Here is a 72089-nt window from a genome sequence, read left to right as displayed (position 1 = left end):
GTTGTAGGTGGAAACAAAGACTCCAAAATTGCAAAAAGCATCATCAAGCACAGAAAGCATGCATACTAAGAGTAACCTCAATAACTAACCCTCTTTAAAGAAGCAGTTTTGAAAACTAATTTGTAATCGATTGAAGATTTTGTGGGAAGTGGAATAATCTTAAGACATATGTTCAAGCTTTGATGAGATAGTTCCAGCTTTGTGACCTCAAACAAAAAAGGAAGATTCAGTCCAGGAATATAACAGAAGACACAAAGTTTCTCCATCTAAGGTTCTCCCGTTACTTAATTCATCCCTGTAACATATGTCGTCTGGGATGTCAATGGCGTATGATCTTGATTACCGAGGATCAGTCTCCTTCTCCATACTTAAGATTATTTAATTTCGTTCGATTTCATTCTAAGAATAACCTTAATAACAACATACCTAAAGTTTATGGTCACTGTGTTTCAAGGGGTTTCTAAATCTATCTTTCCATTACAGTAAGAACTTTGAATTGTCAATGACAAGGGTTACTCTTCTGAAAGATCCATTGAAGCTTGAATTCTTCCACAACCTTTAGGAACAAACATGCACAATATTTGGGAACCAATGATCGGTAACATGGTTAATATATTTGCATGGTCGGTAGCCCATGGTACACAACATAAAGATCATACCAATAAAAAAGCAGGTCCACCATTTGAATAGCGAACAAAGTTAATAGAGTTCATACTGAACAAAGCTTCATTGTTTTTGTATGGGGTATGCATCTAATCCAGTTTTTAAAGACCTCAGCCGTTCTCAAAAGACAAGTAAGTGACCCTGCTACATTTGTTGCCAAGAAAACTCAAAATTGTAGGACATCCAATCCCAAGTAGATTGGCCACCATGACTTGAATTCGTTTCCTCCAAATCTCACCCTTATCCTCCACTAGGTCCAATGGTGATTAGTGATTTTATTGGACAGACTTAATGAAAGAGTGTATATATATATCAAGCCTAGGAGCTATACTAATCAAGGTAATTAGAATTCTCCAATAGAAACAAATCAAGGAATAAAATCCTTTAAAAGAAACGAGTGCCTCAATGGGATGTCAGGATGACAAATACAATAAGCTTCTAAATAGCGTCAAAAGATCTTTCAATACTTGGAACGATTTCCTAGTTTCCTTCATTATTAGGGGATCGCCAAAAGGAAAATCAAACAATTTTTGTAAGTTTCTCAGGTCACAATGGTTATGCTAAACCTACTAGAATAGTCCTCCATCAAAGTAAGGAGGAACGGTACCAAGGAAACAAGTCAGTCAGTCAGTTCCTCCCTAATCAAGGAATAGGCATGCATTATTCATCCTGTCTGGCACTATCTTAAACATTGACACCTCCTAAGAGAGAGTTTTTTTCTCCCTAAATCAAGGAACAGGCACGTTTGACACCTCAATGTGAATTAAAAAGGTAAGCTCTATCACATTCTCTTCGTAATTTCAAAAGTGGAGAGTTGCAAGTTTTATCTGGATAAGAACCGATTACATTGATTGAATGAAATATCCAAAGAGATATACAAGGGGCCAAAAAGTTTCTCCAATTTGCAACAAGAAAATTTGAACTATAAACCAGTGCCAACATGAATCAAATGGATATAGACAGAAAACGAAGTTGCATAAAAAAATGCTAAACAGGATTCTTTCATTGATTATGATTATGATATCAAGTCAACTCAAACCACAAATTTCCCACTTAAAGGCTGGGAGACATTGACCAGCAAAGAGATAACAAAACAAAAATACTTTACCTCTAATAACTATAAAGAAACATTGAAGGTACAAGATCTAGACAACATGGTTTTTTGAGTACCAATGATATATATTCAGTCGGTTCACTCCATACAGAAAACAAAGATTTCCAGATAAACCTTTTGATGGTACCCCATGCCCTAGAACAAACAGATTGGATACAACAAAGCAATTTGATTTGCACAGGCCAGCGAACTGTACCACATGATTTAGAGAGATCACGTCGATACCAAACCAAAACACAATACTAGAGGTGAATCATTCTTGCAATGAAAAGAAGAAACTTAAGCTATAAGGCCATGGTGTTTGCCCATTAATGCAAACATACTCTTTAAACAAACAAAAACAAAAACAAAACAAAAACAAAAATAGAAACCATAAGATAACTAAATAGAAGAAAGATACAAATATTGCGAATAAAAAATAGCACAAATCAGGGGAAACCCCGCAAAACAACCATCACACAACTAAGAATTAATGCATCACATGAGAACTCATATCAACGAATTACAAAAATGAGGAAAAAGAAAAAGGATAAACAAAAACTGTAACATGTCAACCAGACTCAATTTTCAGTGAAAACCACTCTAGGAATAGCCAGAAACCACAAGAGTGTGTTTGTGGAAATTGCAAATACTGTGCAGAAGCAATCCAGCATTCACATCAGTTAGAAAGCAAAAATATGCTCAAGTCCCTGCAGTCAATAAACTATTCAATCCCTAGTTCCGTTGTCTAATGCATAAAGCACAAAAGTAAATGGGTGGTTGATTTCCATTTAATTTTCAAGAAATTGGTTTCGTTGATTTTCTAATACAACAGGCCGGTTTTCAAACAAACCACCTTTTTTTATACTGTGACTCTAAGAGAGAGAGAAAAGAGCTGTCAATCAAAGAATACAAACGAGCATAAAAAAGACAACCTGCAACTAGGAGCCAAAACAAAGTCGAGATAACTATACAGAGAAGGGTACACATCCAAAATAACTAACCCTTGAGAAAAATCACAAAAAATCCTTAGAGATCAATGCCCAAACAGAGGCATTGAACTTGATGACAGTCCACACCTCTTATATCATAAACTGTATCAAATATGAAGAAAAGCATGGGACAAATGGCAAAACAAAACCATTGCCTGAGACACTCATCAGTATCCAGATCTACTTTCACATTGCTTTTACGCAACCCTCATAAGAAAAATTAGTAGCACAGAAACAGCTTTTAAGGAAAGGGCATTGCATCAAGAAGAAATAATTTATGTATTCATTCCCTTCTGTCACAACAGTGAGTGGAAACAAACATTTTTTTAAAGTAGAACACACAACTTCATTGACAAAAAAATGAAAGAATACAAGGGCATATAAAAACCCCCTCAAACAGCAGGTAAATAAACTAAGATGTTGCCTAAAAAATAGTTGCAAAAAGTCTTCAAAATTGAAGCCCAAAAACTTCACCAAGGACCAAACAACCCAGTAGGGTCCCTCTCCAATCCTATCAACACTGTTATTCCTCTCTCCATAACACCCACATAATCGTGCACACCCCTAAAAAGCGAATGGAGAAGGAACTCCTCAATCAAAATGCTGATACTATTGAGTCAACATGAAACCAAACTCCTAAAAAAAGTAGTTCCATATCAATCTCACAACTCCAAAGCAATTGATCCAGTTCTTTCGACGTCTTCTGAAAAACAATGCATCAGAAGGGGTCAACTAATAAAGGTAATTTCCTCGAAAGCAGGTCCAACAAGTTCAGATGACCCATCAGAACTTGCCAAGAAAATAACTTAACTTTCTTTGGAATCTTAATCCTCCACAACTTATCAAAGACAAGCTTACTAAGGAGAGATTGATCCAACAAATACAAAAAGAAAGACTTACAATAAAAGCCCTCTGCCCTTAAGCGGTTCGAGACTCCAAATGCGAACTTCCCTCCTCTCAAACCTAAAGTCACTCTCCAATCAAAGTCGGGGGAGAGACAAACCTCAGTTGTTTCCTTAACAATCAAGGACCAACAAAAGCCAAACAGAAGAAAAAAGGAGCCACCCAACCAAACAAGAAAATTAGAAATAAAACAATGCTTAAGAGAAGATAAGTGATAAAGACAAGGAAACATAGAGAAGAGAGGTTTACCCCCCACCCATTAATCCAAAACGACCGACAAAAGCCAAACGGAAGAAAAAAGGAGCTACGCAACCAAACAAGAAAATTAGAAATAAAACAATGCAAGAGAGGTTCCCACCCGCCCACACACAAACAAAATAGGAGAACGAGGGGCTCAAATGAAATGCTTTCAGTGATTCTTTAAGGTGCCTTTAACCCCAGTTGAAAGCCGTTGAAAAGGATTAATGTCATGCTTGTTCATAATAACTGTGTGCCTCAAAGAATCAGTCTCACAAGGTAACAAATGCCACAACCATTTAGCCAAAAAGACTTCATTCTGAAGCCTTAAATTACCAAGTTCCCTACAACCTCCCAATTCACCAAATGTGATCCTTTTCCTTCATTAACCCCCTTCCCACAGGAAATCATACATAAGTTTCTCAATGCTTTTGCAAGCTGAACAAGGGGCTCGAGAAAGGGAGAGATGATAAATGGCTCCTCAACACTGATTTGATCAGCGTTTGTCTACCAGCTTTGGGAAGAAACTTTTCCTCCAAGAAGCTAGTCTCTTCCTAACATTATCCAACGTAGTGTCCCAGAAAGTGATTGGCCTAGGATTAACTCCTAGGGAAGACCAAGATAGGAAACGGGTAAGGATTTGATATCACAACCAACCAAATCTTCCTAGTGACTAGGCTTAACCTAATCATAGTTGATCCCTAAAATCTGACATTTAGATCTATTAATTTTAAGCCCATACACATCTCAAAGAAACTCAGCACGTGGTTAAGAGTCCTAAACAAGTCCTTCCCCAAACAAAAAAAAAATGGTGTCATTTGCGAACTGAAGGTGGGAAAGACTCACCACTACCAACCAGAAAGGGGTCAATTATTTCACCTTCAACCCCCCTGCTGACAAGTTTACTCATCACATCCACCATAACAAGGAACAAGAGGAGGGACAAGAGGTCCCTCTGCCTAAGCCCCCTCGAAGCTTGAATCCTACCCTTCGAGCTCCCATTGATGAAAATGGAATAACTAACATTTTCAGAATGAAGTAACTAACATTCTCAACACCACTCCACATCTACATCCTTCATTTGTGTCCAAAACCTTTCTTCTCCAAAACTTTGTCCAAGAAGTTCCAATCAACATGATTATAAGATTTTAAAGATCACTCCTTTCTTCTTGCAAGCGTATAATCCTCACAGGCCTGGGTGCAAACAAATAGTTAAATATAATTGCTACCAGAAACCACCAGAAATAGATTCAAGTAAAAGATTCTTGAAGGGAGTCTAGTTCTCCTTTCCTTCCCATTTTACCTCTTCTCTTCTTCTTGGCAATTCAATTAAACACAACTTACATGTCAAATCCAAAATTATAAAAGTACAATGAAAGCGTAATATCTGACCCCTATTTGCACACTTAGAGGGAGAAAGCAAAGGAGGAAGAGTCCAATAAACCATAGGCCCCGATGCTTAACAGTAAGTCACTAACCATACTCTTCTCAAATGCTTTTACCCAGCAGTGCTAAAAGAAACAGCAGCAGCAGTAGCAGAAAAAAAAATCTTTATAGGAAAGCTCATCGAATCAAGAAACATATACTTTACACATTTACTTCCTTCTGAATCACAACAGACAAGTGCAAACAAACAGTGCAAAGTATTAACCAACAGCATCCTCCTCAAATTATCCCAGATGCAGAAAAATGAAGTATTATCCCTAAGCAAGAAATAGAAATAGGGCAAGACAAAGAGAAACGGCACAAAGAATCCGATTGCATCAAACCTTGCACAAGCAAGACATTGAAGACGCCCATGTTTCCCATCCTCCAAATAATTCTTTTTCTGATTGGCGTTTTCGTTGATAGTCTTCACAAAATGAAGAAATGCTTTTCTCAATGCACTCTGATCAACCTCTAAATATTTAGGAGCTACATTTTTACCACTACCTAGCCGTAAACCTTCATTTTCATAACTCCCACCAACTCGCATGTACTTCGAGAACCTAGTATCCTCTGTACGACCATATGGATCACTCGTTCCTGCCAAAAAATCACCCCTTCGTTCGCCTGAACCAGTAAGAAACCCATTTGCATTCCCGTTGTGCAAAAGTTGCTGCTGACGCCGGGAAAAATCGTCTTTCTCGTCCTTCCTGTCCTTCTCATTGTCATCATTGAATTTCCTTTTCATAGATGAATCTGCAGGACCACCACGTTCATCAGTCCCCCGAGAATTCCAATGATCTTGAGGCCTAGCACGCCCAAATTGTTCTTCCCGAGCACCCCTAAGTTCATCTGGACTCATGGGTCCACCCGGGGGAAACCGATGATCAAATCCACCATATTCGTGGCCAGAACCAGCGGAGCCCATTGGTAAAAACCTAGCAGCAAGATCCATGGACCTAGCAGGCGGAGTAAATTCGTGATAGTCGAGAGGGAGAGCGAAGTACGACCTTACACTCCCATCGGCAAGAACAATCGTGCGGCGCTCAAGCATATGGAATCCATAAGACGGGGGAGGCGGTGGGCCAAGAGCTGAGGGATCAGGAAAGGGAAGTGGGACCCCAGGAGAAGGAAGTGGAGCAGAGGCCGGAGTGGGATTAAGAGGCTTGGGGTGAGTGGAATTGGGACTAATTCCAGATTTGGAGGAAGGATGATGGGGTTTGGAAGATTTAGAATCGGATTTAGGGTCGGAGGGAGGATTGTTGGAGGAGGACTCCCAGCGGGATTTACGATGAGAAGGGGCGGCGGAAGAAGAAGGCTTCTGAGAGGACTTGTTGGTATTGCTACCGCCGGCCATGGCAGCTGTAGACGGGGGCGGAGCCACCTAGGGTTAAGGGAATGGGAAATCAGAAAATCGCCGTTTCGCGGTTCGAATCAGTGAGTGAATGTAGATTTCATTCTGCCCATAATCTTAACTACAGCCTACAGCTTCTCGATTCCCTCCACGGCCCCACAAAATATATAATAAAAACCCCATTTTAAATTAAATCAACCTTAATTAAACTTAAATAGTAAACAATTTTTTATTTATTTTAGGAGGGAAGATATTTATAAAAATATGATAACGAAGTCGTACAAGTTGGAATTGTCACCCGCTACTCACGTCACATATTCTTCTCTTTTTTTTTTCTACTAATTTTAATTTCATTATTTTAAGAATTTAAATATTCCATAGAGTTGAAAAAAAACTAAAATAAAACAAATTTAGAAAACATGAATAAGAAATTTAAAAAAAAGTATTGTAAAAACAATATATATATATATACACACACGTGACAACTTGCAATTTAATTACTCTATATACTTATTAATAGAGTAATATAGTCATAAAATCAAAAGTTGTCGTGATCACAAGAAAAAAACAATAAAATAAGTTAAAGTATGAATTTTGTATGTATTTTTTTATTTTAAATTTTTCAGATGTAAAATTAAAAAGTTTAAATATCAATAAAACAAATAGATATAGATCTTTTTAAAGAAAATTAAATTTATATCCTTTACTTCCATCCATGAGGTATGTTTTATTACCAATTATCTTCTAATAGCTTAAAATATCAGTATAGTTGAAAAAAATTAAATAGGAAAGATAAATTTAATAAGGAAAATCGAAAATTAGAGAAAAGGGGAAATATCGTAAAAGTCAACGGTGTCTATTAACATAATAATATATTTGATACATCCAACATGACTAATTTGGATGCGGCAGGTATCTTTGAAACTCCTAAAGAGAAGATCGATACAGTTGGTGGAACAAGTGTTTCTTTTGACTTTAAAAATATTCGAAGAGTGTTGTTATTTTGTTATCTATCTTCATGTTTTGCTTTTATTAATATGAAACCTTATACATTCTAAACGTGTTTTACTTAGGAGTTTTTTCAAAAATATAAAAAAGCGGCAAAATATTTACACTCTATAGAACAATTCTAAAAACTGAAAAACCCAGTAGCCCAATGTGTAAAATACCAAAAATATCTCGTCAATACCAAAAATGTCTCGTCAACCACGCCGTCAACAACGCGCGCATACTATATTTACAATCGTTTAGATTTGGTTATTGTTTGATACGCGATCGTTTAGATATGACTACAATTTATCTTTTCAATTCAATCGTTTAATTTTGTTACACGATTATTTAATTTAGTTACGTTTAAATTTGATTGCACGATAGTTTAGATTTCTTTATACGATCGTTCACTATTTTTACACGATCGTCTACATTTGGCTACTCCAATCCAAATTATTTTTTTTCTATATTCTTTATACACGATCTTTTATTTTTTTACACGATCGTTTACTTTTTGTAAACGATCGCTTACATTTGGCTACTTCAATATAAATGATTGTTTACATTTGGCTACTCCAATCTAAATGATTTTTTTTTAAGATTCTTTATACACAATTTTCTATTTTCTTACACGATCGTTTACTTTTTTTACATGACCATTTACATTTGGCTACTCCAATCTAAATTATTTTTTTTTCAATATTCTTTATACACGATCTTTTATTTGTTTTTACACGATTATTTACTTTTTTACACTAATTTACATTTGGCTACTCCAATCTAAATAATTTTTTTTCAAGATTCTTTATACACGATCTTTTAGATTTGTTATTTTTTGTACACAACGTAAAAAAAGAAAAAAGAAGAAAGAAGAAAGACGATGGAAAAGCGAAAAAAACTGATGGAAAGATTAAACAACGTAAATAAAGAATTTAAAAATAAGAAAGATGATGAAAATAAATTGCGGAAATAAAAAAGAAAAGAAAAATCGCAGGAGGAAGACGATGAAAGAAATAGCAGGAGGAAGAAAAGAAAGATAGAAGAGCAAACCTAGAATATTTAAAAATGACTAACTTTATAGGCTTTGTTATACGGGTCGTAAATAGTTTGGTGTTTTGTTACATTTACAAAAGTTTTCCTTTTAGTTATAGTAATTATTTTTTTAAAATGAAGAAATACTAATCATTTTCATACGTTGAGTGATTCAGAAATGAACAAACAATATCTATTTTGGCATATAGTGTAACCACATACACACAATACTTACAAATAAAAAATATTTTTCCAAACTGACAATACTGGAAGCAAAAGGCAGTACGATATCAAGTTCTGCAAACCTAATTAAAGGGTTTTTGGAAAAGCAAATGTTATTTTGCCTCGATGAACGAAATTCACAATTAATAATGCATTGATCTTCAGTCAATCAAAAAGAAATCTATTGGGTTTTAAAGATATATGTTGCAATAGTTATCATATTGAGATTGACAGAAAGAATGGAATATAATATCTTTATATTATATCTACTATCTTAAATGAATAAACGTATATTAGAAAAGTTGTCTTCTTTATCTTATGGATTATACTATACTCATATACGAGTAACTATACAACAATGAACCTGAAGTTCATGAATCTAGACATATTTGCAATTTGGCGTAATCGATTCAATCATCCAGGATCTATAATGATAAGAATAGTTGTTCAAAATTCATATAGACGTTCATTGAAGGACCAAAAGATTATTCAATCTAATGAATTATCATGTGATACTTGCTCTTAATGTAAATTAATAATTAGACCATCACTAGCTAAAGTGGGAACCAAATCACCTACATTTTTAGAACGAATTCATGGTGATATTTGTGGACCCATTAACCCACCAAGTGAACTGCTTAAGTATTTTATGATATTAATATATGCATCCACTAAATGGTCACATATGTGCTTATTATCAATTCAAAATCTTGCATTTGCAAAATTACTTAATCAAATAATTAAGTTAAGAGCATAGTTTCCTAATTATACAATTAAAAATTTTCAACTTGTAATGCTGGAGAATTTACATTCCAAACATTTGATAATTATTGATGTCTATTGGGGTAAGTGTTGAACATCATATAGCTTATGTTCATACATAAAATGGTTTAGCATAATCATTGATAAAATGTTTGCAATTAATTGCTAGACCATTGTTTATGAGAGCTAAACTTCCTACATTTGTATGGAGACATGTTATTTTTCATGTAGCGTCACTTGTGTGTATTAGGACAACAACTTATCACAAGTACTCGTCATTACAATTAGCATATGACCACATGAGCCAAATACTTCTTATTTGAGAATTTTTGGATATGCAGTATATGTTCAAATTTCTCCACCACAACGTACTAAGATGGATCTTCGAAGGAGACTAGGAATATATGTTGGATTTGATTCCTCATGAATTATTAAATATCTTGAACCCCTAACGGGTGATGTATTTACTACATGATTCGTTAATTGTCATTTTAATGAGACAATTTTTTCAAATATTTAGGGGGAGGAATTAAGAAGTTGGAAAAAGAAATTACATGAAATGTACCATTATTGTCTCATTTAGATCTTCATGCAGATTAATGTGAACTTGAAGTTCAGAAAACAATTCATTTGCAAACTATAGCAAATCAGTTACCAGGATGCATTTGTAGATGCAAATAAAATAACTAAATCACATATAGCAGTTGCAAAAGTTCCATAAAAAGTTAATATTCCAACACAACAAGTTGTCATTAATATATCTAAAACACAGCAGAAGCATGGTAGACTAGTAAGTTATAAAAATAAAAATCGTCGAAAAGTAAATAGAGTCAATAACTCGATTAAGGGTATGGATGTTCCAAAAGAAATCCAAAATTTGACTTCTAACAAAAATATTGAAGAAGATAAAACAACGAAAGTTAATAATGAGATTTCGATAAACTATGTCATGACAAGAAAAGGATGGAATCGAACTAATGTAGTTGTTAACAACATTTTTACATATAATATTGCTCTTTATATTGTATCTGAAAATGAAGATCCTGAACTAAAATTTATTGAAAAATGTTGACAAAGAAAATATTGGTCTTTGTGGAAAGAAGCAATTGAGGTATAATTAAATTTACTTTCAAAACATTAAGGGTGCGTTTGGGGAAAGGGTTGATTTAAAGATGGGTTAGTGTTATGATAAAACTAGTTTTATCATAACCCTTGTTTGGGGGGAAGGGTTAGGTGGGTAGGTTTACGTGGAATTTATGATAAATTTACTTTCAAAACATTAAGGGTGCGTTTGGGGAAAGGGTTGATTTAAAGATGGGTTAGTGTTATGATAAAACTAGTTTTATCATAACCCTTGTTTGGGAGAAGGGTTAGGTGGGTAGGTTTATGTGGAATTTATAATAAAATTTATTTGGCGAAAGTGTTATATGGGTTGGGTTAATAATTTTTTTGTATGTAGTATAATATTTTTTAAATTATATTGTAAATATGATAAAAAAAATTTATTGCATATGTTTTTACAAAAGCGTTGAACTCGTCTTATTGCAAACAATTTATTGTATGTGTAATGTTATTAAATTAGTACAGACAGTTGTCCAATTTGGAATTAATTTCTGAACATATTGTAAAATTTTTATTAAAATTCATTTTTTAGAAAAACAAATTAATTATTTCCTATTTGTAATTGGCGATAGCAATGTCTCCCTATTTTGAACATATATAATTACTTGCTATAACGCTTGGGTGAAATTGTGACTATTTTCTTTAATTTTAAATAAAAATTATGAAGAAAAAAATAGTTGTCTACAATAGCGAAAGCACAAACAGTCAACATCATACAGAAAAAAAAGCAAATAAGAAGCAACCCAGGTCGGTACAAACATAAACTATCTCGTGATGTCTTGTAGGAGGACTCTACAAAATCCCTCCCTCTCATCCTCAGGCATGAGTACGAAACCTTGAAGGTCGTCCATACGAGACAGAAGATGCCTTTGCAATAGTTCCCTATCCAAACTCGTTAGTTTTGGCATCTCATGGTTGTCATTGGCAAGGGCACGTACAGGCCACTCCGCAATCATCTTGAGTTGCTCGTTTGTTTGGTTGAGCGCCAGATGTATGCCTTCAACATCCACCTCTCGTTGACTTCCCCTCTTCCTCTTGGATCCACTCGATCCGATCCTACCCTTTGAAGCGCGAGAAGGTCATGATGCGCGTACATCGTCCTGCAAGAGGTCAATCCCCTAGTTGTACACGAGCGAAAACTCCTCGTTTCCATCCCCCATATCAAATCTGTCATACCCGCCAAGCTCGTTAGACCTCATGTCGGCGAATGTCTCAACGAACCGACCTGTCGCCCTATCACGACTGAACACATATGTAAGTTCGTCGTAATACGGAAACAGTTTGTTGAGGAGTCCCTTCGCTGCAGGATGCGACTGCGGGGAAAAAAATCACTTATGAGTATTGATAGAAATGTTGTTAAGTAAATGTATATTGCGAACATTGTGTGACGTTTATATTATTTTCTTTACCCTAACCCAATTATCAAATAATTCTTTCTCCGCAATGATACATTTCTCTTCATCGTTCCACCCAAAGCCACTGCACGCTGGCCCCTGCATTTCGACAATGGCCTAGAATGTCCGCTTCAGTGTCTTAATTCTACAATCAATTACAGTCGTTGCACAGACCTGACATCCAGGTAGTTTCTCCGACATCATGCGTACCTACTGGACGAGGTAACCTGGTCGGAACGTGCCATTATCCAATTTCCATCCCCCCATTGACACCAACTCCATTAAACACTCTGGAAGAGTGCCCTCTTCCTCCTTCATCCAGACATGTCTCGGGGTACGGTTTAAGGTTGACATACTGAGAATGACAAATTACAAAAAATACATGGAGTACGTAAGTAATTTCACAATTTCACATTTAACAGTAAAAGACAAAAGACACGTGTACATTTCATATGCAACACCCGAAATTACATTTTACAGGTGATAGAAATTTAACAATACAATTGATGACTTCTAATGTAAAATTGTCTTATCTAAACGTTACGCAACTACCAATAAGTGAACATCGATTCGACTAGTTCGTCGCACCACTGAGACCACTCGTTTGTCGTCTCAATGTAGTGAATGTCTTTTGAAGCAGTGGTCGTCACGTACGTGGAGTCCCCCTCGTCCACGTTGTCAACATCGTCGCAATATGTCATTTCCCTGTTGATCAAATTATGGAGCAAGCAACATGCTAGTATGGTGTGATATTGGACTTGTAGAGGATAGTACGACTTTCCACAAAGAATGGCCTAACGACCCTTAAGAACACCGAACGTGCGCTCAATGACATTCCTTGTCGAGGAGTGCTTCATGTTGAAGTACTCCTTTGGATTTATTGGTGCATTTCCAGTACCACGCCACTCTTGCAAATGGTACCGCTAACCTCTGTGCGGGGCGAGAAACCCCTCCACATTTGGATAACCCGCATCGCACAGATAATAATATCCTGTTATTAAATTATTTGTTTAAGCGCTTTGAATACGTAAGTAAAAAGCGACATTGTTTTATTATAAATAAGATATACCCTTTTGCACTTGTAGTCCATTTTCTCATGAAAGGGCATCACGTAGAATCCGCGAGTCTGCTGCGGATCCTTCCCAACCGGCGAGGACATAAACGAAATCGCCTTTCGTGTCGCACACCCCCAGAAAGTTTGTGGTAATTTTCCCCTTACGCGTTCTAAATGTAGGTCGATCTCCTGGGAGGACGTTGACCTTTATGTACATCCCGTCTAACGCGCCAAGATAATTCTGTAGGTTGAAATAAACTCGCTAAAATAGGTGCGACGTACGTAAAGGTCAAATACAGTGAACTTCTATCATGTCCACCTCAAAACACTTCCAACTTTGATCGTTGCAGTTGTTTGTTACCGGAACAGGTCTCTTTATCAACTCCTCGTACAGTCGAACCACAATCAACAATACGATGTTAAAATATCGAGATACTGTCTCACCGAACCGTACAAATTTCCGTTGGATGACGCGGTTCTTCACGTCATGAGCAAGGACGTGCAAGAACATTGCTACCATTTCCTCAATATCGACAATCTCAGTCGACGAAAGGCCAGCCACATTTCTAAGTAAATGGCATAGAATTGCGAATGTTCGCCTGTCCATTCGCGTGCTCTGCTGACACACAAGATCTGACTCGTGTATCATGCGAAAATACGCAAGCTCCCTAATTCTATGGCATGTATCGGACAGTGTATGTGGGAGACGCTAATTGTTGTTCATTAATAGCTCCAACGTTAGTAACATCTGACGTTGGGCCAATGTGAACACAGTTAATACTCCAAGAAGTGTTTGTTGATCCATTACAAAGTATGTAAAGTTTCTTAAAAACATGTACTAAGTGAATTAGTATAATATCGATATGCAGTGTGTAAAGATCCCTAATGGAAGTTTATTATGCACTTACTAAAACCCTAAACTTAGTAATATCCCTATTTACTAAAACCATAAACATAGAACAAAGAACTTGTTTTAAACATTATTTTAAAAAATGGGTTGCAGTAAAAATAGTATGTGAGATACGTGGTACCGCTATTATAGAAATAGTATGTGAGATACGTACGTACTCGTGAAGATAGTATTTTAAAAAACCAAATTTGACATACGTATGTGTCATAGTGCATACAAATTTCAAGTAATAACACATCTTTTCAAAGTTGATGAAAAGTGTATTCAATTAATTTAATTTAATTACTAATTTATGATGATATTTAAAAAATAGTATTGGTAAAAAGTTGTTGATATCCAAATTTATGATCATATTTCAATTAATTAAACACTTGTTTTGAAAGTTGATAAAGTTAATGTCTTTATTTCTATTACTTAGAATGATTGGTAAAAAGGTTAGAACTTTGTATTTGTAAAAAACACTGTTCAGTAGTTGTACTTATAACAATGAATGAAAATCTCGTATTAGCCAATTCTTGTTATGATATGGTAGTAGGAAAGTTTTTATATTTTTTAAATTAGGAATTGTTGTTAATTAATTGGATAGTTAATATGAATTGTTGTTAATATATAATTGGATAATTAATTGAATTTTTTTAAATAGGAATTTTTATTAATTAATTGGATATTTTGTAAATACAAATTGTTGTTACTATATAAAAAAAAGAAGAAGATAGTTAAAAAAGAGAAAGTGAAGAATGCATACACATTATAAACCGAACAATATTTAACAAAATGTTCATAATAAATTTATACAAAACCCAAAAAAAGTAAATAAAAAAAATACTGAAGAGTATACAGAGCCTACAAACGACCATTACAATAGTACCTCTTCGAAGAGTATACTCGTGAATGGCGACGTCCTGCATAAGATAAAGAACATGGTTAATAGTTGTACATAAGACACGATATAAAAGGTAAAAAAATAAAAGAATATTACATATACATACCTTATATGACGACAAATCTTACCCGAAATCAATATTGAATGGGGAAAGCGATTAATAATGAACATCCAAAGGATAACAAAAAGAAGTTTTTTTTTTTAAAATTGGTGGCCTCAGAGTTTTGAAACCATTCAAAATAATGAATGGAATTTCATCGTAGTGGGCACATCAAAAATAAAAAAGTAAACATGAAACGATAACAGACAAAGGAGGACAGAAACATACAGCAAAAGGAGGACAGAAACATATAGCAAAAGGAGGACAGAAACATATAACAAAAGGAGGATAAAAACATATAGCAAAATGAGGACAGAAACATATAGCAAAACGAGGACATAAACATATAGCAAAAGAAGGACAGAAACATATAAGAAAAGGAGGACAAAAACATATAGCAAAACGAGGATAGAAACATATAGGGTAACTTAAATGAAGAATCAACAAAAAAAAATGAAGAATTAGCAAAAAATAAGGCAGATTAAATGAAGAGAATCAACAAAAAAAAAAAGGTAACTTACGAAGGAGAAGAAACAAACAGAGAGAAGATACAAACAAAGAGAACAATGCAGTGAATGAAAAGAGGAAACGTGGTGTATATATAGGGGAAAGATGGGGCAAGTTAGGAGTGCTTTAATGGAGGCAAACTAAAAAATAAACAGAAAAGTAATGCACTGGAAGCTATCCATCAATAAAAGACAGGAAATCTCTGCTAGAACTGACATAAAGCATAGAAAAGTCCAAGGAGTCAAACGCTATGTACTGAAAGCTATACCAAAACCATACAATATAAACAGATGGAAGAGACAACATTGGAAGCTATACATAAAGCATACAATGTAAACATATGGAAGTGACAATACTATGTAGCCAGATAATTTTGAACCAAAAAGATGGAAGAGACAATACTATGGAAGAAACAATACTATGGAAGAAAAGTGTGTAAAGAACTTCAAACAAATTTTGTGAATACGAAATCAGGCAAGACCAGTGCTATCAAAACAATACAGCAATGTAAAGCAATGTAAAATGTAAGCAAATGTTATCAAAAGAATGTAAAATGTAAAGCAAGAAGACAAAATGGAAGACAAAAATAAGGTACAACAATGTAAAGCAATGTAAAGCAATAAGACAGAATGGAAGGTTGTAAAAGCATGGACAAATGCGTTTACATACATATATGGAAAACAAAAATCAGACAATACCAGTGCTAAATTACCATAACAGAGAACATAATGCAAACAAATAAATAGATTTCAAAAGAAAATCAGTTTGAATTGAAAATGGGAACTCATCATCGACTTAAAAAAATTGGATTCAAAAGACTCTAATACCTCCCTACCAAGCTCGATCGGCATCCAATGGCAGACAACGATGTGAAGTTTCTGTCTTATCAGTGAAGGGAATAACCAAATGACAAGCGAAACACCCATCCACAACAATGGAACCGCGAGCGGCAAGGAGTAAATTACAGGGTCACCTTCAACAAAATGACTTTGGAGGCAAAACCCTAGATTCCAAAACGAAATCATGTTTGGAGCCAACGACGTTGAAGGATCGGCTTCAACAAACACGCAAAACCTTTCGTGACTGAGAGAGACAGATGAGAGAGATGCAGATAGAGATTCGGTGTCACGAAATGGGGTTTCATCACCAAAATGCAATGGACCAATGAAGGAACAAAATATCAACAAAATGCAGGTTAGGAGAAATCGATTTTACCTGCAGATGGATTGAGGGAGAACATAAAACGAAAGAAGGAGAAGTCGATTTGATTACAGAGAACACATAACGAAAGAATAAAAATGCAAATGGATTTGATGAGGGAGGACACAGAACGAAAGAAGGAGAACTTGATTTGATGAGGGAGAACACAGAACGAAAAGAAGAAGAAATCAATTTTGGATGAAGACGAATTGAGGGAAAGAGTTAACACGGGTTCAACATGGAAATGAAAGAGGTGTATCGCCTGATTGAGGGAGAGGTGAAATCGGGTTAAGGAAACCCTAAACTAGGGTTTCCTTAACATTGGGCCCAAACGGGGGTTAGGGTTGGGCTAACCTAAGCCCACAGTCCCAACCCTAACCCCAAACAGGCCCTAAGTTTTTATCCAAACACCAGAAGGTGTCAGGATATAAATGAGTACTTATGAGAAAAAGAAATGAAGATAATGAGATCGTTGTAGGAATTAGAGCTCTTGCAGCAGAATAATTAATCAGAATCATAAACTCAATTTTAATTGAGATTTAAAAATACCAATACATTGACAAAATCATACATAAACTAATTTAATTATGGCTGAGCATGCTAAAAAAAATACAGAGAATTATAGAGAATGAAGAACACTTACGTCATTGATGACTTTGAATCTACTAAAACTCCAAATTGGGGCACCACCACTCGGAAACCTTCCTATTATCTGAAAATAGATTTTGGTTTGTGGGAACTAAAACAATAGAATGGGAATTTTTTTTAGAGAAGAATTTTTTAGAGAGAATTCCTGTATGCAGATTACAAAACGCTTCTGTTCAATCGTACCTTACCTCCCTCTTCTTTAGGATGAAGAATAGGGAGTTAGAGAGATTATGAGATACTTGAGAAAACCACTCATGTTCCCTAAATAAAGCTCTTACTTAAGAGAGTTATTAATTAAATTAAATTAAATTAATAATTAATTAAATCATATTTAATTATTATTTCTTTTAAAACATATTTAAATGAATATCTCTCACATAACATATAGTTTTAATTTAGGAAAATTTTCATGGATATAACAAAATCGTAAACTATTTACGACCCGTATAACAAGCTCATTAAGGCAACTTTTATTTTTTTTCAGAATTCCATATTTGCCCTTACTGTTTTATAACGATTTTTCAAATTTGATTGTTCTTATTCTTCCTGATTTTTTCAATATCGTTTCCAAGTTATTCATTTCATCTTTTATATATATTTCATCTTGATCATTCTTTCTCTTGTTCATAATTTTCGACAACATTCTTTCTCATATTCATCATCTTCCATAACATCGTTTCTCTTCTTGTCATCTTGGACAATCAAGAGCGTCTATATTGCTCTGTCAATATCATCTTAGTGATTTTGGTTTCGGTGAGTATTCTAAATATTGTTTTTGTCTGAACTCTTTAGTTGATTATAAAATTTCATTCAGAATTATATATTTTCACATCAAAATAGAATGCTTAGAATATTTAGGTATTAATATAAGACATCTTGTATTTCGTTATGAAGATCATTAGCTTGAAGATTTTGATGGTCGTTTTCGTTGAACTAAGAAGTTATATTTCAGTACGAATATCATTTTTTGTAAGAATTGAAAGTTTTTTTTCATTTAGAACTTTTAAGAATTAGTGTAAGAATTGTGTATTTCATTATGAAGATCCATAGTTTGAAAGTTTTTATGATAATTTTCATTGAATTGCTTGATCGTTTAGTTTTATCAATATCATCGTTTATCTATATAGAATTGTTTTGCTATATGAATACGATCGTTCATCTTTATGATTCTTGAAGGTTTACTTTATTTTATATGATCGTCTATTATTGTCAAATGATCATTTAGTATTTATTATCTTTTTTGCATAATCGTCTATTTATTTTTTGCATTGTGTTTATTTTTGTTGTTTAGTACATTTTATTCTCTTATTCTGTAATAGATATCTATCTAATTCTTTTTTCACCATTAAAATGCTTAATTATATTTTATTTTTCTAGATTACAATGTCTATTCCTATTGTTGTTTTTTTTAGGTCAATGAAATGACTACAATGTGATGCCTACAATGTAGATATCTAAGTCAGTTTTAATTCTTTGGTTGCTTTGACATGTGAATAAATTAAATTGGATGAATTAGTATAATTATCTATTTTACTTGATTTTGGTAAAACCAATGTTCAAACTGTGGTGTCAGTAAAGAAAGACAATGATGTTGCTTGGTATTTAGCTTTTGCTAAAGATGCAACTAGTAGATATCCATTTGTTGCCCATGTAAGTGTTAATTGTTTAGGAATGTCTTCTTCATCTAGTAGTGTACGGGAGAATGTTGATATATCACTGAATATAGGTTCTTCTTCTTTTGTTCAAATGATGAAGTTATAAGAGACATATCTTATTATTCTGATTCGAAGGAAAAAGTTTATTTGAAAGTAAAGAAGTGCTTTCAAAGTGTTTTAGTATAATAATACTGAAAACCAACTTTCAATTTAGGACTACAATATCAAATTTGAGGTCTCTTGAATTTAGATGTCTGCAAGAAGGTTGCAAATGGTATGTTAGAGCATCTCGTTATAAGAAGAGTGATTTGTGGATGCTACGAAAATACACTTCTGACCATGATTGTTCATTGAGTACTGCCCAAAGTTCTCACATGCAAGCTTCTTCAACAGTAATTGGCAGTTGTTTGATAGATGATTTTAGATTCATGTTTACTGATCGTTCCATTCCTAAAGAGATTGTGCATAAGGCTCGTCCCTCCACTGACTCCACTCATTAAAGGTCTCTATGTAATGTATGTCATCACCGGTAGTAGTCGCGTGGGTGGAATTAACCTCATCTATGTCATCTGCTATATCAAAGTTTGCCATCTCCCTATTGATAAGGTTATGGAGCAGACAACATTCGAGTATTGTGCGACATTGGACTTCTACAAAGTAGTATGACTTTTCCCGCAATATCGCCCACTGACTCTTCAAGATATCGAATGCTCTTTCAATTACATTACGCGTAGATGAATGCTTCATATTGAAGAACTCTTTGGACGTTGACGATGCATTTTTAGCACCACACCATTACTGCAAGTGGTATCGTTGGCCTCTGTAGGGTGTTGGAAAACCCTCTGTATTTGGGTACCCAACATCAGCTAGGTAGTAATAGCTTGTGATCACATTGCACGATTAAAATGTTATAGCTATTAATTGACAAACTGCATTTATACGTACAGCGTCGTAGGTAGTTACCTTTGGGCACCTTTAGGCCATTAGGTCTTGAAATGACATCACGAATGATGCGTGAGTCCACAGCTGATCCTTCCCAACTAGCAAGTACGTAAACGAAATCTCCTTTTGTGTTACACATGCCAAGATATTTGTGGCGACCTCCCCCTTGCATGTTCTACACCTAGCCCAATCACTTGCTGAAACGTTGACTTTTATGTACGTCCCATCTAATGCACCTAGGCAATTATGCAACGCATAACTAATGATTACTGACAAGATCTAACACTTCTATCTTTAATTTGTGCAATCGTTAGACACTAGTTGTGGTTTTTTCAAAAGCTCATCATGAAGTCAAATAATGGCCAACAAAACCATGTTGAAATGATGGAAAACTGTCTCACCCGACCGTATGAACTCCCATTGAATGACACAGTTTTTCACGTCATGCGCAAGAATGTGGAGGAACATTGCTACCATCTCCTCAACATCGATGACTTCCGTCGATGTTAGTCAAGCAATGGTCCTTAGTAGGTGACACAGAATGGTGAAACATCTTCAGTCCACTCTCGTACTTTGGCGACACATTAGGTATGAGGCATGAATCATGCGAAAATAGGCTAATTGTTTAATCCTATGCCTAGTGTCATGGAGGATGTGCGTTATCCTCTTTGTGTCGTTATTTAACAGCTCTAACATTAGTACTAACTGACGTTGGGATGTTATGAAGGCATTTAAAAGAGACACAAACTCGTGTTTCTCCATTATAAATACTAGATTGATACCCCGTTGAAAAAGAATCCTAAGAACGCGTTATATTCGAATGCTGTTAGCCTAATGACATACTTGAAATTAAGTTTACAAATGTTGAAAATATGTTCAAATTTAACATTTGTTTGTAAATTACGTAGGGGAGTTTGTAAAATATGTTTATAAATAGAATTTGTTTCTAAATTAATTGGGGGAGTTTGTTAAATATGTTTATAAATAGAATTTGTTTCTAAATCAATTGGAGGAGTTTGTAAAATATGTATGTAAATAGAATTTTTTCTAAATCAATTGGGGGAGTTTGTAAAATATGTTTACAAATATAATTTGTTTCTAAATTAATTTGGGGAGTTTGTAAAATATGTTTATAAATATAATTTGAACTTAAGAATTTTTTACCCCACTACACATTAGATAAAATAAACTTCGTAGAAAAAATATATTTCAAATTTATTATCATTTAACATGAATTAAATATAGATAAATTATTTGTCAACAAAAAAACTTTTAACGTGAAATTACCACCCATTGAAAATGCCAAACTTCTTACATAGTTCAATGTCTCAATCAATTTTCTTAAAGAATGATGTCAATTAATTTTGATCTAGTCCAAAAATTTGTTAAGGTATTACGCTTTTAGTCTTAACACGTACATGTGACACCATTTAGTTTCAAAACAATAGCTAAGTAATGAATATGACATCGATAAATACGGACAATGGCAAATGTAGTATGGAAAGGAATGAATAAACAAAAGTATCATTCAACATAGTAAGAAAAATACGGTTTACAAGCTAGAATTCGAAGCGTTTAATATAACAAACATAAATGACTAATAACGAAAGAAAAGAATTAATTACAAAAACCAATCAAGTAGACCACATATAGATCAACTTCATAAATGAATGAAGCTTATAGCCGTAGTACCTTGTTTACATGTAACGACCCAACTCTTTATACTAAGCTGAGATCATTACTAATTTAAAAGATAATAAAATTTCTTAATTTAAAAATAGAAAATAAAACAAAACCTTAAATACTTATTAAAAATCATAAACAAATGTTTGTAAAGATAAAATTAAATAAAATCCTAACTCGGACCCTATCTAGTTTTAAAGAAAATAAAGAAAATAAAATAAAATAATGCATCAGATCAAATGACATAAAGCGGAAGCAAAAAGAGATCCTTATGGCTCGCCACGGTCACTTCTTGTCATTCGCCAGCTTCCCTTGGCTCTTACCTCTACCTTTACCTGAAAAATTTAAACAAGAAAGAGTGAGTACAAAAATATACTTAATAAGGGACCCACTACTAGTTCCGCTAGGTGCATGTTAACTTCCTATTAGAGTCCTGTAAAGTGGTACCCCTAACTGGCACGTTCCCAAACACGTGCAATCTGTGATCCCGTAGGAACATATCTGGTCTTCGATGAACCTAAAGTAACACCTAGGACAACTGGTCTTTAGTGTATCCAAAAGAAACACTAAGACAATCGGGCTGTGAGTGTCCCCGTCGAGTCACTCATAATCATGTCTATGTCTATGTCATACTGGACTGGTGATCCTGACGGACCATATAGTTATAAAAAGGTAGTGATCCCAAAGGACGCCCATGCGGGTACGACTCTAATAGCTAAAGTTAACAGCACAACCTAACCATAGCATGTAACATAGCATACATTATCATAAGCATGACATAAGTATCGATCATGTCATTTTAAATTAAACATTGTCATCAAAGACATACACAGTCGTCACCATCCGTATACTACCAGCAATAAACATGTTAACAACTGTCATCATCAAACACCCATCTCATGGCGGTCAGTATCAATAGCATCCAGATACACATTTTAACTATCACTAACACATAACCATGAGTACATGCGGTCTCTTAAATTTAGTATGAGGGTCTAGTAGTAGAATCTCTTACCTGGAGATTAGTTAAACCAAAATTTTCCTAACAGTCGTGGTCACGTTTCCCAAGGAAAATCCTAAATGACAGGGGTAAATAACTAAGTTTAAATAATTTAACTCGCAATTGGTTAAGGATCCAAAAATCCAGTTGATTTCACTTACCCAAAAAATCGAGGTCAAAATCGATTTAGACTTAATTGGACAATTTTCAAGTTCGGTTTTCCAGTTAAATCTAGCCAATTTAACCGAACAATTAACTTAGTTAGGGTAAAAAATAAACCTTAGTTGAGTATGCTAAAAAACCAAATCAAACTTACCAAGGCTTACCAAAAATGGGTCAAATAGGGTTAAAAAGAAGCTTGGCAGCTCAAATGGCTCGGCTGGAGGGGAGAAACCGGCTGGCGGTTTGGCTAAGGTGGGCGCGCGGCTCGGGAGAAGGCGTAGCTGGTTGGCGCAGCTCGGATGAAGGTGCGGGTCAAACGGATGGAGACACAACTTGCACACGCACACGCGACTCGGGCGGCTGGGGACGGCTGCTGTCGGGTCAACTCGAATTTGCACTTGCTGACGGTCTGTTGATGGAGAAGACGAAACGAAGAAGACGACGACGATGCTTTACGAACGGCGGAGCGCCTTTGCTAACGACGGCGGGCGACGAACCTTGACAGTAGCAGACGAGCGGCGACTCGCAACAGAGACGCTGATGGTTACAGACGGGCGATGGAGGAGGACGACTGGCGAATCGTGAGTGACGAGGATGATTGGCTGGACGCGGCGACTGCGACGGAAAACACGGCGACGGCGGAGAAGGTGGGGGTGGCGGCTAGGGTTGATGGAAAATTATTTAGGGTTTGGTTGAAGAAGATGATTGATGTTTCCGAGGCTTTAATAATAATAATAAACTATTATTATATTTTTTTTTCTTTTTCTTATTTTTCAATTAAACCAAAAAAATCTTCTCTCACTTGATTTAAAACCCATCAAATCTCCTCTTTAAACTCAAATTTCCCTCTCTCTCCAAACCAATCATCTTTATCTTTCAAAAATAAATATTTTTACCTAATTATCTTATCCACATAATATAATTATTTTACCTTCAAAATTTAATTAATTATACAATCAAATATATAATTAATCAAATTTTCTCAAATACAACCAATTAAATCATAAACTCCAAACACTACAACAATTAGATATTTTCCTAATATTTAATAAAATCCAATCTTCATAAATCAAACAAATCAACCAAATAACACCTAAAATTACAAAATTTTTAAAATTAAACTTAGAATATTTGAACTTGAAATTACTTATTTTGGGGCGTTACATTATGAATGGTTTAAGTACGACAACCTGAAGATACAGATAAAAAATGGCCTTGTCATTACATATGCATGTAGGTAAACATCACGTATTGTAAAAAAGTAATGAAAAAAATGCAAAGTAAACATGCCTTAACAACAAATGAAACCTTACAAATCGATGTAACCATACAAAAAATAAAAGCATGAGTACATAATGTAAGGAAAAGAAGTAGCCTCAGAGTTAAGAAACTCCCGCAAATATGTTCAAGTAGAACGCATTTGCGGTAGAATTTCGTGCAGTGGACTCGATAGCATCATATGTAAAAGAGAATCAAGCAAAAAGAGACATAAAATGGAGATCATTCTAATGTGTTGCATGGAGACATGTTCGCAAAACAGTGGTCAATGTGACAAAATAGTGAGCTAACCAATAACAATGGAGCATTGAAAACTGCAAGCAAACATTGTGATAGAAACAGTGAGTTGTAAGTAATTACACACAGCCGCAAATAAGGAAACAATCAGAGGCTAAATGAACATGATAGTTGAGAACAGGAAACATACACAATAATGGTGACATATGGAATGCATTCAAAACAGCAAGTAAAAGGGTTGTAAAATATTTAAAAATGTGGCTAAAATGCCAAAACAAATGGGATGCATTTTTAACATTGTAAGTGAACATGTTCAACATACAAAAGAATGGTGTAATAGGAAAAAAAAAGCTAAGGTGAAGTGCGTGAGGAAAGTCATAGGGAGAAAACAGAGTAGAACAAGTAGAATTCTTTTGTAAAAAACAAATAAGTAGGGAACATTTGAAGAACATATGAAAGAGCGATCAAACCGGGAGCAATGGAGCATTCAAAAGAGCAAGCAAACAAATTTACAGAATCAGTGTACTGTAAATAATTACACATAGTGGCAAAGAAGACAAAACATAAGGGTTGAATTAACTATATCTTTGAGCATAGGAGACATATATCAAGTATGGTTTGAAATGTTACATTCAAAGTGATTAGATTGTAAACTATTGAAAACAATGGCTAAAGTGGCAAAAGAAATGGAATGCAAGTACACCAAAGAGATTTGATGACCATACCAAAGAGGAATGCAAGTACACCAAAAAGGGAAGACAGTCAGGCATAGAATACAAGGAGGAAGGTCCAAATATATAGTAAAGGCACTATCATAATAAATAAGGCAGCTAACATTAATTAAGTCCAATAAGAATCCCATAAAATAGGGGATTTCAGAAATGAGAGTAACAATTCAGCAAAGTCAATTAAAGTTGAAGAAAGTAGCAATGATCATATTTTTCAACACAGGTACACAATAGGCATCACATTATTGTACATAGGCTAGAGGAATAGATAGTTTTATCAGAAACAAGGAGTCTGTAACAGCAATTCAATGCAACAATTGAAATGGAAGAGCTTGTAAAACAAATCCATACATGTTCAGAAGACAGAGTGCAACAGAATTGATCACATACGGAGGCAAAACAAACAAATACATGTGAGGAACACATAGTAAGGATGATTAAACAAGTTCACAGACGAAGCACTAGAATTTTTTTTTAACAGAAATCGAATCATGCATCATATAGTGACCAGCACTAAACTCATCACTGGCAATGGAAAAAGAAATGTATATTGGACCCAAAAAATGAACAAACATGAAAAAGAAATCAGAGAAACCACCACAATACTCATCATAGGTTGAACATACCTTCAGTGCAAACTGACAACCCCTGCCATGCTCCGCCAAGCCTTTACTCGGCTTCCTTTCACCGATTTAGTGTAGCATCTATGAAAATATGGCCGTTGGATCCAAAGAAAGTGCAGTAAACTTGTTCTAGGACCAATAGGAGTGGGGAGCGGCAAGGGTTCATCGACACACAAAACGTATGGAAAGATGGAGAGAGGATGAGAAAGATTTCGAAGGTCATGCACGTTCGTGGCAATCGATCAACGAAACGCAACATAGAGAGAGGATGAGAAGAGTTTCGGAGGCAGAGTTGAAAGGACAAAAGAATCATAGAGAGTAGGGTAAAAAATCGAAGACAAATAACTCGGAGAGAAGCTTCAAAAAGTAAATAAATTTTCATTTCAGTTAAGAGTGAAAAGGAAAGGAGAAGAGATCAAAAATTGGGAAGATAATAAGAGGAAAATGGAAAGATAATCACAGAAAAAAGGAACGAAAAATGGAAAGAAAAATAGAGGATTTTGACCAAAAAATGAGGTAGGGTTAGGAGGGGTGTACGGCGAAATATGTGTAGGAGAAGATAGGTTAAATGGGGATTAGGATAACCCTAATCCCCATTTAACATAACACTTCGTTTAGCCAAAATTCCTTTTCCTTTTCCCCTATACCCGAGGCCCAAATACACCCTAAAAGTTTACATCGAAAATGACAAAATTGACATGAAAATTTTCTCCATTTATAGTTTTTCTAAATCCACCTTTTTATATTGAATGAAAAAATTGCTACTAAATGAAGACTAAAAAAAAGTTATAATGAAAAGGTAAAATGAAGCTAAAAAGTTTCTCCACTTCCATCATTTTATATATACTATAGATATAGATTACTTTAATTCAACTAAATTAAGTATAAAAAAAATCATTTACCTTCCAACTTTTCACATCTTTAATTACTTTAATTCCACTAAACTTAAGTATAATGAATTCAAAAAGTAGTGAAAGAGAGTCCATAATTAATTATATTACCAAAAAACAAAAATAAAAATGAATTTACCATCAAACCAAAAGAAGAATTGGAAAATAAAACTAAGAAAAGGATATAAGGGAGAGAAAAAAGTTTCTCCACTTTTAGACTTTATATATATTAGTTTTTTGCACGTGAATGTATGTATCTTTTAAAATATAAAATTATTAATATAAGTTATAATAATATTTGACTAATAATTATATTTTCATATTTTTATAAAAAAATTACCTAATTTAGAGTTACATCTCATCAGTTTTTACTTCTATTTAGAATTAATATTTTATTGATAATTATAATTAATGGTAGAGATGTTTCAAGATTAATTTCTATTAAACAGTGAATGCAAACTTTTTTTAGTCTTTTTAATTCAAGTTTAGTTATGAATTAAAATGTGATAATATTTAATTTACCTTTTTTAAAATTTAATATTATATCTCTAAATTATAGAATAATTTTGAATTAATATTATTGAAGATTATTGAAAGAAGTAGAAGTTATAAAACAAAAAGAAGAAAAAGAGAGTTAATATAATAATACTAATTTTTAAATTTAAAAACACATTCTCAAAAAAAAAATGAGGAATTTTAGAATGTTGATTGAACATAAGTTCTTATGTCATTTTACTTTCTCATTTTAGCTAGAAAAATAAAAGGAAAAATAAAATAGAAAATAATATGGAAAAAAAATTTCATTTACTCATCTATATAACTAAAAGATAACAAAAAAAAAAATATATTTACAAAGAAATGAAAGAAAATATTTGTATAGATCTCCAACACCGAAGAAATAAAAATTGTCTTCTTGCATTTTCCTTTCCTCCTAATTGATGCTGCGATTTTCTAGATTCACTATTTATCTTATCTTCTCATATTTCTTGTCTTATTGCACTTCCCTCTCCAGAAAGGGTTTATACAAAAGGGTCAGGAACAAAATATTTGTAAGCTTCAAAAATCTATTTATGGATTAAAACAAGCCTCTAGATCCTGGAATATAAGGTTTGATACAACGATCAAATCTTATGGTTTTGAACAAAATGTTGATGAACCTTGTGTTTACAAAAGGATCATCAAATCTATTGTAGCATTCTTAGTTCTATATGTAGATGACATTCTACTCATTGGGAATGATGTAGGTCATCTAATTGATATTAAGGAATGGCTAGCTACACAATTCCAAATGAAAGATTTGGGAAATGCACAATATGTTTTTGGTATTCAAATAGTTCAGAACCGAAAGAACAAAACTCTAGCCATGTCTCAAACATCTTATATAGACAAAATGTTGTCAAGATATAAGGTGCAGAATTCCAAAAAGGGTCTGCTGCCGTACAAATATTGAATTCATTTATCAAAAGAACAATGTCCAAAGACACCTCAAGAAGTTGAGGATATGAGTAACATTCCTTATGCTTCTGCTGTTGGGAGCCTGATGTATGCAATGTTATATACTAGACCTAACATTTGCTATTCAGTGGGAATAGTTAGTAGATATCAGTCCAATTCTGGATGTGATCATTGGACAACTGTTAAGAATATTCTAAAATATCTTAGAAGAACTAAAGACTAGATGCTCGTGTATGGTTCTAAGGATCTGATGCTTACTGGATATACTAACTTCGATTTTCAAACTAATAAAGATGCTAGAAAGTTTACATCAGGATCAACTTTCACTCTGAATGGAGGAGCAGTAATATGTAGAAGCATAAAACAATCCTGTATTGCCGACTCTACTATGGAAGCTGAATATGTAACTGCTTGTGAAGCAGCGAAAGAAGCAGTATGGCTTAAAAAGTTCTTAACAGATTTGGACGAAGTTGTTCCAAATATGCATCTGTTAATCACCTTAAACTGTGACAACAGCGGTGCAATTGCAAATTCATGAGAACTTAGAAGTCATAAACAAGGAAAACATATTGAACAAAAGTACCATCTGATCAGGGAAATCGTACATCGAGAAGATGTTATAGTAACAAAAATCTCCTCCGAGCAAAACATGGCTGATCTGTATACAAAAACTCCCTCGACTAAAGTGTTTGAGAGCCACCTACATGGTTTAGGTCTGCGTGATTTGTAAACTAGGACAAGTAGGAGACTTATTGGGATTGTGCCCTAGTTTATATATGTTTATTGTACTCATATATATTCTCTCATTATAAAATTTTAACTTACTTGGAGTTTTTGTCCAAGTGGGAGTTTGTTGGAATTTGTGTCCTAAAACTTATACTTTGTTATTTGATTCAATAAAATTTATTATTGAATGCTATAATCTTAAAACCAATAAATTAAGATCCCGAGGCTATTTTAATGAGTTTGTCAAATACACTTGAACTTTATGTAGAGACATAAACATGGATTAAGTTCAAGTTAATAGCCCAAATAGTCTATAGTGTATGAATAAGGTTGGGTGCCTTATTCTGAAAAAACACTATGGATGCGGTCCGCTCCGTAGTTAGTACAAACGATGTAATCCTGAATCGTTCATGTAGAGACATGGGAGTTGGGGCATCCTATGTAAATGGTTTACATAAGACTGGAACCACGAAATAGTCACTTTTAGTTATAGCACCGTAAACTATAAACTGACTATTTTAATCACGATGACCTAGATAACTTGATCTTAATCCTGAGCTAACTATGAACTTCTGTTCACTCGGTAGTATCCTTAGATCTGCATAGGTGAGGGCAGCTCAACATCGCTGGCCCAATAAGCCTCCAATTTCAAGGGTAAGACCGAGTGGATAGCTAGGGACATAGGGTGCAAGACGGAATTCACTCCTACCCACTTATGGGATAGTAGATAGGTTGTTCCCTTAAAGACTGAATCCAAGTCTTGAATAAGGGGTCCCACCTTCTCATTGGCCCGAGAAGGATTCTGGTTTATAGGTTGGACCTTAAACCAATTGTTCAATAGTGGATCAGTGGGTCTTAAGGAGAAAGATGTAATCTTGGGGGTAAAACAGTATTTTGACCCAGCTAAGATTACAAACAACCTGTGAAGGATCGACTTACCCATTATGGTTATATCAGGTGGACAGAAATATATATATATAGTGAGGGAAGTGCAACTAAGAGTCTTTAGTGAAATGACTCTTTAGTTAACAAATGTTGATTAAGCTTGGTCTAAAAGAGTTTAGCCAGTTAATTTCGTATCTTTGGAGCCCATGATCTATAGGTTCATTAGGTTCCCCTACTAGCTCATATGGATTCAACTAAGAACAAGAATGTTGAAGTAACTCGAATTGTTCGAATTAAGATAAGAGAGAGAAACTGACAAATATATAAGATATAAGTAGGTAGAAATAAACTTTAAGCTTTTTGTGTAAATATGATTTAAATAAATACGAATATAGATTCATATTTAAAAGCTTGAAAATTTTTGAAACGGTCAAAGTTGTGAAAGTCAACTAGTTGACTTTTTACATTGAGAAACAAAACTTTAACCGAGTTTATATTCAAATATGATTTGAATTTTAAAGAAATGAATGTGAATTCATACTCGGGAGGTTAGAATTAGTCAAGATGGAAAAATTAGTAAAAAATCAAAAAGTTGACTTTTGACTATAACTTAATTGGTCAATTGACCAAAATGCCCTTTGACTAATTATTCTATTACTAAATGTTAGTGGGCGATGCGGCATCCTATTATGGGTTAAAGGCCACCAATTTCATTTCATTAAAGAGTTAATGAAAAGATTAGGTGTTGGACATTATGAAATAAACTGTATGTAATTTGCATGTAAATTTCATATAAAACTTCTCATTACCTAATGAGAAAATGATGATGTTTTTCTTTGGAAAAGAACACCTAAACGATACACTCCCCATCTCTCTCTATATTTCACTTCACAAAACCAAGTCCCACAACTCCGTTCTTGGTCCTGAGCATAGTAGGTCAGCTTGGTGGTTGTCCTTGTTCGTGATTTTCAGACGTAGAAGAAGCTTTGGATTGAAGAAGAAGCTTAGAACTATAAAAGGTAAGTTCTTCTTTTACCTTTTAGGCTCCTCGCTTAGGTCCATCGCATAGCATGTGGTTGTTAACTTCTAAATCGTTTAGATGCATATAGAGTATAACATGATCCGTTTTATTCCGCTGCAGCATGCCTCTTGTAGTTTTTCCTTCATTATATATACTATAGACTAGTTTGAAACATGCAATGCACAAAGTCTTGTCGTGTTAGAAAATAAGAAAATAAAATTAATTTTTATAAACATTTTTGTTTGTTAACTTTGTACTAAATAACAAAATTAATTTCAGGGAGTCTAAAACAGTAAAAATGCAATAAAAATGGATTGTCTAATAAAATTAAATAATTTTATTTTTAGTATAACAATTTAAAAGCTTATTGATCAAACCCACTCATCTGAAGGAAAGACGTACATAATTTGGAGCATACAAATTACTGAGTACATATAATTCTTAAGTTTATACAATCTAAATAAGATTCAATGATATTAACAAAATAATCCTAAATTTAAAAATTTTCCTCATCTCTTCTATTTTACTTCGTTCACATACTTCTTTTTAGTAGCCCCGTTCCTAATTTCAAAGAGGTATGCTCACTGAAAGTACACTATTGACTGATAATTTTCCTGCTAGATGTTTTAACTAATGCATGGAATAGAACTTCCATATCATGTCTATAGCTCAAGTCAAATTAGAACATAAATAAATAAATAAATACTTTTTTAACCACTATTAAACAAAGGTAAAAACAAATGAAAGGAAACTTAAGCAAACACTTGGAATAGCAAAGCATAAAACTCACTACACATTATCATCGTCTCAAACTTCTTCTTCATGTATGCAATTTCCCTTTAACCTCCACAAACACCCATTTATATAACATATATAAACATTATTCGTCTTTTCCTATGCTGAGAACCTTTTCATATTTGCAACTTATCAAACTTAATTAGTGTTTTTGTACATTTTCAAATAATAATGTAAATGGGTTTCAACTTGTAATAAAAAGTGTAATTATAGTATATGATTTCTGTCTTACATGTAATTACAACTTTTCCATCTAATTTCATATATAATTAAATAAGGAAATAATTTTCATAAATTATTAGCGTAATTATGTAACTTTTCCATCTAATTCTATACATTAAATAATGTTATATGTTATTACACAATTAACAACTTTTCTAACCTTCATTTTATTTGGATATATATATATATATATATATATATATATATATATATATATATATATATATATATAGATTAGATGGTTAAGTTGACAACATGTAAGCCGAAGATGTTAAGAAATGGAATTTGAATTGTGCGAATAAATCAAATTCAACATTCAATCAATGGAAAAATAAGGAGACATAGGAGAAGAAGATGATGAATTTGGAAAATATTGAAACGATAATTCCAATTTTATAAAGTTAAATTAAAATTATAATTTTTTCGTGTGTGATTTTTACATGCATCACACAAATTGTTTACTAATACATATAAAAAGAATAAAAGAAAAAGAATCAAGAAGTTTGTTAATAAGGAATTAATTAAATTAAAATTAGAAGAATAATGTTAATTTAATAAGGAAGCATATTTTTAGGATTGAAATTTGAAGATTGGGATATTTAATATATATATATATATATATATATATATATATATATATATATAAAGAATAAAGAAGGTGTGACAGCTCACGGAAGCCACGACTTCGCTGGACCACTTCAGTGAGGTTGTGGACTACCTTTTGTCATACTTTTCTTCTACCCTAAACGCAGTAAACTTATATTAGTATCTACAAAATCTAACATTGTGTTATATTTGAATGGGTTTATGAAAATTTTGATTGTACTTTTAAAACCAATTAATTTGGAATAATATTAGAAAGTGAGTTTTAAAATAATTTAAAAAATAGCAAGAGAAACCGTACTTAATTAGCCAAAAATGTATATAGGCAGAAGAAAAGACCGCTCTCGCATATCCTCAAATTAAGAACTGGAGAAACCATTTCCATCTCCATCTCCATCTCCATCTCCATCTCCATTTCCATTTCCCAACTTATCCTCTTTCAGTTCATTTTCCCCAATTAGGTTTAAAATCTTTCTCTTCTTCTCCGGATTTTGCTTCCACCGATTCTACGCCGGTTCAGAACTTCATGCATTGCTGCCACAAAGTTAAGAATTAGGTATACACTTCCATCTCAGCTTCTTCTCCCTTTTCCTTATGCAACTTACTCCATCTTTGAACACTCCACAAGCCTTGAGGCGGTATCGACGGCTATTTATTGACTCACTTCTGTTTAATATTTTTTTTTTTATTGAATTTCATTGATTTTGTTTGTTTGTTTGTTTCTTTCGTAAATTGGCCATTTAATTCATGAGCAGAATCTACAGCAAGCTCAATTGTTCTTTAATTAGAACAGTTTTCTAGGTTTGGTTTTGTAATGGGAAGTTTTTTGTTTTATGATGAACCCACGATTAAACAGAATAAAGCTTTCTTTTCTGCAAGGGTATAGCTGGAGTAACTAAGAAGAACGAAGATGGCCGCATTTATTCAAGCAAAGATCTGCCCTAGGACTATTTCAACATTGGATAGAAGCTTAATAAGTGAAAATGGGCGTAAGTAACATCTCTTGTTTGTAAGCCCGTGAGTTAGCTTCTGTGTTGAATCTGAAACGTTGCCAAATATATTTGCAATTTATTTTTCTTAGCTGTTGGCCATTTATAGCATGTTTCAAGATTTTTTTGATGCTTGAAATATTCAAAATGTATTGCAGCGGAGGCTTTATTCCTGAATGCTGTATCATTCATACGTATTATAGGTCAAAACTCATTTTTAATTAGTAATAATCTTGTTCTTTCTTTGCAACAATTTGGCCCGTCCTACTATATTAATTTATAAATTGACTAGGGATCAAATTTGTTTACAAACTATGAAGACTAAATCATTATATTATACTAAACCTTGAAACATAATTTTTGACAAGATTTGGAAGTACAAGGACTAGTTAAAGTTTATGGATTGAATTATTACATGTAAGGAAGTTTAGAACAAGAGTATTTTTTAACCTATTTACAATTCTCTTGTTCTGAATCTGAATGCACCCAGACATAAGCTTCATTCTTGTACTATTTCTTTCTTGACCGTCTTATGCATCATAACAGGTAAACTACCATCCAGGTCTCAAGTAGCGCTTCCATCTCAAGAAATTTGTAGACGTCATTTGGTATGGAATGGCATGTCATTGGTTGTGTTTCTCACATTTAACAATGGATTGACACCATCTTCGGCCCACGCTGAAGAAATGCCAAATAACATGGAGGAAGAGGATAATGGAGTTATCGGGACGATCAAATCAATATTTGATCCAAATGAAAGAACCAAATCAGGGAAAGTATTGCCAAAGGCTTACTTGAAGTCTGCAAGGGAGGTGGTGAAGACACTGCGTGAGTCATTGCAGGAAGACCCCAAGGATGGTGCTAAATTTAGACGAACTGCAGATGCTGCAAAGGAATCCATTCGTGATTATTTAAGCAATTGGTTGGGGAAACAAACTCTTGTTCAAGAGGTATGACAAGGGAAAAACAGCTGATGCTACCTCATGAATGATGATCATAATGCCTTTATAATAACAACGCTCACTCACGTGCAGGAATCTTACGTTGTGTTGGAGAAAGCAATTAGGTCATTGGCAGGTTTTTATGCAAAGGCCGGGCCATCTGCGCCACTGCCAGAAGCTGTTAAATCGGATATTCTAGATGATTTGGATAAGGCTGAAGCATCCTTGTAAATGAAGAGCATTTTGAGGTCTAGATGAATATTTTTGTCAACATACTATTTCACCTCTTAGGTTTTGAGGTATTCAGCTACTTTTGTTGCTATTCTCCGCCAAAATGATCGTACAAAGGAATTTATTTTCAATGGATTGGGATTGAATTAGCATACACGGCTGCTCTTGTTTCTCACTTCACTTGTATAGTTGTATATCAGTTTTTTAGCGACATTGAAATGTATCAAATTTTGTTATAGAAGTACAATTTTGAACTGTCTAACATATGGATAAGCCATTTCTGTTCTAAAAAAGATATAGTAAGTAGAACATTTCAAAATCTTCAACCATGGCAGGTTGAGCCTTATTATTCAACGATGATTTCAAAGAGGAAGGCAATAGATATCTAATGCATAAATATTATTACAACAGTGATATATAACGAAAAACGATTCAAACTAAAGGACCAGTTAAATTCATATACATGTTCTATTATCAACCATACAAGAATCCATCTGCCACTCTTCCTGCTCAAGCATCCATCTACGTACTGGACCGAAGCAGCGGTGATCACTTTCATATGAAACATTGCTCCAATCAAAATCCCTAGGCAAAATAAGACGTCAGTTTAAATAATCACCACACCATGTCCAGACTTAGAATATAGGGTAAGGGAGACAAAACCTTACCGTATGCACAAGTTTTAACTTGGCATGTTCATGTCAACAAATCAAGTACGTGATAGAACCCCTTTTGAACTGCAAGACCAAACGACATTAACATTTTCAAAGCATGTCAGAATTAACCCTGTTGATTCTCCAAATACAAGACAGGAGAAATGTACAACCAAAATGAAAATCAACAAGTAGGATATCGTACCTGGGCACGGAACCAAGACGACGTGGGTCATACTCTGTTGCTTGTCTAAGGGCCCTGGCAAAGGCTTTGAACGTGGCTTCAATAATATGATGAGAATTCTTTCCAGCAAGCTGTTCATCAACATATTGTTTTTGGAAGAAAATTAATTTAGAACAGAAGATAGGTGCAATAACTGGACGTCCAATTCAGTTAGCTACTGTAATAAGATAAGAAAAACTAGGTTCATATAGGAACGCTATTTTTGGAAATCTTCCAAGAAGATTATTTGTGTAATACACAATTAGGACTATAAAAACAGACCAAGGTAAATGAGGCTAAGGTACATACAACACAAACTGAAGAGTTAATTTACTTTAGGCTCTACTCCATTATTTATAAAACTGCTCCAAATGTTTTTTTACCTGTCGAATGTGAAGAGTCATACCAGAAGTATTCACCAAAGACTGGAAGAAATGCTCCACCAACTATCAGATTACATTGAACAGAAAGTAGAAGTAAGAAACTATTATGGTATAAATTCAGCAAGAAGACGGCATGAAAGATGAAAGAAAAAAGAAATGCTTAGAACACCTGGGTATCATATGTTCCGACTCTCTGAGTAGGTATCTCTAAATCATAACTCAAATGTGGCCTGCCAGATAAATCCTGTATATCAACTCTAACCTAAGTTACTACAATGGAGAACGAACATAGTTAAAAAAAAAGAAAAAAAAAAAGAGAGTCTGTTGGATGACTATTTAGTTTTCGTTTTTTGAAAATTAAGTTGATAAACACCCATACTGCTGATGAGTTTATTTGTTTACTATCTACTTTTTGCAAATATTTTTTAAATTTAAACCAAATTTTGGTAAAGTAGTTTTTAAAAGTTGTTAACGATTTAGGGCTTTTACAATCTAAATCAAGTTTTTTTTTAGCTAAGAACTCAAATATTTAGGGGTTTTAAAATCTAAATCATTCTTTTTTTTTAACTAAGAAATGAAATATTTATTTCAGAGAGGTGAAAACCACTGTAAAGAGATGGTGAGAAAACAAGCTCAATTTTCAGAAACCAAAAATTATCAACAAAATCGTTATCAAACAAGTCTTTAATCTTTAGGACATTTGAGCATCCTCAGTGCTCTTAACCCTAGGTTTAGAAAGCTACTACAAGTTCTCCTTCCCATTTCCTAATCCTGCTACAAGTTCGCTAGCTTAAAAGCAAAAAATGTGTAGCTCTAACAATAGCATTTCTGCCCCCATCCCATTAGATTAAACTCTGAAACTATGGGGCTTTCTCCCTAATAAATGAGGCATTTAATTCAATTGATAACTACAATTTTCATTGATAAATGATCTAGCAGCCTCAATTAACACCAAAAAATAGGTGCATAGAGAAAAATATCAGATGGATCATACTAGTGATACGTGTACAAGTGCTTCATCAAGAGGAGCAGAGAAGTCTCCAAACCGGTAAATTCCTTTCCGATCACCAAGTGCATTCAACAAAGCCTATAAAGAAAGAAGATATAAGGTATTAAACTGCAGTAGTAAATAGATGACTAAACTGAGAATAGAGCTTTTTCCTGAAATCATGAAACAGAACCAGTTCATAAGCCATGGCAAACATTTTCATCAACAGAGAACATCTCCAGTCATACAGTAGAACAACAATCTAGAAAAATAAGAATTGAACTTTTGTAATAAGTAGTGCAATACCGATCCAATAGCGAGGGCAACATCTTCATTAGTGTGGTGATCATCAATGTGGATGTCTCCTGTGGCCCTTACGTGCACATCGAAGAGCCCATGTGAAGAAAGTTGCTAGCATGATCAAATAAAAACATTTACAAATTACTTATCAATCCAATAAAAAGTACAACAACCAGAATAAATAATGTTTGGACATCGAAATTTCAAATAAGAAAAGCTAAAAATCACTTCCTCTCAGCTAGGAAGGTTCATTGAGCATAGATTGAACGCAGCATAGTTACTTCAAAGAAACAGAGAAAACCGAAAATGAGTTCAGAATTGGGGAAACACTTACATCTAACATATGATCAAGAAATGGAATCCCAGTACTACTATCCGCAATCCCAGAACCATCGAGGTCTATCTTGACAGATACATTTGTTTCCTTGGTGACCCTTTTCACTTCGCCCACTCGAGGCCCTGAACTTTCAAATAGAAACATATTTCACTAGAAACCTCATGAGAAAAATCAATGAGTATAAATAAAAAATTGGGTTTAGGCTCGACCTGAAGCGGTTGAAGAAATAGCCGCCGGTGACCCGTTTCGTTCAGACGAAGAAGCAGAACATACTGTCCTAGTAAATTCCATTTTGTAATTGGGTTTAAGAGATAAAACAGAAGAGTGAAGATGGAAGGTCGATGAAGAAATCTGAGAAACCCTAAACCCAAATTTGGGTTTGAGTGGCATCAGCGAAGTGGGAGAGCTTAGTAGGCGGGGAGATGCCGAAAGCTCCATTGGAAAGGGTTCGACCAACCACGGCGGTCCCAGGTCGAAATTTGGGCTTGGATTTTTTTCTTTAATAATAAAACTTTGGAAAATTGGGGTTAATTTTGAAAATATAGTATTTTTTAAAAGTATTGACAAAATTAGGATAGGTTGGTAAGAAATGGCAAAAATGGTGTAGTTGGGCAAACTATTGTCATAGGGTGAAATTTTGAATTTGAAAGAAAATCGTGTACCCGGTACACGCTTACCATGGAAGTCGTTTACCCGGTACACGCTTACCATGAAAGTCGTGTATCAGGTACACGACTTCAACGTCAACACTTGGACTTTTGATCGTTCGACGTGGAAGGCACTGTGTGGAAGTCGTATAAGGGTACACGAACTTCCTAAGTTTTATTGTTTTATTTATTATTCTTATTATAATTAATATTATTATGTTTTTTATTATTATATTTATTATTATTATTATTATTATTATTATTATTATTATTATTATTACTACTACTACTATTATGTTTTATTATTATTATTAATATTATGTTTTATTATTAGTATTATTATTATTATCATTATTATCATCAAATTTTGTATATTTACAATTTGTTTACAAAAATTAATTATGTCTAGCAAATATTATGTTAGTTTCTTTATCAACAATTTAATATAATCTCCGTGTAATAGATGCATCGAGAAGTCTACAAACGATATAATCTAAATTTCAATTGAATAGAGAGAATTGTCTTGTACATTTTAAATTGAAATTTACAATAATTCTAAATTAATTTACAAAATTGTAATTATCTTCATCACTCTTGATGACATCATCGTCTTGTCGTCGTCTACGTCGCATGCGTCTACGATCTGTATCGGCAACATTGAGTCGTTGAGTTTGCTGTATAATTTGTTCTACAACTCTCGTAGTTCTGTCATATATGTTTCCCAAAGCTTCTATGTCGTGTTCCACGGAGAAAGCTGGTACTTCGTCAACAAAATCATATTGAAAGATTGCAAGTAATACAAACCAAATTAATGTTTTATTATTATTAAATGTATAAAATAAAGCATATTAAATCCTTACCATGCAATGATAAAAAGCGTTCTCTTGGGTGATGAAGCGTCTGGTAATCGACTTATACTAGAGAAAATAGTTCTCTAATACCGTCAGTTGGCTTGTCGTGGGTACTTCAACTAGAAAATTATATCGCGAACTCCACATCCCGATATGTTCCGCATGAATCCGACACCAATCTTGATCATGCTTACCCCTCAAATCTATTTGATGCAGGCTCAGATCTGTGTAACTAATCGCAGATGGCATTTACAACATATTAAACTGTCGCAACACGCAGTCTGGTTGATGCTTCTTGACCAGATGAAAACAAATCAATGGACCCACGTAAGTCCACACCGCTTGACCACTACAACATCTAAGAGGAAGCGATGCCATAATGTCCGGCGTGTACGGTGTCTAATTCATCTGTTGAAAAAAATAAAAGTCAGTATGCAACAAAAAATAGAACTATAAAACATTGGTATAATATTTTACTACCTGAGACTGTCTCAACCGATCAAATGTCCATCGATATGTCAGCAACATATTTGCTGATTGTTTAGATGTAGCTAGAAAACCGCTCCATCTATTTGTGAAATACACCATTAATAAATTATAGATATTGCAAATTGTATTAAAAGAACATGTATATGAAATAGTACCTAAAACTCAAAGGTCGACCATCTGAATGCTGCAGCAGTTTTTGTGGAGCTACAATGGAGAATCTGTCGTATGCCCAAACTTGTAGTAGCATTAATGGGCCCGCGATCTCTAAAGACTGTGTATTACTTGCACGATAGAGTTCCCTATACATGACTTCCCTGCATGTAGTACACATGGACAGAGCACGTGAACGAAGTCATGTACCGGGTACACGACTTCCCCGATACACGACAAATTAGGCAGTCGACGTTACTGTTGATTGCCACTTGTTGCGTCAGGTACGAAAATCGTGTACCTGGTACACAACTCCAGTTACAAGTCGTAGACCCAGTCTACGATTCTAGTCACATGTCGTGGACCCGGTCCACGACTCCGACCTGGAGTCGTGTACCCGGTCCACGAATTAGTGAAGTCGTGTACGGGGTACACGACTTCACTACTCTATTTTTGAAAATAATTTCCAGCCCACCCTATTTTTGACATTAATTTTAGAAAATACATTATTTAAAAAAAAATTGAAAAATTGTTATGACTAATATTTAGGGGTTTTTTAACCTCAGGTAACAAACCTAACAAAAGACAAAAAATTATAAACGGTAAATATTTTATCAAATGTTCTATTGATGAAATGTTCTCTAATAGCGTTTGATAAATTTTGCTAGATTTTTTTAAATAGTTTCGATATTTGTTAATTTTTAAAATACCCCTAAAAATAATTAACTAATTAATTAATTTGATAATGATTTAAACCTTTCTTTTTTCTAAAATAAAGTTAAAAACATGATTAAACCTAGAAATTAACCACAACAGAAGTTCTAGAGAAGACCTAACTAGGATAAACAATATTCTAGCAAGCCTCATGACGAGAGGGAAGGCCCTTACGATAAAGAAAGTTTACAGTAGAACATGTTAGAGAATGAACAACAAATAGCAAGAACACTTAAATAACCAAAAGAAACCATACTAAAATGCTTAGCAAGCACCATAATGGCATCCATCATATTCTTTGTTTCATATAGACTAATGTTTAAATTGTTCAGAGCCCGAATGATATCTATTGAGTTTAGCTTCATCAGGAGAGGTTGACACGTCTTCAAGAAGATAATAAAGACCAACCCTAATACCCTCCCTTCTAGGGCCTTAATAGGCCACTCTTATCAAATATTGAGAACCCAACGCAAATAGAAGAGTCTTAGGAGTCGCAAACAACCCACTCCAATCTGCTAAATTATTGGATTTTTTGTCATAAAACTCGTAATTTGTGAATGTTAAACTATTCTATTGTTCAATAAAGTTGTTGAAGTATTGTTCAATAAATTGTTGTTGAATAAAGATATTTGCTTATGAAAAATTTAGAATCCAATAAACAAGATTCTTTGACTATAGTATGAGTATTTGAACTTTATGTGGTGACATAAACGTGGATCAAGTTCAAATAATAATTTAAATGGTCCAGAGTATAAGAATAAGGTTGGGTATATTCTACGACACTATGGATGTAACACACTTTGTATTTAGTAAAAGCAAATTGATTCTAAGACGCTCATGTAAACACATGAGTGAGCGCATCCTATGATTGATCACTTGGGTAATTCGTTAATTGATTACAAAATAGTCACTTTTTCTTTATAACGTCATTAATTGATTAAAACTAATTATTTCAAACGATTGATGACTTAGGTAACCCGACTTTAATCTTGAGCTAACTATGAAATCCTGTCTACTCAAGATTATCCTTAGATCTCTGCATAAGTGAGGGTAGCTCATCAGCCCTGGCCAATAGACCTCCCATTTTAGAGGTAAGACCGGGTGGATAGCTAGGACGTAAGATGCAATACAAAACTCACTTCTGCACGCTTTTAAGTTTAGTGGATAGGTTGTTTCTTTAAGTACTTACTCTAAGTCTTGAACAAAAGGGGTGCCATCCTCTCATTAGCCCGAGAGAGATCCAATTTATAGGTTAAACCTTAAACTAATTGTTCATTAGAAAATCACATGAAGCTTAAGAACAAGATATGATCTTAGGGATAAAATGGTAAATTGACCCAACCAAGATTATGAACAACATGTGGAGGATTGACTTACAAATCATGGTTTTATCAAATGGACACAAATATATCTATAGTGAGAAGAGTACAACTACGAGTTATATTGGACAGTCTCGATTAGTTAACAAATGTTGATTCACTCAGTTAAAAATGTTTAGCCAGTTAATCACAGATTTTGGAGGTCATGATTTGTAGGTCCATTAAGTTCCTTTACTAACTCATTAGGATTTAAACTTAGAACAGAATGATCGAAAATTCAAATTGTTCGAATTAGTTAAGAAAATGAATCGTTAATAATATTCAATATAATTAACGATTACATATTGAGAGAGAAATGATAGTTTAAATGAGATTTAAATATAAAAAAATTGAATAAAGATTCGAATTAGGTTAAGCAGATTTGATCGAGATTAATGATGTTAAAAATAGTATAATTAATTTAATTCAATAAATATTAATAGATTAATTATAGGAGTCTTTTTACAAATAGAACAAAGCGGCAAAATATTTACACTATATACAACAATTCCGAAAACGGAAAAAGCCCAGGCCCACCGTATAAAATACCAAAAATGCCCCGTCAACAACAAGCGCGTGTAATATATTTGGTACAACAATGTGCAGGTAATATATTTGGTACACGATCGTTTAAATTTGGTCATTTAATTTGGCAATTATTTTTTAATTATTTCGCTTAATTTGGTTACACGATCATTTAATTTGGTTACGTTCAAAATTGGTTACACGATCGTTTAGATTTGGGTAGGCAAATCGTTTTTCATATGGTACATGATCCTTTAGATTTGGCTAAATGAATTTTTTTTAAAAAATTTGTATGCGATCGTTTACTTTTTTTTACACGACCGTTTAGACTTGGCTAAATGATTTTTTTAATTCTTTTGGTATACGATTGTTTAGATTTGACTGAACAATTTTTTTCAAGATTATTTTGGTACATGATCATTTAGATTTGGTTAAACGATTTTTTTTAATTCTTTAGGTACACAATAGTTTATTTTTTTACATTATCGTTTAAATTTGTCTACACGATCATTTATTTTTTTAAGATTCTTTAGTACACGATCGTTTATATTTGGATAAATGATTTTTTTTAATTACTTTGGTACGTGATCATTTAGATTTATCTACTGTTGGTTTTTTTTACACGATCGTTTACATTTGGCTACTCCAATCTAAACGATTTTTTTCAAGATTCTTTATACAAAATCTTTTAGATTCTGCTATTTTTTGTACACGATAGTTTAGATTTGGTTATTCACATTCAAACGACGTAAAAAAGAAGAAGAAGAAAAGAAGAAAGACGATGGAAAAATCGAAGAGAAAAAAAAAGAAAAGGAAAAGAAGAAAGACAATGGAAACATTAAACAACGTATAAAAAGAAGAGGAAAAGAAGAACGATGATGGAAAGAAATCGCAAAGGAAAAAAAAGAAGAAAGATGATGGAAAGAAATCATAGTGGAAAAAAAAAAAAGAAGAGGAAAAGAAGAAAGATAATGAAAGAAATCGCAGCGAGGAGGAGAAGAAAGATGGAAGGACAAACCTGAAATATTTAAAAAATAGCTAATTTTATGTGCTCTGTTACACGGACCGTAAATAGTTTGGTGTTTTGTTACCTTCATGAAAATTTTTCTTAATTGTATAATTATTTAATTAAATAGCTAGATTTTTGGAATTTTATAATTTTAAAAAATCGAAGGTCAGTTGTCTTCCTCACCTACACATACAAATCCCATAATGTTTTAGCTAAATTTAAAACTAATTGTAAGTTTGCATGTGATTTAACTATTTAATGCACAATTTGATTGTGTAATTTGGATGATGAATCTTTTTTATTTTTTGGAAAAATTATCAACAGTTCATAAACTCATTTCTCTAAAAAAAAACTCACAAAATTATCACCTTCTTGGTTCCACAATTTAGTCTAAACCTACATATCAGTAGAGAATTAATCATATGAAAGCCCTAACATTTGAAAATTAGTAACCCAATTGGTGAACCCCTAATATCAAATTCTAAAACCCCCAAATCAATTTGACAACAATCGGAGGGAATGAATTAGATTTGGATTACCATTTGACCAAAGACCAAGAGATAAGGAGAGCTAGTTACCTACCCCAAGTTCGAACGCTCCACAAGCAAGATGATCAAACTTACCTGAATGTTCTTCGCTATAACTCTGAATCAAGAATTGCAAAAAGTTGGTGACGAGGTTCTATCATCTAACATAGAATTTCTATTGATAGAAAAAACTCTAAAACATCAATAAAAAAAAACAAATATGTTGTATTTGGTTTTCCTATTTTAAACACTAAAAGAGGACATAAAAAGTCCATTCTAACTCAAAGGAATTAAAACACAAATAAACATATGTCGGTCCAATAATAAAAACCAAAAAATAAGATACGATTATTGTGGTTTTGAAACGTGTGATTGGTCCTAGAGGTAACACAAGGAAATCCTAGTTCATACCAAGAAGACTCTTGTGGTTGTTAACATATGATTTAATGAAATTTCATCAAGATTTGAAAGAAAATTTTAAGCTTCAAAGGTAAGTGTTCAAAAATCTTAAGTTTTCCCAATTTTCTTAAAGTACTTAGTTCTCAACATTCATGAAAGTTTGATTCTCTTCCGCTAGCATGTTAATATAAAATTTACCAACTTCTTGATGTTGTACCAAGAGGCATTGACATTGAACTTCATGCAACCACTACAAGAGATGTGGGTACTCCCGACGCACAAATACGTCGGCGAAAATGCAAAGAACGTCGGGAAAGGATATCCCGACGTACAAAACGACGTCGGGAAGAACGTCGGGGGAAATGCGTCGCGAGAGGCTTTCCCGACGCCGAATTGGTACGGCGTCGGGAAAGGCTTTCCCGACGCCGTGGGATGCGTCGGGAAAGCCGGCGTCGGGAAAACCTTATTCCCGACGCCGTTTATGCCGACGCATCTCACGGCGTCGGGAAAGCCTATTTTCCGACGTTTTTTTTCCCGACGTAATGAACGTCGGGAAATATTTTTTATATATTTTTTTAAATATTTTATTTTTACTTTTTTCCTTATAATATTTTGCTCAAACATTCACAATGATGTTCGGATTGCTCAAAAAAATTTGGCGACGTTTTGGATTAAATTAATAAATATACAAACACAAATTAAAACATAGAATTAAAATTAATAATACGAATAAGTTGATTACAAGAAAATATAGTTTTCAATATACAAAAAACATAAACATAAGACCCAATCTCCCAACGAGGTGCGTATGCGCGTCATTCTACACCTTCGGTCCTAAAAATGGTATAAAAATAACTAAGTTTAATACATAATTATATATTGCAAAAACTTAAGAATAATAGAGACATATACGACGTACCGCAGGGCTAGGGATCATGTGGTGGTCCCTGTTGTGCACGAGTTAGGTCTTCAATCATCTTTTTCATAGCTTCCACTTGTGAAGCTAATGCTTGGTGATTTCTATCTTGTACTTCAATCCGTTCCAAAGCTTCATGAAGTTTAGCTTGTAATTCAATCTCTTTTTGTGTGGACTGCGAACAAGATGTCGACGAACTGCTTGCACTTGCCGTTCTGCGGGCCTTCGGCTTGGGTCCCCAACCAAGGCCTTTTGAGTAGCCTGGTCGTCGACCCAACACCTGATCGCATATCTCATCCTCAGAGAGTGGCTGACTACCCTCTGGGGTAGGCTGGGATTGGAGTTCCAGCATTTGATTCTGCAACAAATTTAAAAATTATGTTAGGTAACGCGCTAAAATATATAATAAAAGTGGATAATTAATAAGGGTATAACTTACATGCGCATCCTCGGCGGCCTGCGACACGAATGTCCCAGCTCGAACGTGTGTTTCCCGGAACAATTCCACACGATCGACCGGCTGCCCTCTTCTTTCAGCGAGCTCATACTGTCGTTGTAGAAACGACTTCGACCCGCTACTATGATTGTAAGGCTGCTTCTGTCGAGCAGCCTTGTTTGTCCGTGATTGCTCCTGCATTAAAACAATTATATTGTTTATTTCTTATACATATAAAAACTTGTTATCATAATTAATCATGACAAATACCTGGAATGCACGGCTGATATAATGGTCGCAGAGGAAGTGCCAATCCTCATCACGTCCAACCAATGCGTTTGGTGGGTTGGCACGAGCCTCCTCCGGGTCGCTGTACTTTTTGAAATGTTTATGACAGTCGGCCCGGAACTCTTTAAAGGTCGTGAGCATCTGATGCTCAACAAACCTGTTCATTGCTTGATCGTTGAAATCAAGCACAAAGAATCGCTGCACATTACAAACATAACACATTAGATTGGTTAAAGTTAGATATGTTTCAAATGAAATCATATATAAATGTGTAGTGCATTTAATTACCTGGAGGTCGCCCTTGACGACCTCAATGTATTCTCTCCCAACGTCCGTCCACTTAAGACAGCGGACGGGAAATGTCTTTCGCACGCACACGCCTATCGCTTGGCTGAAGCGAACGGCGTGTGGAGAAATAGGCTTCTCCGCTCCAGGGGCGATCGTCATCGGAATGCGCCCATTTATTGCAACGTGGCGCTCTAACTCCAAGAGTCGAGACTGCGCACGTCTCCTAGGAGTCGGGGTCGTTTGTTGAGAAGAAGACCCTGCTCAATAAATAGACAATAAGATATAAAGTTAGGAACCCCTACATGAAATATTTGTAAGTTAAAAATGAATAAAATTCTTAGACTCACCCGTATTGTCGCCCACAGATGACGACCCTCCCGCAATGTTATCTAAATCCTCCTCAAACTGGAGGAACATATCGTCCGTCTCCATAAAACTTGATCGTCGATATGACATAATGACTATGGACATATAAAAAACAAACATTCAATAACCAAATACAAACACATAGCTAGAATCAAAATATATAAACTAGATATAAATATGTGCATACGTGGTTTAATTTGTCACTATAATTCCTCATCGCATTGGAAACGCTGCTCTTAAAAGTTCTAACAACATGTCGAACGACTTGTTACTCCAACCATTTAGAACTTTCACATGCATCAACTTAACCAAAAAATTCAACGACGAAAATTCAGAACAACCGGGGTACAACTCATTACATGCTTGATTCAATAAGTCCTGAAATATATTATTTGTTGTATCTTCATCTATATTTACCCCAACATTCATCGCCATTTCATCTTCCAAACGAAATTCCTCTATTTCCTCTTCATGTTCTATAGGGGCTTGTAAATCATTTAGCATACCAAAGATATCACCTTCTTCATTAAATTGTGTACTACTAGTTCCTTCATTAAAAGGATTACTACTAGTTCCTTCCTCAAAGTTTTCTGTACCTCTATAGCTTAATGACTCTCCATGATACACCCATTCTGTGTAGTAGGGGGATATTCCTATAGTCAGCAGATGTCTTTCCACACCCTCTAATGAGCTCCAATTTAAATTCAAACATCTCTTGCATGGACACCTCAATCGTCCGTAAGCATCAACGTGAAATTTGGCAAATTCTAAAAATTGGGTCACTCCATGTCTATACTCAAGGGATAACTTATTTCTAAGTTTCATCCAACCCTTATCCATAACTGCAGGATAGCCAACACAACCTAATTATTAACAACACAATACTTCAAAATATCTTCACATCCTACAAACCCCTCCAAACTACAAAGGCTACCATAACTGCAGGATAGCCAACACAACCTAATTATTAACAACAAAATACTTCAAGCTATCCTAACTACCACCCCTTGATACCAGCAAATTCAAAACAAAAAAGGCTACCATAACTGCAGGATAGCCATCCCAAACATAAACAAATTCAAAACAAAAAAGGCTACCATAACTGCAGGATAGCCATCCCAAACATAAACAAATTCAAAACAAAAAAGGCTACCATAACTGCAGGATAGCCATCCCAAACATAAACAAATTCAAAACAAAAAATGCTACCATAACTGCAGGATAGCAAAAACAAATCTTAACACACATATTACATTCCCAATTCAATTTAACTATTAACTCCCCCCCCCCCCCCTTCAAATTTCAATTTTTCATTCAACTATAAATTCCCCTCCCCCCCCCCCCCCCAATCTCAATTTTCAATTTAACTTAAACCCCCTCCCTCCAATTCAATTTTAAATTTAACTATTAACTCCACTCCCCCCCCCCCTCTCCAATTTCAATTTTCCATTCAACTATAAATTCCCCTCCCCCCCCCCCCCCCAATCTCAATTTTCAATTTAACTTAAACCCCCTCCCTCTAATTCAATTTTAAATTTAACTATTAACTCCACTCCCCCCCCCCTCTCCAATTTCAATTTTCCATTCAACTAAATTCCCCTCCCCCCCCCCAATTTCAATTTTCAATTTTCAATTTTCAATTCAAATATAAACCCCCCTCCCAATTCAATTTTCAATTTAACAATAAACCTCTCCCCCAATTCAACCCCCATTCAATTTTATTCAATTTTCTAAAACAAAAATCCTAAACCATTCAAATTTCAAATTTCAATTCAACTACAAATTACACACACTCTATACAAAAATACATTTAACAAACAAAAATCTATTCCAAAAGAAAATCCTAAACTAATTTTCATAAAAAATAACCCTAAACTAATTTTTATCAAAAAAAAACCCTAAAACATAAACTTAAATCAAATAAATTTACATATTTCACTTACCTAACGTGGCAGACGGCGACGAGGAACAACGGCGAGGGCGGTCGGCGACGGACGGCGGCGGAACAAAAGGAAACAACGGCGGCAAGGCGACTTCTTCTTCTTCTCCTTTCTTTTTCTCCTCTCCTCTCGGCTTCGGTTCTGTATTCACAGAACCGAAATGAATTTAAAGGGGATTTCCCGACGCAGTCACGAGGCGTCGGGAAATCCCCCAAAATGCGTCGGGAAAAGGGGAATTCCCGACGCTCATTAAACCCCTTTTCCCGACGTTTTACGTGGCGTCGGGAAAAACCCCTATTCCCGACGCCTCTCCCGACGCACTGTGCACGGCGTCGGGAAAAGTCCCTTTTCCCGACGTATTGTTGCCGACGCCTTCGTGGTGCGTCGGGAAAGATTGTTTTCCCCGACGCATCTCCCGACGCGTTATTGATGGCGTCGGGGAAAGCCCTTATTCCCGACGTTTTTTATGCCGACGTGATTTTCGGCGTCGGGAATGGGCCATTTTCTTGTAGTGAACCACTCGGAGGGGAGATCATTTTTCTTGACTCACTCGACTTTCTAACCTCACTAAGTTCGACTTTTCGGCAGGCTTAACAAACAAGAAGATTGTGAGACCCGTACCTAATTTAAGATATTAAATTTTGGTTAAGTATGGAAATTAGGCATTTTAGGTGAATGAATGTGGAGAGAAGTTAATTTTTAGTGTTGAAGCAAGACTACGCGAGAAGAGGTTGGCAATTGAGTTAGTTCGCGAGAAGGGTTTTGTGATAAGATTTTTGAAGGTTAAGTGTTAGTATGCGGTTAAGGTTCTTCACGAGTAGGCAGACTAGGCGAGAAGGAGTAAGAAAGTTTTTCGATAATTTTCTAAGTTTACTTTATGGGTCACGTGTAGGAGTTTAAGCTAAACATGTTTAAGTTAAACATAAGATTCACACCGTATACCACTAATAGTAGGAGTTGGAAAGTTATTGAGGGTTTAAAGATGACTAAGTTGATTTAGAACTAGTATAAATAGAAGTCTTCAGCCAGATTATTGAGAATTATTACTTTGAAATTCTGAAGAGAAAATTAAACTGTTGAAGTGCTGTTGAAGTAAGGCGAGAAGAAGAAGAAGATAGGCAATTGAAGCTTAAGTAACCAAGTTTTGTGAGTGTTTTCTTTCAAAGTGTTTATACGATAAAAGCTTTCTTTAAATGTAGTTCTGATTTGAAATAATGATTTCAATACAAGTGTTTCTAAAGGGATTTTGAATAAAAGTGTGTTGTTATGTTTAAAGAATGATATGTGTTTAAATGATTATGAAATGATGTTCAAACCATTAATCCTCTTCCTCTCATTGAACTAACTGTTATGTGTACATAAAGAGTAAAGACAACCATGTATAGAAGGCGTGCATGGTGGAATAAGATGGAACAATGCATAAAAGGTGTGCATTGCGCTTCAGCCTGAGCAACAAGGGAATAAATCAGGATATTCTCGAATGCTATTGATGAAAAGGCCATCTCGATAGTCTAAATGCGAGATAATGAGTCTTTGCGTAGAGAATGATTCAGGTTCTTGGTGAAAGGAATGTATTTATGACTAATGTGTGTTACGTGAAATGTATGTTTATGCGAAATGATATGTTTATGTTAAAAGATGTGTTTAAGCAATTTAAATTGAGCAATGATGTTTATGTTGGAATTTATGTCCTAAAACTTGTAGTTTATAGTTAAAATTATATTCTATTTAATAAAATGGTTATTTAAAACTTATTAGTAAAAATAGAATACTGTAATCTTGAATTCAATAAACTAAGGTTCCAAATCTATCTTGTAGACTTGAACTTTATGTAGAGCCATAAACGTGGATCAAGTTCGAGTTTATAGCCTAAACGGTTTATAATATATGAATAAGGTTGGGCGGTTTATTCTAAGAACACTATGGATGCGGCTCGCTTTGTAGTCAGTATAAATGATGTGATTCTAAATTGTTCATGTAAAGATATGAAAGTGGGAGCATCCTAGGTAATGTAAAGAGTTTACATAAGACTGAAACCATGAAATAGTCATTTTTAAGTTATAAGACCCTTGACTGTATAAAACTGACTATTTCGACTATTGATGACCTAAGTAACTTAATCTTAATCTTGAGCTAACTATGAACTTTTGTCCACACAGAATTATCCTTAAGTCTGCATAGGTGAGAGCAGCTCAACAACGCTGGACCAATAAGCCTCCCATTTCAGCGGTAAGACCGAGTAGATGACTAGGGACATAGGGTGCAAGACAAATTTAACTCCTCCCCGTTTTAAGGTTATTAGATATGTTACTCCCTTAAAAACTAAATCCAAGTCTTGAACAAGGGGCTCCACCCTCTCATTGGCCTGAGAGAGATTCTATTTATAGCTTGGACCTAAAACCAATTGTTCAATAGTGGATCATTGAGACTTAAGGAACAAGATGTAATCTTAAGGGTAAAACGGTATTATGACCCAATCGAGTTTACGAGCAACCTGTGAAGGATTAACTTACTGATCATGATTATATCAAATGGATAAAAATATATCTATAGTGAAGGGAGTGCAACTAGAGAACTTCAGTGGAATGACTCATTAGTTAACGAATTTTGATTAGCTCGACCTAAAAGGGTTTAGTCAGTTAATTTCAGATTGTTGGAGCCCATGATCTATACATCCTTTATGTTTTCCTACTAGCTCATATGAAATTAACTTAGAACAATATGTAGGAATAATTCAAATTGTTTGAATTTGGTAAAGAGAGAGAAACCGACAAATATATTTGATATAGTCGTCGGTTATAAGTTTGAGATAAAGCGTTATGTTTAAATGTGATTTAAATATTAAAAATATAAATATAAATTCATATTCGAAAGCTCCGAATTAATGAAAATGATCAAAGTAAAGTCAAAATGTTTACTTTTGACTTTAAAAAGTCAAACTTTGACCAGCTTTATATTCAAATGTGATTTGAATTTTGGAAAAATGGATGCAGATTCATGCTTAGGAGATCAAAATTAGTCAAGATGGACAAAATGGTAAAAAGTCAAAATCTTGACTTTTTACTTTTTACTTTGACTTAGTAGGCCAAATGACCATATTGCCCATTGACTAAGTTAGTGGAAATATCTAACATTTTGTTGGATAATTCCACTAACACTTAGTGGGATAAGTGGCTACTGGGATGTAGACACCTAACCTACTAAGTTCTATTAATGGACAGTGGAATGTTAGGTGTGATGAGATTTTATGAACTAATTACATTCATTTTTTCATGTAATTAGGTTATAAATAGGCTTGATTTCAAATGTGAAAAAACTTATTTTTTGCCAATTTTATAATTTTGAATTACATTTTTTCTCTCAACAACTTTTTTTCTCTCCCTAATCTCAACCCTAAAATTCTACCTCTAATTTCCATATATCTCTCTTATTTTCTTCACTTAACGGGTCCCACAACCCAATTCTAAGTCAGAAGAATAGTAGGTCAACACTAGAGGTGATCCCATTCGAGTTCGTGAGGAGATATTGAGGATTTCAGAAAGCTTCAAAGATACATTTTCGATTAACCTTAATTTCGTTTAATTAGGATAGTTGATGCATGTTAATCTCTAGTTTAGATGCAATTAGAGTAAGATTTGATCTGTAATTCTGGTGCACATATATCATATTCCATCAGTTTATGAAAGATATTTCGCAAAAAAGATTTCTTTAAACCTTACTAAGTCTTTTGACTTATGTTTTTAAGTTGTACTCCCCAGGTTTACCGGGCGTTAAGGCCAAAGTAAAGAAAGGGTGAGGGGCTTGCTAGGCGAGAAGAGGCTGTCAAGGCATTTTAATCTAAGTTACAGTGTTGTTTTGTAATTTTACCAAGTGTTGTAAACATACGACTTAAGTAATAAAAGTTTAAGGATTGGTTACTTCTTTGTGTTAAGTTGTTTATCGTCATAAGTTTGTGTTTTAAGTTTAAGGGTAAATTGCTAGGTGAGATAGCAAAACTTAAGGACCTCAACTTGACTGTTTTGGCGTTAAACGCGTCAAGATACTCCAAGTCATACTGCGTCTCGTATGGCGAGTGACAAAGACCCCACCCTCCTAAAAAAATTACTAAATTAAGCATAAACTTAGCACCTCACTCCCTACATAATTAACGATATTTTTACAAACATTCCTAAACTTCATCATCTTGACTTTAGGCCCTGAAGATAGAAGTTGGTTTCTGAAACTCCAAAGGCTCCACAAGACAAACAAGCCAAGTAAGATAGGAAAGTATTCACACCACACACGAAGAAAAAACTTACGACACAACCACAAAACATGATTGGTAGTCTCCTTTGATCACCAACAAAACAAACAAAGAGTTTAATATCAATTCAACACTGTTAACGAAAAATTGTTTAGAAAGATTTTTTTTTATATATATATTTAAGATGGTATTTTTGAAGCCTCTTTAAATACCCATAAATTCAATTGTGGGTTTGGGCTCCAAGGGGTACCCATGTTTTGGAGAGGGAGAGGAGATAGGCAAAAGTGGCTTTGCGATATCTCCACACGCATCGTCGTCCATCTGTCCAGTCGGGTGTAATGAAGTGAGGAATAATATATATATATATATATATATATATATATATATATATATATAATGAAACCGGGTTTTCATTTTTTTCCAAAAACTGTTGGATTTAATTAATAAACGTTTCATATTTAATTTTGTGAGCCGTTGAGCTGTTTTCAACCGTTGGACCATTTTGTTTTGACCGTAATAATATCCAGACCGTTGGATCGTTTTTTACCGTTCAATCATAAATACCTTACCCTTGCAAGGCTCCCTCATCTGCTATATATATATATGTGTGTGTGTGTGTGTCTTCCCTTCTCATTTGGATATCCACCGAAACACATAACCTCTCATATTCTCCCTCAAAGTTCTTCTCTTTTCTATCTCCCTTACTTTATTACATTCTTTTAAGTTTTTCGAGCAATAGTATGTAGTGAGTGTTGGTATACTGATTGGTTCCAGTGTAGTTTCTATCGGCGAATTAGTGACTATTTTATTCTAGGGACGACGGGACACTTTACATTTGTTTGTACATCCAAGCAGAGCTCCAAAACGTCCTAAATAGAGCGAGATCCGCGATTTAGCCATTTTGTTAACGTGCTTCTATTTTGCAAGTTTTCCTACTACGGCGTTTAGCTCCAACAAAATGCAACAAACACTTTTGAATCTTTCTTCCGGTTGGAATGCAATCCTTAATTATATTAATTATCTCCAAACACAAACCTTTTGTTCTATGAACGACCTCAATTTTCTAAAACTTTTTCCACAAACTCCATTCCTCCACTGATCGTACATGAGGTCTCATTTTAGGACACAATATGATTAACAAAGTGATAAGCACTATTTTGATTGGTTTCAACTTTTGTTACTCTCTTTTCTTTTACATTAACGAATTGTCTCTATCTTTTTTGCACGAGTTTATTTTAATCTTTTTTTTTTACTTTTGATAATTCAATTTGAATGTTAAGTCCATGTAAAAAAAAACTTCAAATTTTGTAATCAAATAAAACTATATTTAACTTTTATTTTTTGTTTGATGTTGTCAAGGATCGAAAAAATCGCTATAAATAGGCCATATGTCATCAAAATGGTATGTTCAATAGCGATAATAGGAGGTAGATCCTTTCTTGATGAAAAGTCGCAATATGATGTTGATACATCAATTATAGAAAAATATTCATACAAAATTTAGGAAGCCTAGATATATTGAGATATTTTATGAAAATAACGACGAAATATTGTGAATTTTTCGACTTAATATCACAGATATTTTGCAGATATTCAGTGGCTGATATATCATTAGATGCCTATTTTTTTAAAAAAAAAACAATGGTAAAGATTAAAATATATTATCAATTTTGAGTTTTAAAATTGTTTATAAAAATTTTCCAATTATCAGCATATTCCAATATATAGTTTGAAAAATAGCGTGAGATAATTAGATAAACCTTTAGTTAATTCTAAAGTAAATAACTATTGTAATAGCTAGAGGGACAACAGAAGAGTCTAATATAAGAAATTTTGGTAACCCAGTTTGGTTAATGTTGCCTATGTCTGGGGAGCTGCGCACAACCCTGATGAGTAATATTATTATGATTCACACATAGTCAATATACATCAATACAACAAATGTTCTCTGATTAACTATATGACTATCTTAACAAGCTTAATAGCTTACAACTCCAGGCTCCCTCTGAATATTCGAGCGAAACTTCTTGACGACGTCTTCATACTCCCCCTGAGTTTAAGGTGACCACTTTGATCACAGTTTCCTCTTTCTCATTACTCATCATAAGAATCATCATAGATCAACACGTCGAGACCATAGATAGATAGTCGCATTACCTTCTTTCGCTCATAGTTATTGCAATACAGATTTTACTAACAGCTCCAAAAGCTTTCTTCGTTGATCAGTCGTACCAGAACCCACAAGTTCCGTAGTGTGTATATATATTTCCTCAAAGATAATCTAAAAAATATAAGATTTCTAAAATAACACTAGTAAAAATTTGGGTTTTAACGACACTGCAAATCAAAACATTGTGTCATTAAAAATAAAAAAGGGTTAGGGTAGGAGTAAAATGTGTCGTTGAAAATAGAAGTGACACATTATTCCTTGACACAATTCTATTGTCATAATTTAATTTTTCTTGACACATTTAAAGTGTCATTAATTAACGACAAATTCTTTGTGTCATTAAATAAATTTTGAAATAAAAAAACCAAAAATTCAAAATTTTTCAATTCCCTCTTCACGAGACATTCAAAAAGAGTTTTACAATTTGTTCAACCTTTTCTCTCTCTCCTTACCAAAAAATAGAAAACAATGTAACTCATCTTCGAATCTAAGAGACTGTCGTCAAATCCACTAATCTCACACCGTCGAACAAGCAAACATTATCTAAGGGACTACCGTTGAACCCACCAATCTAAGAGACTACCGTCGAAGAATCTTGGCTGCTCTGATTTCTCTTCTCTCTCGACTACTAGAAAAATGGGTTTTAATGACACTACCAATCAAGGTATTGTGTCGTTGAAAATAAAAAAGATGGGGTGAGGTACAATTATGTCATTGAAAATTATTTATTGACACAATTTAATTTTCTTGACACATTTAAAGTGTCGTTAATTATCAACAAATCATTGACATTCAAGGTCGTGAGTTTGAATCCCAGCCGAGCGTATTCCTTAATTCCCCATTTTTGAAAGACTTCACGTGCCTACCTTCTCCATTCTTCAGCCAATCTACGCATGCCACGTGTTGTCTTCTCCTTACGCGGGCGCCTTTGATGCCTGTGTTCAAATCTGATAGCCTGCAAATTATTTTTTCTCACATATTTTCAATGGCAATCTTGTAAATATATAATAACTTTCCGAAAATCCTCTCTTTTCCGTCAAATTGAGCGTGCGCCTGGCCCTGAAGTTATGAGTTCGAAACCCATGAAGCGGTTATTTTCATCTCTTTTCTATATTTAAGTCATTTTTCTGTAAATCTTAATCAATTTTCAGTTATATTTGATCCATTCATAAATCCAACTCCAATTTTCACCCAAATTCCCTTTAAATATCACTTTTTCAGAACTCTCCCATCTCATTCTGTCATTTTTTCTCTAAAAAATATTTCATCAATCTTTTATTCTAATAGAAGGGTAATCTTCTAAGAGATAAGAGGATCATGGGTATTCAATTTATTTGAGAGTTTCTTCCATTTTTCTTCTAATTTAGCATCTTGATTCTTTAATTTTTGTTCAAGAACGAATTCAATTCCATGTGATTTCTATGAAACAATCTTTTAATTTGCTCTTGATTGTTTAATTAGTATGCAAGATACATTTTGTTTAAAAAAATTAAAGTACAAAATTCAATTGATTATCTTTGTCTACAAGAAATATTTTTTCATCCAATGAAGGGTAATCTTCTAAGAAGTCGTAGATACAACATTTTGTCCTTTATTTATTATTTTATTTCATTTTATTTATTTACTTTATTTTACTCTATTTTTATTTTATTTTGAAAGTTGGATTTGAATTTGAATTTAACTTTTTTTTAAAAAAAAAAATATCAATCTCTTCCCTATTTTTCCTCTCACTCACCCAATTTTCTCTCCCACCCCCACCTTCTCCATTCTCTTCCCTATTTTCCCTTAACTCGCCCAATTTTCTCTACGCTCCCATCCCATCTTCTCCACTCTTCTCCCTATTTTTCTTCAACTAACCCAATTTTCTCTCTCACTCCACCTTCTCTACTATAAAAACGAAGGAGGACTTTTTATCAATCAGAAGGGTCGAAAAAAGTTAGGAAACTATTTTGTCAAAGGTAACTTTTTTTTTTTTAATTTCCTCTCTTTCCCTTCCGTTTTGAGGGTTGAAAAAAGCTAAGTAAAACTATTCTGGTCTTCAAATGTTTTTTTTTTTTTTTTTAATTTCGTCTCTTTTTGAGAGTGTGATCAATTATAAGGATGTAGTTTTTCAAATTTGTTTTTGTTGTAATTTCCTTAATTAATTTTAAGGTGACTTTAATTTTGTTAGAGTTAGGCCTGATTAGGTCAATTAGGTTTAATGTGCTAGTTCAAATTTAGGTCAATTGAATTTATTGTTGTTTAGGTCAATTAATTTCAATTTGCTTCGAATTTGTTAAATTTAGGTTATTTGAGCTTTTAATTTTGTTAGGTTTAGGTCAATTGAATTTATGGTTGCTTCAAATTTAGTAGATTTAGGTCAATTAATTCAAATTTGTTAGATTTAGGCCATTTTATTCTATATTCTTTAAATTTGTTATGTTAATTTTTTGGTTTACTCTTTATTAATTGAAAGACATATTAGTTTGTTAAGTTTGATATTTATTTTACAAACATGTATTATTTCTCAACTTGTATATTATATTAGATATATTATTTTATATTATATTATATATATTATTTTATATTATATTTGATATATTATTTTATATTATATCCGATATGTTATTTTATATTATATCCGATATGTTATTTTATATTATATCCGATATCTTATTTTATATTATTTCGATTATATTCTTTTATATTATTTCCAATATATTATTTTATATTATTTCTAATATATTATTTTATATTATTTCCAATATATTTATTCTCAATCTGTATATTATTTCCAATATAGTATTTCTCAATCTGTATTATTTGTCAACTATATTGTTTGCTGTATTATTTGTCAAATCATTTGCCAACCTGTATTATTTTCCAATCTATATTTGTCATATTTCACATTGTTTTGCTATTATTATTATTATTATTATTATTATTATTATTATTATTATTATTATTATTATTATTATTATTATTATTATTATTATTATTATTATTATTATTATTATTATTATTATTATTATTATTATTATTATTATTTATTTTTCAATTTCTATAATTGCAAAATGTATGAAAAATTCATTTGTTTTTTTGCCATATGGATATAAAAATTTGAGACAGAAAGGAATAATGTTCATTTATGGATTTTATGGTTCTTGGCTTGCAACTAGTATATTACATTTTTCAATTAGTAAAAAAATTTCATTTTTCCTCACTTAGATGATTCTTTTTGCTTTTTCGAACTTCTGCCAATCTATGAAGTATCATGTTATGTAAGTTTCATTATCATCTAATTTTAACATTTACGAATAGTGATAGACTAAATTAAAAACTATAAGAGGATAAGATACAAAACTAGGACATCTCAAATTAAACCATTAAAGATTTGCTTATGTGTTGAATGTCAATGATGACGTTTTCTTGTTTTATGGTTCCCAGGAAAAAACAAGGATTACTTAGATCAATATATTGTCTACTCGATTTTTTGGGTTGAATTTGATAAAAGAGGAACTACAATAGATCTTTGATAGCAACGTTTCCCAATCTTCATGGTAAGAAAGTTTTGAAACTTACTTATTTTGCAACTGGATTTTGTATATTATTTGGATTTTTGGAGTATGTAAAATTTTAAAGTGTTTGTTATTTGTTACATTGTTTGTTGTTTTCTCATAACATTGGTTGCAACTTTTGTTCTTGGAATAACTTTGAAAATGATGTTAACTTAATTTATCATGAACTTAGCTAGGAATCAAATAATGAGTTAATATATTGCATATGAAACAATAATTGTATAACTTACGTAGTTTTCTATATATTATTAGGGCTTTCAAACTTGCAAGAAAGAAGAAGCCTCTGTGGAAGGTAATCAAGATATGGGGGTGGAGATTTAGTAAAAGAAAGAGGTAAGCATGCTTTATGTTTTGTAACGTAACTTAACTATTTTATTTTAGGAATCATGTTAACATGTATTTAGGAATATTGCTTTGACTATCCTACAGTGGTAGCCATTGAAAATCTATTTTGTGCGATCCGCTTAGACATATGTTTCAGAAATCATGTTGACACGTACTTAGGAACTTGATACTTTGTTGTATTAAATATTCTGCAGTTATGGTAGTCATTGAAAGGCTATTTTTTCAATATGCTTAGACATATGTTATAGGAATCATGTTGTTTTGTATTTACTTTGGAGGAGGGGGCTAAAGGTAAGTTTATGCTAAGTTTCAATTTGATGCAAACTAGAACATTGCTTGGTCTATAAAGATTGAATCGAAACTTACATTTGCAACATTTATATTCTATGCTTATGCCTATGCTTATGCAGTTGGTGTTTTTTTTTTTTTTAATCTTTTGCATTCCTTATGGGTATTTTATTAAAAACCTTGGTTGTATGAACTTTGGACATTTATTTTGAAAAGTTTATTGGTCTGCTTATTAAGAAAGTGATTTTTGTTTGACATGTACTTAATGTTTATGCTTATGCATTTTCTGTAATGAATGCTGGCTAAGGTTCATTTTCTTCAAATTTGCAGGTAGTTGAAGAATCCATGGACCATGATATCGATCAAGTTCTCATTTAGGTGTCAGTTTGATTAAATTAGGTCACACATACATGTAATATTACAGTAAATTTATCTTTTGGATTATTGTAAAATCTTTACTGATAATGTAAGTTATATTTTTTATTATCAATATAAATATCTTTCCAAACATATGTGGGTAATGCTGAAATTTAGTATTTAATTTTTTTGAAAGAAGAAATATATGACAGAAAAATATGTGTTGTGAAAATGAAGAATAACGACACCAAACATCTGTCGACATATAAGCCTTTATTAAACAGAAACAGTGTCGTTAAAGCACATTTCTTGACAACAATTTTGTGTAACGAAATATTTACAACGACAATATATTAGTGTCGAGTTATATTGAAAGGTGACACACTTAAAGCATCATTATAAGAGTATTAATGACAATATATTGGTGTCGAGTGATAGATAACGGTGACACATTTAAATTGTTAATGTAATAGTATTAATGACAATATATTTGTGTCGAGTGACAAATTATGGTGACACATTTAAAGTGTCAATGTAAGGGTATTAATGACTATATATTTGTGTCAAGATATCGATAATGTGACATATTTAAAGCGTCAATATAAGGTTATTAATGACAATAAATTCGTGTCGAGTAATAGATAACAATGACACATTTAAAACGTCAATCTAAGAGTATTAACGACAATATATTAGTGTCAAGGTATAGATAATGGTGACACATGATTTGCGTCAATATAAGGATATTTATGACAATATATTGGTGTCGAGTTATAGATAATGATGACATATTTATTGCGTCAAGGTAAATGTATTAATGACACAATTTTGGTGTCATCTAAGCATATTTAATAACACGTTTTTCAAAGTGTCGTTAAATATTCTTTTTTGACAGTGGCTTCAATGATGCGAAAATTGTGTCGTTGAAAGTCTTTATAACGCAAAAATTGTGTCGTTAAAACCCATATTTATAAAGGAGAATCTTTTATATTTTTGCAATTAAATAACTCATTAATAAAATATAATCTCATAAAATCTTTTTGACAAAATCCCAACAAACTCTCCCTTATGTCAAAAAGAGGAGATTTCTTTTCAAGTTCAAGTCAATGCATCTCAGAGACTTTTCATAAAGCAACAGTCAGCAAACGTCCATATTCAACCACATAATCAACATAGCAGATCAACATGATCATCATTTCATTTCTCTAAAAAATAATCTCATAAAATCTTTTTTGACAAAATTCCAACATAGTTTGTTCTAATTCAAGACTCTTGGACTTGCCTTTACAAGGAAAATGAATTTGAAGGAAAAAAACGTATTAATTTTTTACATCTTTTGAAAAATTTTCATTGAATTTTTGCATCACTTCACCATCCAATTTTTCATTACCAAGAAAAACAATTTGACAGGTGTAACACTTCTACTTACACACGAGACCACACCTTCCTCGTGAAAGTGATGAAGAACAAATTCAGAGTTTATTTTATTTACATTGTCTGAGCATCTTCACTTGGAAGAGATCCAAGGTATTCTCTTACTAGTAGCATCGGAGTTGATATTAAGACTCATAGATAACATATTTTCAATTATGTTATGAATTTTGAATAAACTATGACTTGAGAACAAATCGTCGTTACCAAATAAATTGGGCTAGAAATGACCTACGATCTTTTTACTATTAATCTTTTATTTGACCTTCCTTTTATATGATTTGGACTTTATTTATAAAATATTCAGTTTATAATCTTTTTTCGATTTTTATTATTATCTATTATTCTATTATCGATCATATTTTTATTTTAACTATCGGGTTATATACTTAAAGTTATATTTTATTTGTTTAAATAAGCTTGTGTGAAAATTTCGCCCAAAAAAATTACTTCATAACTTTCGTGACATTTGTGATTTTTTCCAAAATATCTATATATTTATGAATTTGAGTTGGCAATATTTTATACCAATAACTATATTTGAACAGAAACTTAATACACAACTAAAACAATATTTTGTAAGTAAACAAACCTGAGTCGACCAAGGTTGCTTCTAACGAAATAAAATAAAAACAAAAGGTGGACATTAAAATTCAAAGTTTCCATAAAATATCACAATCAAACTTTGTAATTTACAAATTCTGTCCTACAAATCTATTAAACACAATTGAAAGCTTAGAGTTCTAAATTTGACACAAAATTATAAATTAAAATTAAGGAGTCGTTTGAAAAAAGGTTGAGTTATGGAAGGTTTAGTGTTATGATAAAACTAATGTTATGATAAAACTAGTTTTATTATAACATATGTTTGGGGTAGAGTTTTAAAATGTAGTTTTATGATAGGATGTGTTTGGAGAAAAGATTTAAAAAGATAGTTTTATAGGAGAATTGAAGAGATTGAATTATGAAGAATTGAAGAGATTGAAAAAGGTTTTAGAAGAAGGAGAGAGGGGGGAAGAGGGGTTATGATAACCCTAACACAAGGATTATGATGATTATGATAACTTTTCTCCCAAACAAAAATTGGGTTACCATAACCCAACCCCACATTGATAACTCTTGAACCAAACGGCCACTTGAACCTACTTATAAACTAAAGTTTAAAGTCTAAAACTTATCAAACAGATTAAAAGAAAGAAAGAAAGAAAAAAAAAAAAAAAGCAAAAAGACAATGAACAAGTTTCCAACTAAAACCTGAACATAACATTTTTCTAATGTGGAAGTGTTTTTAACTTCGGTTAGACATTGAAAAATTAACCCTTTACAATCACACAATTCTCATGGGCACTTCAAATTTTTACTGAAAAAAAACACTTGAAGTTCAAACTTGGATTCAAGAGAGACAAACAACATAGCTGAGGGGTTGAGAAAAATGCGGAGCAAAATCTTCAGGGCAGTAGTTCAAACTAAATACATGTGTACCGAATAATTACAATTTCATCTTCATATAACAAGTAATTCCAATAACAGTTAGCAAACAATGGACTCCTCATTTCTAAATCTCACTAACAACTATATCTTTTTACCCTTTGCTTTCACACACATGTTAACCAAACCCCCCTTAAGCTCTCATGGTTGGCAGAGAAGCAGCTTCCCAGATATGCTTAATAGCAAGCTCTCATTGTTAGACAAGTCTGGAGATTCCTCCAAAACAGTCTATACAATAAGGTGGCCATACTATTCTTAATGATGTCAACATATTTCTGTTAAAGACCCCACCAGAAATCCTTGAGAACTTGTAAAGGCCAGAGTTATTTTAATTTTCTGGCTCTCTCAGTTGTGGTTGTTGAAAAGGTAGAGCAGAAGATACCAGATAGTTCGAGACAAATTGGCGCTGGAACCATGTGTGATCAATCCTTAAAATTACAAGAAGATTTTGCTCCAAAGAGATTAGCTGACCTTGATCAAGAATGGAAATGCTCCATTGCTAGAAAATATGCTGGTTTGGAGAGATCCCGAACCAGGTTTTGACCATTCTGTGAAAGTCTGAGCTCCCAAGCCAGCCAGCATAATGAATGAGTTCGTGTTTCAAAGCAGCACAATTTCAGAAGAGAGGGTGAATTGAACAGTGCTACTTCCATCAAGGGAACCACTGTGAACTCCAGGGCAGAAAAAATCGTGTTAACAATGGATTATGATCTAAATGCCAAACTCTGAACAGTATAACATTGAATAAATGCTGTCAAATAGCAATATCAATTATTGCGACTCATCTCAATGTAATCACTAGTTATTCAGCAACAGAGCCCTGGACAAACCAGCAAAGTGGTTGCATGATAATTTGGAGATGAAACATCAACATGGAGGCAACTTCAAACCGAACCAGATTCAGCTCTCTCTTCATGTGAATCACCTTTGGCTTTTGCCCCACATGACCGTGGAGAATTTTCACCGTCATAAATTCCATCAGAAATAGTTTCTTTCCCATAGGGTCCTGGATTTTTGCAATCAGATGCAGTCTCAAAGGGGCGTCCATTAGTGTCGCACAGACTAGTAGAAGAGACAAGTGGATTTTCACTGATGATGTCATTGGCAAAATTCTCAACCGAATGAGCAGGTTTAAGAGCATTAACAAGGGCATCGTCTTCATGGAATTCATGACCATTAATCTTATTGAATGGCTTATCATCTTCAGGACAATCCACAGCCGGTATATCATTTCCAAACTCATCTATGCCATTGCCAATTGCAGGAGAAATCGATTTCTTCTCAGAAAAGGAGTCGGCCAATTCGTGCCCAGCATGAGAGTTGGAACAAAAGATTCCTTCATCTGAAACTTTAACCTTAGGTTCTTGAAAGTTGGAACAAATGATTCCTTCATCTGAAACTTTAACCTTAGGTTCATGAAAATTGTCCGAAGATGTATCCACTTCGATACATTGGGATGTAGACTGCACATTGTCCTCTATACCATGCTGAATTTCAGGCTGATTTTTCCGTTGAAGAGAGTTGGTTGAATCAGATGGAGACGAACATTTAACTTGATCACCAGAATCAGATTCTGAATTTACGGTTTGCATTGGTGAACCTGATGCTTTAACTTCACAAAATGTATCCAAAGGACTATTTGCCGCAGAAGTATCATTTAGAGAAACAGACACGGATTCAGGCTTCAGGTTAGGGACAGCTGCTTCATTTGTTTTCTCCTTAGAGTGATGCTGTTCCATGTCATCACAACTTTGAGGTTCATGACCGGATGAAGTCTCTGTTTCCATCTTAGGACTACTAAACTCTGTACTTCTACAATCCGTTTGCTTTGCACCTTTTAAACAAAAACATACTGGATAATTAAATTGGGAAGCAAACCAATTTTATTGTTAACAAAAAGCGAAGAGAACTATATAAAAACCTGAGCCATTAGAAGTATTCTCCTCGACAATTGTCTCTTGGATTAACAGCTTCTGTAACATATCTGTTCCAGGGAACACCAACATATTCATCAATCTCATTTCTTGCTTGAGTGATTGCTCCAAAGGACTAAAGCCAAAAATCACATTCCAAGTGTGCATGAGCTCAGCAATTGCTGGTATAATCAGTTTCTCAACCTTAAACACGCGGAGAGCCTAAATAGAGCCGAAAAAAAAAGGTAAATGTTGCAGCAATAGAGGAAAATGTCTTAAAAACCAAAATTTGAAATCCTGTGACTGTCAATTATGCACAAATAGGAGATTAACATCTTGTGTAGCTTACAGATTCAATTGCACAAAAAAGCCGACGACACATTCCTTGACGCCTATAAATATGGCGGGTACCAATGAATGGCATTTCAGCTAACTTAGTCCCATGAAACCTGACCATATAAAAGATAGCACGTCAGAAAAACCTTATTGCCAAGCAAGCATCCAAAAGAAAAATTCTAAGAACGAAGGCCAGCAGATAAATCCTACAAACAATGAAGGCCAGCAGAAAAATGCAAAAGAAAAGTTCTAGTTTTAGCATATTTAAGTTCTAAAATAAACAGCATGATGACTTCTCAACATAAGATTAAATTTCATAAAAGCAATGTAAGGATCTGTGGACAAAGATTACTTATTTCTGCACCATAATGCTCGTCTAACAGCCTTTACTTTGAGGGTACAAGAAACCACCTTCCTCTTGGGATTCTAGTATCCCAACAGGACGAACTAATAGCAAAAATGTACTCAACCTTTACAATTCTTGTTAAAGGTCCGATTCTTTCCTAAGGTAGTGCACCAAATTCATGACCAAACAAAGAAAAAGTCCATCCTATAGTTGAGATAAAGTTCTCCACGAACAAGAGATCTATTTCAAATATGATTTGCAAAAGCGTTCTATTACAACCCTAAGATGTCTATTTATAGCCTTACAAGGAAATATGAAAAATAACTAATTTAAACTTAAATACTAATTAAACCTTAAAGTAACCTAAATTAACAACAAAACTAATATTAACTCAAATATACTAATTATTTGACAGTTCTCATCATATCTAAGATTAACTTCTACATATCAACATCACCTTTGACACTTAGTTTGGCAAGAAAGGATAATCTTTGAGAGCAATTTTCAAATCGTTAAAATCACTTTTCCCATGTTCAAAACCACTTGTCTTTAAGCATTCAAAATCAATTAGTGTTTGATTTTAGCACTAACACGATTTTCTAATCATTAAAATTTATTTTAATTGATTAAACTCATACATGGAAGTGATTTTGGATGTGACAAGTGATTTTAACCATTCCAAAATAACTACCAAACCATGCCTTAATCTAGGGACAGCTGAAAGCAAGATGGGAGATCTTGATTTTTCCTTCAAGAATTAAGTTCACCGTTGCTTGCTAAGACGGGGTATTTGATGCCAGCAGGTGTTTCCTTTGGGGGAAAACCATGAGCAAGGATGATGCTGAGCCAATCATAGATTTGTTTCCTGATTGTTTCTTTTCTGATACGTCAATTCTAGACAGAAACTTTTGAAACTCTTGACTTGTTTACTCAATGCAAGCTCTCTTAATGACTAACATTAATAATACTGTCTAAAAGCAACTCCTACTAAAGAAGTCCCTTACTTGCAAAGTTACACAATCATACAACTAGAACCAATCTACAACCTATCAAACTGGAAGATCGGTATATTTGCCCAAGCACAAGCGGCAAGCCATATAAAAGCCAGAACTATATCATTCATCAATCACATATAATTTTAGAAACATAGCACATATTTCAATCCAGAGAAAGGTTCATTTGAATTTTTTTCCTTCTGCCAATACTTCTGATGCATGATACCTGATTGTTGCTGCAGAGATGATTTCATCACCCCTTTCCAAAATAGCAGTGTAGAAGCCACTATAATTCAGCCTAGAAAAGTTTGATCTGGAAAGTAACACAATACACATCAGACAAACTTCCAGATGCTTTGCTAATAAAATAATATTCAAAACAAAAATTTCACTAGATTTTGATCAAGTAGTTTTATCCATGAGGGAGCAATTAAACTTAAGAAGCTATGGCAAAAGTAAAAAGAAACAGCGCCTGAGTCGGAAATTTCAATTTTCAAAGAACAAAAGTCAACACAATGAGCTAAAAGATCTTGTTGGTTAAAACAAGGAAGTAAAATCAAGCTTATTCATGATAATGCTATTATTTGAAAGAACACTCCTAAAGTATCAAAATTATGATTATGAGAAGAGAAAAAACTATATCAGTATTGACAGTCAAGAAAATTAATCTTACCCACAGTTATAAAGAACATTATGAATTAGATTTATCCCACTCCTCCTGTCAACAATAGGCAAAAAGCATTCGTCCATAACTGTTAATGCAACAGCCAGTTTAGAGTTGGATTCAATCCTTTGAGAAAGTCCACGAACAGATACATCTGAATCTTCACTTGCTCTACGGATAAGAGACCAAGAGAATCCTGCATCTAACTCATGTTTCACCCCAAGATTCTTCTGCAAACTCTCAAAAAGCTGTAAAATGCAATAATTAGTCTGCAGGTAAAAATTTCAGTGGGAAGAAATTGGAGTTCTTAAAGTTACTTAAATCAGAAAAAACCATTAGCGTAATGCATCAACTAAGGAACCTTATATCACGACACTACATGATCACCAGCATGCAGACTAAAAGTATGACCATTGAAGCCTGAACTCACTACCACACTCAGGTGATTGAAATATAACAAGGAGTAGCTCCAAGGTACACGAACATTATGGAGAAAAAATGATAAAAAATCTTCATAAGATTAGGATGAAGACATGACATCGTCAGTTTTCCTATAATTTCTTGAAAGTAAAAGGTTCAAGTCTAAGAAAAAATAATTTGCCAAAATAGTAACAAATATTGTTACATACACATAAATATGTTATCAAATGACAACAGGATTCATTTTTTTAAACAAGAAACTGCAATTTAACAGTGAAATGTGAACGGATATACAAGGGCATAACAAAAAGGAGCCTAATGAATCACAAAGGAAAAAAAAGGGAAAGAAAGAAAGAAAGGTGACTCAGTTCCAAAATAACAAGGCTTAATTGATAATTACAAAAGAGTTCAACCCTAGAAACTCAAACTGAGGAACGAAACCTAGCGACTTCTCTCCATAGAAGTCTCAGGAATAACTACAGTCTACAGCAAATAACTATTGGAAAAGTGAATAATGTCCACAGTTGCTCAACAACTTTATTCATACCATCCACATTAACAAATAACTAGTGGAAATCTAAAGACATACTAAAATAAGATTGAGAGCTAGAATAAATTAAAACTTTTGCTACCTCTCTGCAACTCTTGCCACAAAAAGAAGTGACTAGACCACTGGAATGAACAGGAGTATCCATCTCCGGATTGCAAGATTCATGAACTGCAGCAATAACCGAAATAAAAATTCTACAACGACAGTTGTTGAGCAAGGAAGAGAGAAGAAATGAAAAGAAAAAATTGAGTCATACATTTTTTCTCGCATAATATGCAAGTAGATATCTCAGGAATACTGGTACTGTCTCCCTCGGAAATATCAGTACCGGCAACTCCACAATACTTGCAAGTACAATTTGGGCAGTGCCAATCACCAGGAGGAATCTGTACCAAAGAGAAAAGGCAATTAAAGGAGGGCAAGTCTGATTTTTTTAACTAAAAAAATTGGAGATACTTAGCTAATACGGGCAAAAATATATCACTCAAGTACTCTATTGTTGGTTGTAAATAAAATAATTAGATGTAAATTGTAAAATCACCAATGATCTTGTTTTATTCTCATTGTAATTTGTTCCTTTAATGTATTGAGCCTTTCTACTATATAAGAAGGTGATGTATCTTTCCATCATTGATAGGAAATAAAAAATTATTCTATTCAAATCTTCACCAATTGACCCAAAAGCTAAAGCTGTCATATCACCGATTGACCTAAAAGCTTAAGCTGATGGGTGTAGGCGAATTCAATTGTATATCATCTAAAGTCTACCCTCGACTAATTCTCGTTTGATACCAAAAGAATTAATTTCAGGATGAGAAACAAAAAGGTGAGCAGAAAGAATGCTCATTCAAAGCGAAGGGATGAGGAAAAAATCAGACAAATAAAACAACTAAAACCACAAAAACCAGTGTAAGCTTTCTAAAATTTATGCATGAAGTGAGAGAGAAGGAATGTGTGTGTCCAAACAAATAATCCCCTGTACTCAATTCCCTAAATTCAGCTAAAAATTATTTCTAGCCTCCTAAGTTATTAGCATCATAAACCGTCGCTAAAATGAGCATAGCTCAATTGGAGAGGGAGAATCGAACCTAACATTACATCGAGGTAAATAGTACCATAAACTGTGATCAATAAATAAAATTAAACAAGTGGCATTGCAAAAGAAAAAACTAGTATTAATGCGGGAGCAAACATACTAGGCAAACCTACTGACAAGCACAAGAAACTAGACACTCACCAGAATATCTAAACAACTCTGATGAAACGTTGATGGACACCCATCACAACAGATCAAGTCTCCACCATCTCCACAGATGCCACATGTATCATCATTTGGATCATCACCGTCAATTTCAACCGTGTGGAAACTGAGGAGTTTAGAATCCTCCTGTCTATTCCATGCATCTCTCTGGCACTGCAGAAGAGAAAGCCCAGACTCCAAAAAGATGTTTTGAAAAGGTTGGCGTAGTTTGCTTCCAGCATGTATCTCAAACTTTGAGACAGTGAGGATTTTGCTACAGCAACCACAATGAATGCCATCTCTCGTAATCCACCCCTCCAGCATTACCCGGGTCTGTCTGCGGTTCATGTAGCGGACCTTTTGGCTCAACTGCACAGTTCCGGAATCAATAAGCCAGGAAAGCAGAGTCCTTTTACCAGTATATGGAACATATCCATCATTCTCTGAATCTAATCCTCTACTAGATCCACGAACTAACAATCCAAGCTTTCTACCTTTTCTTCCATGTAAAACACGTGAATTGGATCCAGAAGAAGATTTCACAACGGCATCACGAGAATACTTACTAGAACTTTGACCTTTGGAGTTTACATTGGGTAACCCATTATCGTTCAATTTATTTTTAAAAGATTTTCCACCCTGCTTTATGAAAGAGCTTAACTTTTCTTCGTTGCTGTCACTGTCCATGCTGTCCATGTCATTTTTTGTACCAGCAGATCTTAGAGCACTTGCATCTTTAGCATTTTCACTGTCACTATCATCTCTCCGCTTATTTTTCCATTCTTTCTCAATTTTCTTTCTAGTTTTCCTGGTTAATTGACTAAGAATATCATCTGATATTGGTGTAAACGAACCATCAGCAATAGGTTTAGCCTCTGCTCCATCTTCATTCAATTGCTTTTGAAGGGCATCATAAGCTTTAATAATTGACCAATAAGCTGTTCCAGTGGGATTAACATAGACAGCATCTAAATAATCTCTATTTCTTCTAGGTCTGTAATCGATTTTCCAGCCAGCACTAAGGAGCATTCCCCTGATCCTTTCACGTAGCTTTTGTTTCTCTGTTCCACTGCCTCGTTTTACTTTTCCTTCCTTTGCTGTACTTGGGGGAGTATCTTCACATGGAACTTTTTCAACTTCACAACTTGCCTTCTTGGTAGATTTCTGAGCTTCAACAACCTTTTTTCTCGCCTTCAATGACACACTGCCATCACCTGAATCCCAACTGCTACCTTTTACATTTTTTGTTGATGCCGAAGTTTGAAAATCTGTATGGTCTTTCTCTGGCTTAGAAAAGAGATCCTGTTTCACATTGGGCTTAGTTTCTGGGTGAAGTGAAGGAGAAACTAACACTTTCCTTTTCTGGGTATCTTCAGTCCTTAGACCCTTTCTACTTTCTTCTATTTTGCGATGCTCAAAAATATCGGAAGCTCCACTCACATTTTTCTTCTTATTCACCATGACCTTCAAAACTCCATTTTTCCCCTGAACCCTGATTGCTTCATCGGAATGACCCCTAAACTTATCTCTCAACAAAGGTGTTGGGAGGTGAGGTCCGTCATCATCTGAGTCATAATTAATCTTTCTTGAAGGTCTGTCCCGATCAAAGCTATTGGTTTGTTCAGCATAAAAATTCTTCCTCTTGTCCGCCAAACCATGCCTGCTAGAAGTGGTTCCAAATTCCCTCTCGATCCCACTTTGAGGCAATTTCATGGCACCAACAAACCGTCTTTCTCCACTGTCATTAAAATGCTTCATCCGCCTAGCATCACCATCAATTTCATCATACTCATCGAACTCAAAGACATCTAAGGTGTCCATATTTCTTCGTAAACCATCTACATCCATCCTGTTGATTAAACCATCATCATTCCGCTTAACATACTGCAACCTATCCTTCTTTCTGATACTTCCACTCCCGTCCAAAACATCCTTCCCAAAAGAATTCAAACCATTACAAACCCGAATGGTTTCAGGACCAACCCGTCTACGATAAGGCAACAACACCTCGTCGCTGGACCCAGAATCACTCAAAACCAACCTAGGTCTCTTCTTCTCCTTCTTTGCATTAAGCAAGCGTGAGCCCGAAGAACCAGCACCTCCTAACCCATCCTCTTTTTTTCTAACAATTAAGCAACCAGAAGAGTTCCTAGTCTTCACCAAGACCCCCGACGAACCACCGGCAGATCTCACACCGTCCTCCATTTGAATCAACCCCCTAACGCAAGAACCCTAAATTACAGAAAAATCTTCCTCTATACCCATATTGAGCACAGCAACAAACCCAATAGAATCCAGCTACCACAAACCCTAATTCGATATTCCGCGAACGAAAAACGTATCAGATCTGACACAAAAGAGATCGAAAATCTCTGAGGATATTCCCAATTCGAAAACGGAACCAGCAACCCGAACGTGAAGGAGATATCAAGAATCTTACCTCAATAGAAAGCTCTAGAATTCCATGGCCGGAAATTCGGTTCAATTCCCCGCTGAATGCCCCGACGTACGAAACTGATCAGACACAAGTCTCTTAGTTAGGATCGTCATCGCCACTTTATTAAAAACCAAACCATTTATATTTCCTTCTTTTTTTTTTTTTTTTTTTCCTTTCCTCTTTAACATTTATATTTTCCAAAGCCATAATACTCATAATATTATTATTTATTATTACTATTATTTGCCTTTTTTCCCTCCAAATCTCGTTTTCCTAGGTGGAGCATGGAGGGGAATAACGGTGCAGATTTTGCCACGTGAGATGGTAATTGAGCTACGGTGGATTGTATTTCTGACGTGGCGTGATCTCAGTGGGAGTAGAAGATTGCTATGCTAATGCTAGCTGTTTTTGTAGTTCTGACTGTATTTATTTTATTTTATTTTAATTTTTATCTTTGGAAATTCTAATGTTCGCGTTTGATTCTGCTTAAGGTAATGTTTTGTTCTGTTGAGGTCGTGTTGGTTAAGGTATTGACGAAGAAATTGAGCGACACGTCAGCGGGATATTTAGTGGACGTGAGAGGACCTGTCATTCGATGGTTGTTGTTAATGGGCTCTCCTTTGGGGGCCTTGTTAGAATCTGGGACTACGTGGGCTGAGTTTTGGTGGATTGGGCTTTTGCTATCGGACCCAATTCTCTCACCCATGCCAATTGCCAGCCACCCCCGCTTCCTCCTTCTCTATCTTGCTGCTTCCATAAAATTAAAAGAAAATTACCTATGTTTTTTTAATTTGAATTATCTAATATTTTTCTTCAATACTAAATCAATCGATTTATCATATCTTTATCTCATTCTTTTTCTTTATCGTTTCTCTTTTTTCATCTTCTTTGTTTGTCGATTTCATAACAAATATCTTAAATAGAGATGCTTTTCTTTCATTTTGGCCCTTCCAACAAATACAATT

The 72089-nt window shown here is 34.0% G+C and overlaps 5 protein-coding genes across 8 annotated transcripts in view; 1 reads left to right on the top strand and 4 right to left on the bottom strand.

Moving 5' to 3' along the window:
- The window catches only part of LOC103489668 (uncharacterized), a 10208-nt gene extending 3405 nt beyond the window's left edge, over positions 1-6803 (bottom strand). The window contains exon 1 of the mRNA XM_008448929.3: positions 5658-6803. Coding sequence (XP_008447151.1) covers positions 5658-6670 — 1013 coding nt within the window. The 5' untranslated portion in view covers positions 6671-6803. The remainder of the gene's footprint in view (positions 1-5657) is intronic.
- A 25901-nt stretch (positions 6804-32704) lies between these two features.
- Positions 32705-34819, top strand: LOC103489666 (photosystem II D1 precursor processing protein PSB27-H2, chloroplastic). Of its 3 annotated transcripts, none has more exons than XM_008448926.3 (4): positions 32705-32952; positions 33283-33385; positions 33932-34335; positions 34420-34819. In XM_008448926.3, the coding sequence occupies exons 2-4, from the start codon at positions 33307-33309 to the stop codon at positions 34555-34557; spliced, it is 621 nt and encodes a 206-aa protein (XP_008447148.1). In that variant the 5' UTR covers positions 32705-32952; positions 33283-33306; the 3' UTR covers positions 34558-34819. The 3 variants fall into 3 exon arrangements, with proteins under 3 accessions (XP_008447148.1, XP_008447147.1, XP_008447146.1); XM_008448925.3 differs by having other exon boundaries at positions 32712-32952; positions 33260-33385; XM_008448924.3 differs by having other exon boundaries at positions 32714-32952; positions 33276-33385.
- Positions 34820-34868: 49 nt separating this feature from the next.
- Positions 34869-37938, bottom strand: LOC103489667 (imidazoleglycerol-phosphate dehydratase 1, chloroplastic). Its single transcript, XM_008448927.3, has 9 exons — positions 37651-37938; positions 37439-37563; positions 37111-37215; positions 36811-36903; positions 35986-36060; positions 35817-35879; positions 35416-35525; positions 35226-35294; positions 34869-35142 (listed from the first exon to the last, which is right to left on the bottom strand). The coding sequence occupies exons 1-8, from the start codon at positions 37877-37879 to the stop codon at positions 35267-35269; spliced, it is 828 nt and encodes a 275-aa protein (XP_008447149.1). The 5' UTR covers positions 37880-37938; the 3' UTR covers positions 34869-35142; positions 35226-35266.
- Positions 37939-44808: 6870 nt separating this feature from the next.
- Positions 44809-48505, bottom strand: LOC127148134 (uncharacterized). Its single transcript, XM_051081089.1, has 7 exons — positions 48348-48505; positions 46386-46499; positions 46039-46295; positions 45733-45948; positions 45466-45657; positions 45030-45384; positions 44809-44944 (listed from the first exon to the last, which is right to left on the bottom strand). Exons 2-6 carry the CDS (start codon positions 46492-46494, stop codon positions 45037-45039), a joined length of 1122 nt encoding a protein of 373 aa, XP_050937046.1. The 5' UTR covers positions 46495-46499; positions 48348-48505; the 3' UTR covers positions 44809-44944; positions 45030-45036.
- Positions 48506-62158: 13653 nt separating this feature from the next.
- Positions 62159-71315, bottom strand: LOC103489665 (uncharacterized). 2 transcript variants are annotated; one of them, XM_008448923.3, is made up of 9 exons: positions 71128-71315; positions 68685-71034; positions 67704-67833; positions 67530-67615; positions 66487-66725; positions 66040-66126; positions 64486-64585; positions 64145-64358; positions 62159-64057 (listed from the first exon to the last, which is right to left on the bottom strand). In XM_008448923.3, exons 2-9 carry the CDS (start codon positions 70890-70892, stop codon positions 63108-63110), a joined length of 4014 nt encoding a protein of 1337 aa, XP_008447145.1. In that variant the 5' UTR covers positions 70893-71034; positions 71128-71315; the 3' UTR covers positions 62159-63107. The 2 variants fall into 2 exon arrangements, with proteins under 2 accessions (XP_008447145.1, XP_008447144.1); XM_008448922.3 differs by having other exon boundaries at positions 68685-71315.
- Positions 71316-72089: the final 774 nt, after the last annotated feature.

The sequence above is a fragment of the Cucumis melo genome, chromosome 1 (genome assembly GCF_025177605.1).
Source record: "Cucumis melo cultivar AY chromosome 1, USDA_Cmelo_AY_1.0, whole genome shotgun sequence".
NCBI classification, from domain to species: domain Eukaryota; kingdom Viridiplantae; phylum Streptophyta; class Magnoliopsida; order Cucurbitales; family Cucurbitaceae; genus Cucumis; species Cucumis melo.
Note: the sequence above shows the minus strand (reverse complement) of the source record. Positions and strands in the feature narration are given on the sequence as shown.

Bases quoted from the DNA above. Each gene is read 5' to 3' on its own strand.
- LOC127148134 (XM_051081089.1), bottom strand. From the start codon at position 46,494: ATGTCATATCGACGATCAAGTTTTATGGAGACGGACGATATGTTCCTC. The intron at 46,296-46,385 runs GTGAGTCTAAGA...TTTATTGAGCAG, and splicing joins ATCTGTGGGCGACAATACGG to GGTCTTCTTCTCAACAAACG. The intron at 45,949-46,038 runs GTAATTAAATGC...TGTAATGTGCAG, and splicing joins TCGTCAAGGGCGACCTCCAG to CGATTCTTTGTGCTTGATTT.
- LOC103489666 (XM_008448926.3), top strand. From the start codon at position 33,307: ATGGCCGCATTTATTCAAGCAAAGATCTGCCCTAGGACTATTTCAACA. The intron at 33,386-33,931 runs GTAAGTAACATC...GCATCATAACAG, and splicing joins CTTAATAAGTGAAAATGGGC to GTAAACTACCATCCAGGTCT. The intron at 34,336-34,419 runs GTATGACAAGGG...ACTCACGTGCAG, and splicing joins AACAAACTCTTGTTCAAGAG to GAATCTTACGTTGTGTTGGA.
- LOC103489665 (XM_008448922.3), bottom strand. From the start codon at position 70,892: ATGGAGGACGGTGTGAGATCTGCCGGTGGTTCGTCGGGGGTCTTGGTG. The intron at 67,834-68,684 runs GTGAGTGTCTAG...TCTTTGGTACAG, and splicing joins AGAGTTGTTTAGATATTCTG to ATTCCTCCTGGTGATTGGCA. The intron at 64,586-66,039 runs GTATCATGCATC...TTATATGGTCAG, and splicing joins ATCTCTGCAGCAACAATCAG to GTTTCATGGGACTAAGTTAG.
- LOC103489667 (XM_008448927.3), bottom strand. From the start codon at position 37,879: ATGGAGCTTTCGGCATCTCCCCGCCTACTAAGCTCTCCCACTTCGCTG. The intron at 37,216-37,438 runs GTAAGTGTTTCC...TGATCATGCTAG, and splicing joins TTCTTGATCATATGTTAGAT to CAACTTTCTTCACATGGGCT. The intron at 35,526-35,816 runs GTAAAAAAACAT...GTTGATGAACAG, and splicing joins TGACTCTTCACATTCGACAG to CTTGCTGGAAAGAATTCTCA.